Source organism: Mus caroli, unplaced genomic scaffold (assembly GCF_978045245.1).
Source record: "Mus caroli unplaced genomic scaffold, Mus_caroli_1 scaffold_11, whole genome shotgun sequence".
NCBI lineage: Eukaryota > Metazoa > Chordata > Mammalia > Rodentia > Muridae > Mus > Mus caroli.
The window spans coordinates 101494052-101564336 of NW_028227266.1; the positions used below are offsets into that span (position 1 = coordinate 101494052).

The window sequence follows — 70285 nt, forward strand, 5'->3', positions numbered from 1 at the left end:
AGGGCTTCTTTCTGCTGGGCTACATTCTTTCTTTACCGCCTACCAGTAAACTGGGAACCCTATTGCTAAGTGGTTGAATTTGATGAACGCCTGTCCTACAGTTGCCCATGAGATTGGGGTAATGGCTGACTGCCGGGGACTGTGATGTGAGATAGCCTTTTGGTTTTCTGTTGTATATCTGTAAGATCAGCTAAATCTCCATAAATGTTACAATGATAAGTATTTGCCAAGGATTTATAGCATACCAGGCGCTCAGCTTCTTACATTTCAACTCCAAGAGACACAATGTGTGTGTGTGTACATATGTATGTATGTGTGTATATACATATACATATATATTTATATTAATGGCAAACTAAGGATCAGAAGCTCAGTAACTAAACTTAATCAATAGATGGCCATATTAGCACTTGCATCTGGGCCTGTGTAAAACCACCCACCTACCCACCCAGCCTCCTCCTTCATCCAGAGTGTTCCTGCAAGTGCCCCTCCCTCCTTTGTATGTGTTTCCATTGACTGCTATTCTTTCTGTCTCTTAGGTGCTCTGAGACCAGGTGCCTGCTGGCCATTGTCTAGGCAGGTGTGTGCAAGCCAGAGAAGCATGAGGACACTGGAAGACTCCTCAGGGACAGTCCTGCACCGTCTCATCCAAGAGCAGCTGCGCTACGGCAACCTGACAGAGACACGCACTCTGCTGGCTATCCAGCAGCAGGCCCTGCGGGGTGGGGCTGGAGCTGGGGGCACGGGGAGCCCCCAGGCTTCCTTGGAGATCGGAGCACCCGAGGACAGTCAGGTGCTACAGCAAGCCACCAGGCAGGAGCCCCAGGGCCAGGAGCATCAGGGTGGAGAGACCCACCTGGCAGAGAACAGGCTGTACCGGCTGTGCCCACAGCCCAGCAAGGGAGAAGAGCTGCCCACCTATGAGGAAGCCAAAGCCCATTCGCAGTACTACGCAGCGCAGCAGGCAGGGTCCCGGCCGCATGTTGGGGACCGGGATCCTAGAGGAGGGGTGTCCGGAGGCAGCCGGCGACAGGATGAAGCTCTTCGAGAGTTGAGGCACGGCCATGTGCGCTCCTTGAGTGAACGGCTTCTGCAGCTGTCCCTGGAAAGAAACGGTGCTCGGGTCCCCAGCCACATGAGCTCTTCCCACAGCTTCCCTCAGCTGGCCCGCAGCCAGCAGGGCCCCCAACCCCGAGGGCCCCCAGCTGAGGGCCCAGAGCCCCGAGGGCCACCACCTCAGTACCCACACGCTGTAATGGCTCAGGAGACTGCGGCTGTCACTGACCCAAGATACCGTCCCCGGAGCAGCCCACACTTCCAGCATGCCGAAGTCAGGTAACCCCAGATTTCTTTCTAGTTCAGTCTCCCAGGAGGAGGAGAACCCCAAGATCATATATATAGTGGATCTCAACTGTCATGATCCCAATCCCAGGGCACCCCACCAGTTCCTGGGGCTGTCTGATCTAGATCTACCCTCTCCTGTCTTGAGAAGGGAGAGCTGGGGGGCTGGAGGGTCGGGGGATTTAGCTGATCCAGTCATGGTAGCACATGCCTGTAATGTTTAGATGAGGCAGGAGGATCACACCGCCCACCTGGGCAAAGTAGCAAGACTGTCTAAAACAAAAAGAAACTGACATCATTGCTTTAACTCAAAATAGACATAGCATTGTCTATAGCATACAAATAAGGAGGGCTCCCAGGGATGTGAATGGGGTTCAAAGGTGAGCATTTCTTTTTTTCTAAGAAAGAACTAACTAAAGACAATAGGAATCCTTACCAAACTTCTCCCGAGTTAAGTAGGCCAAAGGTGGAGGTTTTTAAGAGAAGGTGGACATTTTTTGTTGTTGGCCTCGTCATTGGGAGGTGTTGCTATTGAGGCTGAAAGAACTAGGTGGCTCGCTGGGCCACTTCTGTATAGTTACTGTCTGCCAGTTAATTACTTACTAGGTTTTCCCTGTGCTTATAGGGCTAGATGAGTGAGTGAGTGAGTGAGCTGCTTTTTGGGGGGACAGGGGGCGGGGCTCAGGATGCTGTTGGACCAGAGTAGTGACTTGGCTTGACTGCTTGTGAAGTGAACTCTTGGGGAGTGTGTGTGTGTGTGTGTGTGTGTGTGTGTGTGTGTGTGTGTGTGTGTGTATTGGAGGGCATGATATGATTGGCTCTTAAGAGATCAATACTAGCCTTAGAGAATGGGTCATTGGAGCTAGGCTGGGAGCCCAGTTAGTCTAAGCAGGAAGCCAGATCATTGCAGGAGTCCATGTTCCTAGAAATGAGGGGCTGCCTTAGTCATCTTTATCGGCCCCTGTGCCTTTTCCAGAGAAACAGGCACCATTGCTGTATCTCCCTTGGGGTGGGGTGAGGTGGGGCTCCAAGGAACCTAACTAGGGGACCCTCTAGGTTCAAAGTCAGTGTCTGGCTCACTTTCACCCTTGCTGAATCCTTATTTGGTCCCTCCATTTCCCACCAATTTGGTTTTCTTCATTCTGGAAGAGAAGAGCCGCCTTGGGCCTGGTAGGGGAGCCAGGGGAGGGGGTTGGGGTGGGGGTGGAGCCTCGTGGGTTTACTCCAACCTCCACTCCCCCAGACCCCCACCTCGCCTCCCTTCTCAGGGCCGCCCGTCAGGAAGAGTTTCTTCTTTTGGACCAGCCCTATTGAACCCTGCCAGGAAAAGATAATATCCAGGCAAGGAAGTGGGCTGTTTGCAGGAGAACAAAAAGATAGGGAGGAGGGTGGTGGGAAATGGAAGAACCAGGAGCAAGTGTGAACGGAAAGGAGTTGTCGCCATTCTTCCCTGGAGCTCGATCATTCTCGAAGAATGTCAGTTGTGTCTGCCTGGCCTGTGGTAGGGAGGAGGGGGGCAACAATTATCTGAGGCAACCCTAAGAGTGACCACACTTGGCAGCGAGGGGGAGTTTAGTCAGTCCAGTGGCAGCCCTCTTCCCTGCACTCCCTGGAGCTGATAGGAGGAAAAAGGATGGGCAGGCCTTAGGGACTGAGTCAGGGGCTCAAAGAACAGGGGAGCGAGCCATAGGCTAGAGGGGTGATTTTGGACACTGGGGATGGCAGAGGGGGCATGAGAGATCCAGAAGTGAAATCCAACTTCCAAGAGGCTTCTAGAACATTCTTAGTACAACTGAGAAGGCAGTTGTGACACTTGGGGGTCACAAGGACCCCAGAAAGGGCCTCTGGCTACCTGGGCCTAACTCTGTTCTCTAAACATTAGAGTGTAAGGATGTGTTACACTCATGGCCAAGGGCCAAGAGAACCCAGTCCTGAACTCTGCTGTGGAGCTAATCCAGGGGTTGCCCCTTAACTGAGGTGATCGCCAACAGAGATGGAGGCTAGACAGTCATGGGTGAACCTGCTGTTACCAGCCATTTGGTCAAGCCTGGCTTCTGTGGCCGGAGACCCTTGTGATTTCGCCGACACAGGTGCCACTTGGCAGCTACAGCACTGGTCTGCTGAAGGCCTAGCAGCTGGAGCTGAAATCTGTTCCCCCTGGCATCTGATTCCCTGCTCTAACCTTAGCTGGGGTCTTGGAAAAGAATTTCGGTAGTTGTGGGTAGCAAGACCCTTGAAACAAAGAGGAGAAAACTCAGGTGAGCTGTTTTAGCTGACATGGCTTACCTGCTAGAATCCACTCGTAAGTGCCCTTCCTGGGGCCTGGGGACTCTGTGTGGCTTCCATCCCAAAAGATCCTTCTATCAATTCAAAAGGTCATGAGTGCGTCTTTAAAGGTAATATTTAAGCTGTATTTGCTTAGGACAGACCCAGGTTGCTTGAACAGAATGAGCATCTGGATACAGCGCCATCCTACCCCACACCCATCCTGCTTTCTGACTCTTGAGTCTTAGGCACATACCTTGTGGCACAGGCCCTCCCTCTGGTGGCTGCCTAACACTGGGGAGGCTCAGTCACTGGCAATAATAGTCAGAGTGTGTGCGTACACACGTGCGTGCAGTGTGTCTCGGGGCTCTGAGCTTCATTCACCTCTTCTTTCCCAGGATCCTGCAGGCCCAGGTACCACCGGTGTTCCTCCAGCAGCAGCAGTACCAGTACCTGCCGCAGCCCCAGGAGCACTCTCCACCCCTCCATCCGGCAGCTCTGGGCCATGGTCCCCCAAGCTCCTTTGGTCCACCTGCAGTGGAAGGACCACCCAGTGCCCAGGCCACCTTGGGCAGTGCCCACCTGGCCCAGATGGAGACTGTACTGAGGGAGAATGCCAGGCTGCAGAGGGACAATGAGCGATTGCAGAGAGAGCTGGAGAGCACTTCAGAGAAGGCTGGCTGCATAGAAAAGGTGGGGACTCCAAGGACACTCAGAGCCGTGGCCGGTGCAGAGGGAGGCAGAGGGGCAGGAAAGCCTATCAGGCTGCCTTTTGCACCATATCTCCTATGCACACCCCCAGACACACACACACACACACACACACACACACACACACACACACACACCCCAAGCTGACTCCAGACAGCTGAGGACCGACCAAGAGGCCTGCCCTGATGCATGAGCAGTTGCTGGCCAGTAGTGGTTAGAAAGGACTCATTCACTAGCTCCCTGCACACTTGTACCCTCGCCCTGCGCAGCCCCTCCTGTGGACACCTCCCACAGAGAGCCCTTTGTGCACCCACACAACAGCCAGTCTGTTCCAGGCCAACACTGGCCAAAGAGAAAGCCCCTCCTCTCAGGGAAAAGAAAAAGCAACGGCATTGGCAAAGCAAGCCTGCTAGGAGCACGTGGAAGACCTGTGGCTTCCAAGTGGGAGGGGCAGCCACATGCTCTGGGCAGAGGCAGCTCAGGCTGGGGTCTGGCACCCCCACTTCCTCGGTGAAGCCTGGCCAATTGTGTACTAAGGTTCAACTTTAGCAATAGCCTCAGGCTTTCCACTTGCTGTCTATCTACAGTGTTCTGGATAGGCTGAGCCACCTAGGCTCTCTCATCCCTGGTCCTTTGTAAACACTAGGCATGGGGCAGGCTGGAGGTAGCCCCCTTGTAACAGAGCATCTAGCCCAGCGTCTAGGCAGCAGTCCTGTGGCGATCTCAGTAAAGTCACTAGCCTCCCTCCCTAGGACCCTTCCTGAAGTTGAATTAATTGTCTGTCTCTTACAGCTGGAAAACGAAATCCAGCGGCTCTCTGAGGCCCACGAGAGCCTGATGAGGACCTCTTCCAAGCGTGAGGCCCTGGAGAAGACCATGAGGAACAAGATGGATGGTGAGATGAGACGGTTGCAGGACTTCAACCGAGACCTTAGAGGTAAGGACCAGGCACGAGGGTTGGGGCGTTGGGAGGACACCATCTGTCAGACTTTAGGGGCTCTGTTTTCGGGGGGGGGAATTCAGAATCTGTTCTGTGCTATAGAGGCCTACATTAGCCCCCATCATTGGGCCCTGAGCTGAGCTGGGACTTCTTATAATTCCCCAGTTTAGAGGGTGCAAGCCTACAGTTAGCACCCGAGGGTAAAGCCCAGGCTGACAGCATCCCTCTATATTAAAACATCTTTTCTCCTTATTTGAAACAGAGAGATTGGAATCGGCAAACCGCCACCTGGCAAGCAAGACCCAGGAAGCCCAGGCGGGCAGTCAGGACATGGTGGCGAAGCTGCTTGCCCAGAGTGAGTAGGGGACCAGCTGAGAAACCTGGGTGGGTGTAAAGGCAATGAGGCACAATGACGTGACCCCACTACCCTCCACCCCACTACCCCCCACCCCACTCCCTTCCCCTTCAGGTTTAACCCACCCACCCCCATCCTCACCCCCCTTGCAGAGTGGTACAGATTCACTGAATGGCTGCTCTGGGAAGGGGTGGTTTCCAAAGATGAATAGGGACTAGGGAGCCTTAACTGGCTGAGCCACACACTATGGAATCTCAGACCCTCCTCCTGTAGGGAAGCCATGACAGCCCTGGCAATAGGGAAATGGAGGACAATGAGGGTTCTTCGGAGTTTTCCTAGGAATGACAGACACCAGAAAGGCTGGGGCCACAGGAGGCTGCAGGGGATGGTCCAACTGGTGAAGCTTCCTGGGATAGCCACAGATGGGTTTAGTCAACAGCTACGGTCTGAAGGAGGCATTCAGAAAGTTTCTCTTTAAAACAGGGAGGTCCAGGCATCCTGGAAGCTTTATAGACTAATCAATTTGTTCCTTCATTAGTGGAGCCAGGCTAAGCACCTGGCCAGCGCTGGGCTGAATGTGAGAATCCATCCAGAGGATGACAGGGAGGTGAGATGAGCTTTAAGGCAGGAGCAGGTACCCACAAGTTCAAGGGGAAAAGTGTTCCTGAGCGATGTTCCTGGTGATTAGGAAGCCCCTGGTGACCCTGGGGAATCTGGGAACAGCAGAAGTATGGAGGCAGCGGAGGAGGTCTCAGACACTGAGGGGAAATAGCAGACTTGTAGGTTAGAGGTATTCAGGAGGAATATATATGAGGGTACTTTTGTTAGGGGTGTCTAAAGAGGGAAAGACTCTAGAGAGAGGGGGTTTCTGGATGCCAGCTGCCCCACCCCCTTCCTTCGGGGACTTGCTAATAAATAAGCCTTTGGCAGGGAATGGGCTCAGATTGGGTAAGACCTGTGCTATCCGCTACTACCTTTCAAAATGAGGTGGTTAAAGGTCTCTGGAACGGAGGTGAAGGGGAAAGAGGTGTGTCGCCTAGGGTTTGCCCTTGGGAGTCTGTAGAAGCACCTACTGCAATGGGAAGAGAGATTAGGGGTGCTTTGGTGGGAGGGGTGGGTTTTGGAGCCCGGCTCTGACAGAGAAAGGAAGTCTTAGGGAGGGTTTCTGGAAGCCTGCAGAGGGGGAGGGGGGCAGAAGCAGCCGGGAGGCGTTTCCTCTCCCCGGGGAGCGAGCTAGCGCCAGGCTGTTCTTGGCTTCTTGCTGGAGCCATTAATCTCGCAGCCGCGGGTGACCTGGATGCCTGGCATTCCAGAGCCGCTGGGCTGTTCCGCTCCCAGCCCGTCCCCCCTCCGTTCCCTCCCCTGTGAGCCTGACAGTGGCGCCCTTCGGCCCCGGCGGCGCCCAGCCTGGCTTTGGGAGGAGAGAGTATGAATACAAAGGGAGGCTAGGACCTGAATGTTGAGAGCTTGCTAAGATAGGCTCAGCCTCCCACCCTCAACCAAGGTATCTTAGAGATTGTACAAGGCATCTGGAAACAAAAAACACTGGATCCACAGTTGGAGGAACTAAGAAAACCCCCTAGCATTAGAAGGTTGTTTTTCTATATAATTGCCATTTCTAAAGGGCTGAGGTTGACACTTTTTTTCTGGAGGGTACAGAATCCTCCCCCCCCCCCATAACTGGCTTTCCCCAACAAGTCAAAACAGCAGCCCCCAGCTCTGTCTGTATTGTCTGATTTGGGCCTTCAGGAGCTGACTCTGAGGCCTGACTTTTGGACAGGTGTTGCCTTGGCCTGGCACAGGCTACAGAAGTATCTACCCCCTAGTACTGCTAGGTCTGGAGTGAGGCCTGGACATTATTCAGACACGGGCTGTAGGGCTAGTGGGTGAGAGAGGATGCTGTTTCCGGGTCTGAACCTGGCTTCTTCCCTCCACTCCACTCACCAAAGGCAAGCCAGCAGAGTATGACCAAGGCATGTTAAAGCATCATGGAAGAGCCCCGTCTTTTCCCTCCACACCAAAGAGTGAGGCCAGCTAGGCCGATTGCAGCCTTCAGAAGGGCAAAGGAGGTAGCCTAGATTGCTCCTCAGTGCCCCTTAATGCTGTTCAACGAGTTGGTGAAGGGAGGCCTCTGCATACTAGGGCCGTGTCCTAGTCACACAGAGCCCAAAGAAAGTTACATTTCTTCTGTCTTTCCAGCCACATTTTGAGAGCTCAGTAGCTGAGTGTAACCTTGGTAGTTACTGTTTTAGATAATGTAGAGCAATCCACTGTAGCAGAAAAATCTCACCGATATAGTTTTGTTCAAAACCCTGTTCCCTACGAACTCTCTAGAGAAATAAGCAGCCATTCTTGGTTGACTAGCCCAAGACTCCCAAAGGGCAAGCATCCAGGTTCTTTCTTGCCTCGGCCAGGCTAGATGGAGAGGCTCCTCTAATGTGCAAAGTGGTCGGGGATTGCTGGAATCTTAGACACAAGCCTTTGGACCAGCATTCTTTTCAGTGTGATGCATGGTTTGAATTCTCTTAGGATGTTGCATGTGGGCTCCCAGACCATGCAACGAAAGGTTCGGTGAACAGGAGAGGCTACCGTCCGCAGGCTGTACTTAAGAGTCCATTTCACAGCCTGGTCTACAAAGTGAGTTCCAGGACAGCCAGGGCTATACAGAGAAACCCTGTCTCGAAAAACCAAAAAAAAAAAAAAAAAAAAGAGTCCATTTCAGCAAGCCTGTAGAGAGAAGGACTGTGAGCAAAGCCTTATAGCCGGAGCCTCCCAGTCAGCCATTTGGTTCCTATGTTTCTTCCTCTATAAATCAGGAGCCTCAAATTCCTCCTGGGGGATCAAGTGTGGTAAGGTCAAAAGTGCCCGTCCTGCTTGCACAACGAATGACCTTGTCACAGTACCCTAATCTATAACAGGTTGGCACAGTGTCTGCCTGAGCAGTCTAGTTATCATGAAGCTTAAGGAAAATATGTTTTGGTAATGGTCATGTCTGGCACAGTTTGAGCAGCTGAAAGGCCACTTTGGTTTATTGGTTTGTTCCAGCAAGGGTCACGGGGGTCAGGCTCTGCCATTTATTCTTACCTTAGTCTCCATCTCGACGAAGTGCTATATGTAATTCGCAGACGTGTCGAGGGGGAGAAGCAGTTGTCACAAGTAGGCAAAGGTGGCCACCATCACTGACCCTTTCCTCTTTAATGTCTCCCCGGACAGGCTATGAGCAGCAACAGGAACAGGAGAAGCTGGAGCGGGAGATGGCACTGCTGCGTGGTGCCATCGAGGACCAGCGGCGACGTGCTGAACTGCTGGAGCAGGCTCTGGGCAATGCACAAAGCCGCGCCGCCCGGGCTGAAGAGGAGCTACGCAAAAAGCAGGCCTATGTGGAGAAGGTGGAGCGGCTGCAGCAGGCACTGGGGCAGTTGCAGGCTGCCTGTGAAAAGCGAGAGCAGTTGGAGCTGCGTCTGCGCACGCGCCTGGAGCAGGAACTCAAAGCCTTGCGTGCACAGCAGGTAAGCCCAGAAGACCTCCTGATCTCTAGTCTTTGTCCCCTTGGAAAGATGATTGATCCATGTTTCCCTTGGCTGCTTGGTCCCTCTCAGGTGCTTTGTATAGCAAAGGCTCTGCCTCGAGCCCTACTGTGGCTAATAACAGAAATTTGGTACCTTAGTACTAGTCAGTAATAATGTTCGTGCAGAAGGCTGGACCACTCTAGTCCATCTTCCCAAAAATAGGAAGGAAGATGTCTGAGTCTGTGCTTGGACATAAACATCTCTTGTGTTACCAACCAAATAGAGTTCTGTCTCTACACCTAACTTTATACCCTGTCATAGAAGAAATATGGGGACCAACACTTTGTCCCAATGTGATTGCCACTCACACCCAACTCCCACTTCAGAGAATTGCTTTTTAGTCATATGTGTCCCTAGTCTCCTGACCACCAGAATTAAGGAGAGGATGTGAGGAGTTTTGCTATCCCCTATATCTCTGGGTGGAAGTAGGAAGGGCTGTCTGTATGTGCTGTCCATGACTGAACAGAGGGATGCATGTGGGAGAGACTTCGTGTGCCTGAGGAACAAAGTCCCCCTCGTGCCAGCCTTTACCCTTGACCATGCTATTCCTTGCTCTACAGAGGCAGACAGGCACCCTCGCAGGTGGTGGCGGCAGCCATGGTGGGTCCGCCGAGCTCAGTGCCCTGCGGCTGTCAGAACAGCTGCGGGAGAAGGAGGAACAGATCCTGGCTCTAGAGGCGGACATGACCAAGTGGGAACAGAAGTATTTGGAAGAACGGGCTATGAGGCAGTTCGCCATGGACGCGGCTGCCACTGCGGCTGCCCAGCGCGATACCACTCTCATCCGGCACTCCCCCCAGCCCTCCCCCAGCAGCAGTTTCAACGAGGGCCTGCTGCCAGGGAACCACAGGCACCAGGAGATGGAGAGCAGGTACTACAGGCTCAGGGGTGGAACAGTGCTACCCAGTCTCTTCCCAGTGTCCTTTGTCCCTGGTAAATAGGCCCCACCCATAGCAGCTCTGTATGTTTGACATTCCAGAAATTATAGACAATTGTTTCCCTGAGTGAATCCCTGGTATTCGCAGGCTGGAGGTGGGTGGGTACCTCCTAAGCTCTGGCCACTTCTCCTCTGTAAGAGATCTTCATCTGAGTCTTGCAATGAGGTGGGCTTCCAAGGCCAAGAGGTCCTGCTTGCCCCAGGGAGAGATGTCTGGGTTTCTTTGCAACTTCTGTGAGGTGGGTGGGCTGGAGGAGCTGAGCCTATGGGTCTGACAGGGTGATCTCCTCCCTGACAGGTTGAAGGTGCTCCATGCTCAGATCCTAGAGAAGGATGCGGTGATCAAGGTCCTTCAGCAGCGCTCCAGGAAAGACCCTGGCAAGGCCACCCAGGGCACCCTACGGCCTGCCAAGTCGGTGCCGTCCATCTTCGCAGCTGCAGTGGGAACTCAGGGCTGGCAAGGGCTCGCATCCAGCGAGAGGCAAACTGATGCACGGCCGATGGGAGGTATGAGGAGGCTTGGAGTGGGACGGAAAGGGGTAGGAATTTTGGAATGCGTATTACCAGACTCTCAGAATACATGCCCTCTGAGACCAGAGCTTCCTGACCCCTCTTCTAGGGGATCGGGTTTAGCCTTTGGCTCCCGTGATTGCAACCTACATGGGTCCTGCTAGTAGAGTGGATGGATGCTGGATACGGATAGATCTAGGCAAGGGTCTACTGTTCCTGAGCGAATACTAAGAAATCCTAGATTCTAGCTACAAAGAAGGGCCACAGAACATTGATGCCTATCCTGACCCCACTTATTCCCATTTTAAAAGAGGAGTCTTTTCATTCTATTAGACATCTTGCAAATTAAGAACTACCCAGTCCACCAAGTTTGCTTGGGGTGTCCTCCATTGGGACCGTGTCTCCTACATCAAGCTGTACCCATCAGTGTCCATTCTTTCTTACAGACCGGGTCCCAGCAGAGGAGCCTCCGGCCACAGCTCCTCTCCCTGCCCACACCAAACATGGCAGCAGAGACGGGAGCACCCAGACGGATGGCCCTGCAGACAGCACCTCTGCCTGCTTGGCCTCAGAACCCGATGGCCTCCTGGGGTGCAACAGTAGCCAGAGGACACCCTCTCTGGGTAAGCACCCCACTTGGTTAGATGAGGGTTGGGAACATGGTAGAGGTGCGAACTGGAACGCATGGGCCTGTTTTCCCCAAGTTTCCTCAAACTCATCCGCTATGGTGGGGAAAGCCCCACCATAGGGAACTGAGGGTTGTTGGAAGTTGTCTCCATGGGAGGCAGGGCCATCGAGCCATTTCAGAAAGAAGGCAACGCAACAGAAAGCACTATAACTCCTCCAGAGTTGCCCTCACATCCTCCTGTCAGTCCAAACACCTAAGATGAAGGAGCTTGACAAGTGAACTCAATGGTGATCTTGGGTTGGGAAGCTATTTGGAAGAGCCCAGAAAGGAGAAACTTTAAGAGGAAGCCTTTTCTCTTTCTACTCTTGTTTCACATTTGCCCTTGCATAGCTGCCTGTGTGTGCCCCATGATCTCAGAAAAACCACAGGCATGACAGGAACGCTGCAGCCTGCTTCCAACCCTGGGGGCACCCTTCCACTGATCACTCGAGCTAGTTCAGAGTCTAAACACAGGCATGTGCTTCCTCAGCTGAGGGGAGGGGGGCACAGCCTTGTGCTTAGTTGATCAAGGGAAGAGGAACCTAAGGGCTAAGGCAGCTTAGGGGAGGGAGTCTTGTTTTAAAAAGATCCTGTGTTGGGAGCTGAGGAGACCAAGTGGATAGTACTGACAGCATCGACTTGTCTTCTTGTTTTTTCTCCAGACTCTATAGCTGCAACCAGAGTCCAGGATCTGTCAGACATGGTAGAAATACTGATCTAAAGGAAGGAGGCAGTGCCTTGGGGACCCCGAAGCCTGGCTCCCTCCTGGCATTCCGGCAGTTGTCTTCAAATGCTGTGCCTCACATCCTCCAACCAGTGATGCGTTGGTGCATGGGGCTCAGAGAGGAGCACCCCAGGGGAGCTAGCTAGAAAAGCCTGCACCCCTCCGAAGACTGCTTTTTGGCCTATATTTCTCCTATGACAATGAGGAAGGAAAAGCCAGACATCGCCTGCAGCCCAAGGCCTGTTGCTGGAGCAGAAAGGAGCTGAGCCCCCTGCCTGAAGGAAACAGAGAGCGGATTCTGACTCCCAAGAATGGCTGGGCACCAGCCGAGTGGTCTGCAGGGATCATTAGGCCAGCTATGGTGTTCCGTGGCTAAGCATGGCCCCAGCCAACACTATCTGCTCTTCAGTCCCTGACTGCCTTCCTCAGATCACTAAGACTTGAATCCTTGGGAGGGGGGACGATGGGAGTGTGAGTCTTTTGGGAGCCACCAGCATGTCCCCTTGGAGTAGGTTAGAGGCCACTTGAGAGGCCCCGCAGAGCAGTGTGTTTTGTATATAATTCTTTTTCCTTGGGAACAGAAGACTAAGCATGCTGGTTCAGATTCTCCTCCAGGGCTGTGCTGCCTGCCCCTGCTGCCACAGTTCTTGAAACATGTGACAGGTCTACCAGATGTTCCTCTGCCTGCAGTTCCTGGCTGTGGATTTTGATATTGGTTGCCTTTCCTCTGTTTTTTTTTTAAATCCCCGTGTTTCATGCCCATGGGATTCTTATCACCAGCCTTTGTGAATGGCTCCACAGCTCCTATCCCTGGGACATCCTGTCAGTTTGGTTATAAACTGAGCCAGATGCGACGAGCCACCACAAGCGGACATCTGTCATGCCCAGCACCAGGTTCTCTTTGAAGAAACTGGAGATGTTGTTCTCATAAATGTGTTCGTTCCCACCAGCAGGGACTGGGAGAGGGAGCTATGTTGTTAAAACGAATCAGTGAACTTAAAGAAAAGTCCTCATTATGGTGCCCCCACCACAGAATGGCACCCTTCGAGGCTGGCTCCTCAAGTTTCGGTGCCCCAGCCCTGAAGCAGGGCCAGCTACTTGGAATTAAGGTGAACTACCCCCACGTGGCAGACCACCAGCAGCAGTGACTTTGACTTCTGGTCTTAAAGCAACCCCCATTCAGCTCAAAAAGCGATTGGTGGATTTCAGATCTTTTGTGTTTTTCTCCTCTGGTTGTTTTGTTTTTCTTTCACTGTCTGTTGTTTGTTCCATTCCCATAGTTCTCTCTGCATTTCCTTTTTAAACATTTGCATTTGCTGGGCAATTGCGTATTTTTTTAATTCCCTTTCCCCTATGTAAAGCTGAGAAATACATCTGGTTCATGTACGTTGTTTACAAAGATAAAAGTTTAAAAAAAAAAAAAGGAGGGTGAAAAGAAGGCAAAAAAATATTGTGAAAGGAAAAAAAAACAACTTAATATATTTTGGATTAATATTTGGTATTTCTTTTAAAGTATTTTTTTTTGTGCTGTGAACGTTTTCTGCCAAAGACCGTGACGTTTGTCTGTGTGTTTAAGTTATCATGAATATTTAAAGTGTAAACATGGCTGTTTTGTTACGCCACTCTGTACCAGGATTGCTGCTGCATTCCGCCAGGTATGACAGTATTTTAATAAAAAAAAGCTTATAAGGAGATGTCTGTCTGTCTGTCTGTCTATTGGTTGAGACACAGCCTAGGTTTGAGCCTAAGTTGCCCTCAAACCAGAAATTCTCCCACCTCGGCCTCCTTTCCTGTGGTGGATTTACAGGTGTGTGCCACCACTCCCAGCTACCAGACTGGTCGTCTGCAAGGATGAAGAAAGAAAGAGTGTGAAGGTTTTGAGGGGTCACCCAGGTCTACTCTCTCCAAAGACACGTGACACGTCCAACTAGAGATTGTGAAGTGGTAGTTAGGACAGTTTAAATGACATGGCTGCCCCTGCTACCACACTCAGCCTTCGGTGACACAGAGATCATCTGAGGGTAACCAGTTTTGATCTTGGTTGCTGTATAGTAGGCATAAGTCTGACACATTACCCCCTCTACCCTCTCAGTGCACACAGCCCTGTTAAAGGATCCACGTACCATGTGGACCCTCCCACTGGGTCCGTGCACAGTCTAGGTAGGAGAGTGTGATAAGGTCTTGGGCACCTGTCTTTAGCCTTCTGTTGTTATACCATCACCACCCTTCCCAAAGTTCACGAAGTATATTTCTCCAACTCAGAAAGAAAAAGGAAAAACTACCCATTAATCTTGGCACTGAATCCAGTCAGATTGCAAGTGGGCGGGCGTTAAGGATGACCAGGAGACAGCAGACCACCAGTTGGGCCGTGAAGCCCATGACAGCAAAGTTAACCTGTGACCAACCATGGGTGAAGTCTTCAGGGCAAATACGGGAACTCACCAGCCACGTTGAGGAATGACCAAGCTGGAGTTCCAAAAGAGGGTGTCTTTTGGCCAACCTGCTTGTCATAGAAATGGAATTCAACTTGCAGGACACAAAAAACAAAGACTTCACCAGCAATCCTGCAAGTGACTATGGACTTTACTGTCTGCCTTCTGTGTGACTTAGTCTATAGACAGTCACCTTTTATATTTCCTGTAGACCCAAAGAAGGAAGAAATGAATCCCGACGTGCCCAGAAAATCTCCATGTACGTGTGTGTACGTCTGCACATGTGTTCCCCAGAGGAAATGTAGGGGCAGCAATATTTTCTGTTTTCTACTCCTCCGTGACCCCATGGGCTCCCTTGTAAGTTTTCTCGGGGAAGAAACTAAACAGGTTATTCAGCACTCCGCAATCCTCCCTTACTGAGCCAGGAAACAGAAACTGCAGCTGGTGGTGAGTTGGAGAGGCCCTGAGAAGAAAGGTATTTGCCTCAGGTGTCTGGACACCTGCAAAGGGGTGGGGCCTGGGCTAGAACCTGGGTGGCTCTGCTAGGCCCTTTGGAAACCAAGTTGGTCAGAGGGGACAACCTAATCTGAGCCCCAACCTTCCTGTCTTGTCCCCCTGTCTAGGATGACTAAATAAGGCTAGCGGTGGGGCTCTGGGGCTGGGGGTGGGTGTGGGGGTGATGAAGCAAACCGATCCAGGAGCTGTATATGAGCTACTAGCCTGGCTTCTCTCTTCTCTCTCACCTTCTGGTTAATTATTAACTCTCTCTTGGCATGAGCATGTGCCAGGCTCAAAGAGCTTGCTAACAATGTGCCAGAACAGTGACTGTAAACAGATAGAAACCCACAGAAAACCAAAAGTCTCTCCATGGGTCCCCAGGAACCCCAGCTGGACAGGAAACTTGTTTTCAGGGCTGCCACCTTGTCCCTTAGCCCAAGTGAGGATCTAACAGACACCCAGTGTCTTCACAGACCTTACTGGGTGAGCAAGTCTGCTGGAGGAAGTCCAGAGACCTCACAGCAGCAATGCCTTTTTGGACCAACTATATCTGGGTCTACCCCCATTCAGAGTACCACAGCAACTAAGTGTTCAGCATCCATTGGAAATGGGAAGACTTCATGCACCATGAAATCCCCCTTTTGAAGTGCATACTTCCTTCACATCTTATATCACAGAATTTACCTTAAGCCAGAGTGGTCAAGCATGGCTCAGCTGATCTGCTTTCCACATGGCCTGTTAGTCCCCAGAATGACTTCTTGAACTTTCTATAGCTGACAGGATTCCTCCCTACATCCTGGAGCCAGCAAATCTGGAGCCCACTTCCACCAGACTGCAAAGGTCACTGTCTGCTCTAAGTTGGAGCCCTCTACCATTAGAGCCTTCCATCATGAATCCTAAGCCTACTATGGGGCATAAGTTCTTCCCAAAGGAGCCAGTGAGTATTGGCTCTACAGAGAGTTGCCTTAAAAAAAAAAAACAAAAAACAAACAAACAAACAAACAAAAAACCCTGAATCTTATTTAATTGAATTTCTAAGAAAAATGATGCCAAAGGTTGAGTCTGATTTTTGTTAAGGGACGTGTTAAGTCTTCATTATTGACTTCACATTAACTCTACTTAGGGGCACCAGGCATTGTGCCTGCCCAAAGAGATGATGTTTTAGGAAACGCCCGTGGTTGGGGCCTACCTTTGTGTCTTCTAGTTGGGGCTTGGAACTGGAGATGGAGTAAGTTGAGGTCTATGGCACTAGCAGTGTAGAAGCCTGGACAGATTGGCCAACCTAGCAAGACCTGAATCTACTTCTGACCTATGTCTTGGAACTCCTTTGTGCCACAAAGCAAACCTCCAGTCTCCAGCAGCAGGAGGGAGCCCATGTGTTCAGTAGCTACTACATTGTTGAGGGGACATGATACTCCCCTACTCCAGCAGTCTACCAGCTTTGGATTTAGAGTAAGGCCTGTGTCATAATCTGTCCTCAGATAGGTGTCTTTTGCAAGCCCAAATGCTCCAACCTAAGGACACATTCCAGGTATATTAGGCAACCTTGTGATCATTTCCCTGTCTGGACTGACCCTTCCTGAGTCGTTCTGGCCCATGACAATGACATTTCTAGCTGAGGGAGGGAGGCCCCTGTCCAGACCCTCCTCTGTAACTTCTGCTTATTTAACACAGTGTACTGTGGCAATCCTCTCAACAGATTGCATCAGCAGCAGGCATGCAAGCTTCTCGGTGGTACAGCAGCAGCTGTACAAGCCACTGCCAAAGCTGGCCCTGAGAACTATGGAGACCTTTATGTGTGTGTATGTGTGTGTACAGGTACACATGCCCTTGTGAAGAGGCCAGAGGAGGATATTGTGTCTCCTGCTTTATCAATGTTTCATTCCCTTGAGACAGGGTATCTCACGGAACCTGGTGCTAAGCTGTCAGGGAGCTGTTGGAGGAAACTGTCGGCAAGCTCTATCAATCCTCCTGTCTCTGTACCCCACAGGACTGAGGCTACAGGCTGGCTATGGTCACGCCCATGGAGTCTAGGAATCCAAACTCAAAATCTCACATCTGCACAGCACAAGAGCCTTCCTTCCTAAGGTGTGGGCTCTGCTTTTGTGTGGCTGTCTTTGCTTCCCTCCATCCTATGTTTCTAAAGCAGCTGTGGTGTCTCTGCCTTTTACCATTCACTGACTCATTCATTCATTCATTCATTCATTCATTCATTCAATAACAGATGTTTACTGAGGCAGACCAGTCAATGTAAAGAGAATTCTGTTTCTGAACACGTTTATGTCCCAACTGTCTATATGATGGTTGTATGCTCTTCCTAAGCCAAGCCCAGAGATGCTCAGAGGTGTTGTCTGAATGAGTAGTCTAGACAGGAACTGTCGTCACACATCTGTTTCTCTGGCTCCAGTTTTGATCAGGCATCAGACCCCTCCACACCTCCAGCATCGAAATAACACTTGGTGGGTTCAGCTCCAAGCATCTCACGTGTCATTTCTGTGTCTAGGATGCTTTCCCCATGGATAGCATCTCCCACTAGCAGCATCTATTGTTTTCTTCCTCCCTTCTTTTATGGTCCCACCGAAGCGGAAGACAGAAAAGAGCTGCATTCCCGGGCTGAGGGACCTCTTGTCAGGGGGGACATTCTTTAGGGCTCTGCTTGGTTGAGAAGGAGCCTCAGGTGAGATGACACAACAGTGCAGAGGCATGCTCCCTGTTTGCACAGTCATGTGTGGCCCTAAGCAAGATTCAGACTGTAGTCCCTGGGGATATTTTGACCAGAAGTCCCAAGCCCCTCCCCATTCACCAGACCCCCCCTGTCATTCCCTTGAGGTGAGAGGATGACAGGGACTTTGTGGGTGGAGTCCTCCAGGTTAGAGGAGGAGAAGCTGAGCCCCAGGGCCTGGGCTGAGCCATAAGGAGTGCAAGAACAGGCAGCTGTGGGTGTGTGAGCCCAGAACTGGCCACACAGGATGGCTGGCCCCTGAGTCAAGCCCAGGCACTGACAGCCATGTGAGCCTATGCCAGCACAGCCGTGGGAACAGCAGGTCCCTCCACCCCTAAGGAAGCTGCTCTTGCCTGGAGCCATTCCTGCCTGGCTCTGCCAGCCCTGGGATCCCTTTAGATGCATGCTAGAAGTGGGGTGGGTACAAAGGCTCTTTCTCAGGTTTATCTTCTGGTACTAAGGCCCCAAATTCAGATTAAGATAAAGGCATCAGGCACACGGGCTCCCGAGATCATCCTGTAGTCTTCAGGTGACAAGCTCCTTGCCCTGCCTCCCTGGAGACAGAACCTCTGAAATCAAGGGTCAGGGAGGAGGATGGGTTGCTTCTGGGGCTAGCCTCGAATTAGCTCTTTTGTCAAGGGAGTAACCTTGACCTTTTGACCTTCTCACCTCCACCTCTGAAATGCTGGAACTACAGGCATATACCATGACACTCCTTTGGGGACATTCAGGGTTGAACCCCAGACTTTGTGCACATACATATTCTTCTTAAAGCAAATCTGATGGGTGTGTGTTGTATATATGGGTACCACATTTGTTCATTGCCCATGGAGGGCATATTAAGAGGTCAGTTCGTAGAAATGGAGACAGCCATGAGTTTCCATGTGGTTGCCTGCAACCAAAACAGTATCCTCTGCAAGAGAAGCCATGCTCTGTATGACAGACATCTCTCTGGCCCTCACACGCATGTTCTTATGAACTTGCATCTACATCTACAACAGACATACACACGAGTCCCGAAACTACAGACTCATCTGTGCTCTGAGCAAAGGCCAGCCTCTTCGGTGAGTGTCAAGAGTGCGGATGAGATGAAGTCCATGTGTCTGTCCAAGTCGCATCCCCAGCACAGCTCTGAAGGAGCAGGCAGCAAGTGAGCCTATCCCCTCCCTCTCTACCAGCTACAGAGAGCACAACGCCAGGCAGGGTCAGGTTAGACAGGAATAACCTCAGAACTCCTGGGTCCTGACTCAACAGCAGAAGCAGACAACCATACGCATTCTTGACAAGTAGGTCACCCTGACCAGCCCGCATGCTGGGACCTAAGGTCTACTGGAAAAGATTTGGGGAAAACCCAGGTGTTGCAGACAGCCCAGAGTTTGCTTGGTTGGTGTCTTGTGCCCTGGGCCTGGGAAACATGTTTCACAACACCACTGGGTATTGTCACTGGGCCCAGAAAGCAGCTGAGGAGGGGCTGCAGTATGGAGGAGCAAGAAAACCCAACCTAGCTGTGTACTTCCTGAGCCCATCTGCCTGTTAGGTGCTGTGCTGGGTGTTCTGCTGGGACACAGCCCTGCAACTTGACTTTTCTTGCTTCCATTTGACAGTTGTGGGGTCTGAGGCTACATGATAGCAATAAATCCCTCTAGGCCGGGACTTCTTAAACTTTTCACACACATACACAATAAATAAATGGAATTTTTAAAAGTTAATAATAGGGAGACAGGTTCCCTGAGTCCCTCTAATAAATTGGATGACTAATCTGAATTCTGGAGCCTGACTGGAGGGGCCGGTGGGAAAATATATGAAGATCCCTTAGCATGATATTTGGGATAGAGCAAATGTCCTTGGAGACATTGTCATTATTACTATTTTCCTTTTTTTTTTTCCTATCATTATTCTAGAAGAAAGTCTAGTAGACTCTCTTGCAGCTACATTCTATTACTAACTTTCCAATCTAAACTTGGTATGGTGGCACATGTCTATGATCTCAACACCAGAAGGTAAGTAAAGGTAGGAAGGTAAATTCAAGGTCATTTTCAGCTACGTAGCAAGTTTGATGCCAGCCTGGGTGACATGAGACCGCCCACGGAGCAGCTGGAAGGGCTCCCCTTTACCTTCCACCAGACGTACATACGGGACTATTTTAGACAAGTGGGTAAAAAGCTCTCCACCATCTCCCTTAGGGACAAGGAAAGCCACTCTGCCTCTCCACCCTTTGTCCCCAGCATTTCAAGCTGCCCTTTGACTCTCATAGTAACATTGCAGTTACAACACAAAGGCAGTGAGTGACACAGAAGAACACCAGAGACAGCCAGGGCCATAGCCCTGCCTGACAGCTCTAGAGTGGACCCCAGGTTCTGTCCCTGTGCAATGTGAAGTCTCTGGGCTCTGGTTTCAGTACTCTAGGCCCCGTGTCTTTCACGCCAGCCTTCCCAGAGCTGGGCAATGAGTCCACCTGGAATGTATAACTGCCATGCTCATTGCTGCGCTTAAAGAATTGGCCTCTGCCTTCCCTGCCAAAGCAAAGATTCAGATCAGCAGATCCAGCAAGGCCAGACATTGACTGGGAATGGCCCCTTCAAGGCAGGACCAGCGGTGCCTCCTCTTGGGTGAGACCCAAGTGTTTTGTTTTGGAGGACCAAATCTCCATCACTTCACAGAGCCTTTATTAATGGTGATTTCATCATGGTCCCAGTCAAAGGTGACTAAGACCTTGAGGGAATTGAATAGAAGGAAAACAAGAGACTTGGGGGACTTTGAAAGTCTTGGGACAGTAAATAGCACAGGTCTGGAGAGTGAGGAAGCCACAACAGGATGCTCTGAGCAAACCTTTCTTTCTTTCTCTTAAAAGATTTCTTTTATTATTTACATATATGTGTGTGTGGGTACCCTAGAGGGCCAGAAGAAGATGTCAGATGCCGTGGAACTAAGGTGATAGATGATTGTGAACAGCTTGATGTAGGTGCTAGGAACAGAACTCAGGTCCTCTGTAAGAGCAGTGGTTAGTGAGCACGGGGCCGTTCTTTCTAGTCCTAGCGAACTTTCACAGCTAGAGAAGGTGTGGGGGCTGCCCATTCCAGGATGCTCATTCCAGCATTGTTTATAACAGCGAATAATTGAAAATAACACTGCGGTATAAACACAGGGGACAGATGAAGAAATTATGGTTTAGCCATGCACAGGTGAAGCTGGTGGTTCACAGGTTGGTTGTCTGGTTTTTAAAGGTACATGGCTTTTAAAGGTACATTTGGTTTCTTGCAGAGAGAGAGACAGAGAGAGAGAGAGAGAGAGAGAGAGAGAGAGAGAGAGAGGGAGAGGGAGAGGGAGAGGGAGAGGGAGAGGGAGAGGGAGAGGGAGAGGGAGAGAGAGAGAGAGAGAGAGAGAGAGAGAGAGAGAGAGAGAGAGAGAGAGAGAGAACAGGAAGAAACCGCTACCTCTGTGAGGAGGCTGTTCCAGGTCGTCAAGTTCTCTGCCTCACCGTGGTCACTCACCATGGTCAGTCTCCATCATCACTGGGTGCAGACCTTCTGTGCATGCTATTCTCTGGATCTGGAACGTTCTCCCTGCCCCTTTCCTAGCCCTCTGCCCTGATAAGTTCTTCTGATCCCTTAGGAGTTAGCATTAACATTATCCCTCTAGGGAAGGCTTTTTGACTGTCCCACACTGAGTTAGGTCACCCTGTTTCATGTTCTCATTGTATCCCTGTAAAACTTCATTAGTGCCATTTAGGAGAGCATTTGTGACAACTCTCCCTCGCTGAGGCATTCCACCTAATGAAGGCAGAGGAACGTGAAAGATCTAAAGTCACTGTCAGAAACAGACCTCCAGGACCCGTGTCACCCTCGGACACCAGATCTGATAAATGAAAAGCTTATGAAGCAGTAGTATTCCCATAGTCAAGATATGATCTTCCTTGACTAGAGAGATGACACGGTGGGTGAAGGGGCTTGCTGCACAAACATAAAGACCTGAGTTTGTATCCCAGAACCCAGGGAAAGGTAGGCTGTGACCTTAGAGCTAGGGAGAAGCTGCAAGGATGTGAATTTAGAGGGATTCTGGGGCTCACTCGCCACCAGCCTAGTTCTAGCTCAATGGTTCTCAGCCTTCCTAATGCTGAGCTCCTTTAGTGCAGTTCCTCCTGCTGTTGTGACCCCCCAACCACAAAATCACTTCATTACTACTTCCTAGCTGTAATGTTGCCACACTTGAGTTGTAACGTAAATATCTGATATGCCAGGTATCTGGTATGCAAACCCCTGGGACCCACAGATGGAGAACTGCTGTTCTAGGTTCAGGGAGAGTCCCTTCCCCAAGGGAACAAGGTGACAAATTAGAGTGGAATACTCAGAATTTCCTCTGGACTCCAACTTCCACAAAGATGCACGTGCCTATGATCGGTGGCTCCCTTCCTACCAAGGCACAACATGCATCTCCATATGGGAAAATATCACACAAATGCAAATTCTCTGTTGTTTTGCTTGAGACAGGGCCATCTTATATAGCCCAGGCATATAAGAACTCATGATTTTTCTGCCTCTATCTCTCCAGTGTGCTAGGGCTACACCAGCTAGGACTTAAAAAACAAGAACCTTTCTATTCCATTTATGATTGGGGTGGGGGTACAACTTTCAGGTGTTGGTTCTTCTCCTTCCACCATGTGAGCTCCAGGGCTCGAACTCAGGTCGCCAGGCTTAGTGTGGCAAATGCTTTACCCATTGAGCTATCTCCCAACCTTAGACCACTACTCTTAAAAAAAAAAAAAAGTCTTAAGGCAGCTGGATGTAATGGTACATGTCTTTAGTTGTAGCAGTCAGGAGACTGAGGCAAGTGGACTTCTGAGAGTTTCAGGCCAGCCAGTTCAAAAGAAAAAAGTCTTAGGGAGGGGTGGTTTAGTGGTTAAGCGCTCCTGCTGCTGTAGCAGAGCACCTCCAAGGCGGCTCACAACTGTCTGTAACTCTAGCCCCAGGGGATCCTCATCTATGGGCACCAGGCATGCACATGATAAAGACATACATGGAGGCAAATCACACAAACACATAAAATTAGATAACAGGTGTGCGCCACCACCGCCCGGCAGATTCTTTTCATTTTTACACTCTAAAATTATCCTGAAACTTTGAAAAGTGAAAAGCTGTTGTGTGCCAGGATTTGCTTCATGTCTATGTCACCAGACAGCCTGTTAGCTTCATGGAGTCCGAGGCCACAAATCCTGTCTTGTCATTGTTATCTCCTGACGTGATGTACCCAGTAAATATGTGCTGATAAACAGATACAGTTACAGATATTGGAGACATGGGGAGTCATGGAAGGATGTGGAGGGAATGGGGGAACATGGGAGACATGGGGGGTCGTGGGAGGACATGGGGGCATGGGGGATGTCCATGATGCATTAACTGACAAAATAGGACATGTGAGGCCAGTTTTATAGCTGGGTTGGCATGACATCCTGGGCTCATTCATTCTCCAGCACTGACTAGACCATCAGGAGATGGAGGCAGGAGGATCAGAAGTTCAAGATTACCCTCAGCCACACCAAAGTCAAGGCCGGTCTGGGTTTTGTGAGATGGTGTCTGAAAACAAAGAAAATTTAAACAACCAAAACCTATGACACAAAATAACTCCTATGATCTGGGGATAAGAGCACAGCCCTGTAATCTTAGTAATTAAGAGGCAGGAAGATTGCCAAAAGTTGAGACTAGCCGGGCCGCGGTGGTGCACGCCTTTAATCCCAGCACTGGGGAGGCAGAGGCAGGTGGATTTCTGAGTTCGAGGCCAGCCTGGTCTACAGAGTGAGTTCCAGGACAGCCAGAGCTACACAGAGAAACCCTGTCTCAAAAAACAAACAAACAAACAAAAAGTTGAGACTAGTCTGGTCTATCCAGTGAGTTCCAGGCCAATCAGAGCCGCAAAGCAAGACCAGTCTCAAACGTAATTGCTTAATTAATTACAATTTAAAAGTAAACAAAAGCAAAAATACCTATGCCAATATTTGCTTAAATAAAAAGAACATAAAGAAGAGGGTCTCATTCACCTTTAATCTCAGCACTCAGGAGGCAGAGGCAGGGAAATCTCTGTGAGTTCGAGGCCAGCCTGGTCTACAGAACGAGTTCTAGAACAGCCAAAGCTACACCGAGAAACCCTATCTCAAAAAGAAAAAAAAAAAAAAAAGATTCAGAAATGAACTGGGGACAGTGGCTGTCACTGAAAGAAATAGTCAAACGTGATCTTTATTTTGGTCTTAAAAAAACAAAACAAAACAAACCCTTTGTGCTGCACCTGGGTCCCTACACACAGACCTGGAGCCAGTCTCTGTGGGGCAGGCAGCCGATGCAAGAGTGTGAGCTCGGCAAACTGGTACCAGGATGCAGGATAGCCACAGGCAGCGCAGGGACACAGTACTGAATGGAGGCAGTAATCCCCCTCCATTTCTCAGCTCTGTGACCCAGGCAGCTTATGTTTCCTGAGCACATCTTCTAACCTGGCACATCTGTTCCCAGGAGGTCGGAACTCACGGCCATTTGTTGTGTGGTTCACAGGAGTTTTTCCTCTCACAGTTCTGGAGCCTTCTGAGGCTAAGATTGTAGTCCAGGGTACACCACTCTGAATGTGTTGTGGGAGACGTCTTCTTGCCTCTTCTGAGCTTCTAGCACTGTGGCTCTCAACCTTCCTAATGCTGTGACCCTTTAACACAGTTCCTCATGTTGTAGTGACCCCCGAACCATAAGATTAATTTTGTTGCTATTGCATAACTGTAATTTGTTCCTGTTATTCCTGAATTATAATATTAATATCTGTGTCTTCCTATGGTTTTAGGAGACCCGTGTGAAAGGATCGAACTCCAGGAGATCTCAGCCCACAGGTTGAGAAGCACTGCTCTAGAAGCTCTTGGCAATTTTAGTATTCCTTTCTTATAACCGAAACACGTCCACCCCTACCTCTGTGTTTCTAGATCTAAATCTTCTTCATATGCTCTTTCTAATCCAGTATGGCCATATCTGATTCTTTCTTCTTCCTCTCCTCCTCTTCTTCTTGAGTCTCACATAGCCTAGGCTTTGAACTGACTATACTGTCAAAGATGACCTTTGAACTTTTGCTCCTCAGATCTCCACCTCCTGAACCTTGGACTTACAGGTACATTGCACCATGTTGAGTTTATGTGGTGCTGGGGACAGAGCCCAAGGCTTTGTGCATATTGGGAACAATGCTCTACAAACTTAGGGATGGCCACCGCTCAGATGTCATCTGATTTTGATTATACCTTTGTTTTGTTTTGTTTTGGTTTGGGTTTTTTTGTTGGTATTGTTTTGTTTTGTTTGCTTGTTTTTTTGGTTTTTCAAGACAGGGTTTCTCTGTATAGCCCTGGCTGTCCTGGAACTCACTCTGGCCTTGAACTCAGAAATCTGCCTGCCTCTGCCTCCCAAGTGCTGGGACTAAAGGCGTGCGCCACCACTGCCCAGCTTAATTACACCGTTGAAGCTGTTTCCAAATAAGTTATACTCTACAGGTAAAGGGGTTTAGGTCCTGAATATCTAATCTAATCTAATCTAATCTAACCCAATCTACCACCGATACCCATTTTCTATCACTGCCTATGGTGTGTCTCAAAAACGTAAGAAGCTGTTTAAAGTAACATTGTATCTACTCACAATTCAGGACTCAACAGTTAGGGCTGGGCTCAGCTGGAAAGTTTTGCTGATTTCTCCTGAGGTCATTAGCATGGGTTTTTTTATTTGTTTGTTTGTTTGTTTGTTTGGTGTGTGTGTGTGTGTGTGTGTGTGTGTGTGTGTGTGTGTGTGTGTGTGTGAGCGTGTGTCTCCTTCACAGCCTCTCAGGCTCTCCTGGTGGATCAGATGAGGCCTATGCACACACAGCTAGACAGAGGATAAAAGCATACGCTTCCGTGCCTGCTGACCCTTCCAGCCTGACTGGGCTGCTGTAGGTTTTTATGGTTCATGAAAGCAAGGCAAGTTCAAATTCAAAAGACTCAACTCTGTAGAAGTGGCAGAGGAAGATTACAAAGGGGCCTGCATATGGCAGTAGTGGAAGTACTGAGCCATCTTTACAAATGATCTCCATTGTGAATGGCAGAGAGCATGACTCCCATGCCCTAGGCCCCTGGTGGCCCCAATCAGAGACTAGGATCATAATTTAAGTATAAAGCAAAGATGGCACAACCTCAAACCCTGAAGAAACAGCTCAGATTCATATGCAATGTTCGCTGAGGCAAGATATTTTATGACAAGAGCTGGTAGGGAAATTAGACTGGAGTTACTCCTTGGCAGAGTCCCCTGTCCCTCCCTTCCTGCTGGGTGAGCACTCTGCCCCTTTCCCCAGTGACTGCTCCGCAGAGCTCTGGCAGGCCACACTGAAGTAGGAGGGAAAGCCCTGGGGGTATATATCGGATGTCATAGGAGGTGAAGTCCTGGCTGTACTATTCACTGTGTGACTTTGAGCCTGTTTCCTCATCTGTGAAATGTGGGCTCTCGGAGCTTTCATAAGAACCAAGAATGCTTTGCCAATGCTGCAATCATCTCTGAGGACCACACAGCCCCTGGCTCGCTCATGCATGCATGCATGCATGCAATGGTCAACCTTGTCTGCCGAGAGCAACATACTCTTCCTAGGACTTTTCTCTGCCTTCTTCATCCTCTGCCAATCCTCTCAAGCCTGAGCTTTGAATGAGAACGCCATCTTCTTAGTTATCCTTTCCACTGTGGATCTTACATTTCTCTCCTGAGGTTAAAACTTTCTTTTTAATTATATTAAAATTTAATTCTGCCGAGCAGTGGTGGCACACGCCTTTAATCCCAGCACTTGGGAGGCAGAGGCAGAGGCAGAGGCAGGCGGATTTCTGAGTTCGAGGTCAGCCTGGTCTATAGAGTGAGTTCCAGGACAGCCAGGGCTACACAGAGAAACCCTGTCTTGAAAAAAACCAAAAAAATAAAAAATAAAAATTTAACTTTAATTCTTATTGGCTGAAGTGTCTTTCATTTTTAAAATTAGGTATATATGTGCTGGCGGAGGAGTGTGTGCATGAGGGCAGATCCCATAGATCTAGAGGAACACGCTGGATTCAGAGTCCCTTGTGAGCAGCCACACCAGGTAAACCTGGAGTGAACTCTGGTTTACCCCTGAGTCATTCTTCTGCCTGACTTTTCTTTTCTTTCTGTCTTTCACTCATGTGTCCTACCTTCCTTACTTTCTTTTCTTTTCTTTTACTTTTTTTTTTTTGCATTCCCCTAAGATGGGGACTGATCTGATCTCAGGGATTCCTGCACACCATCTACCACTGGACCACATCCCTAGCTCCTTCCCTAAGGTTTCTCAGTGTGAATGGTCAAAGTACGGGAGGTTTTAGAACCAGGAACCTCTAACTGGTTATGTGTCTCTCCATCCTGGGGAGGAACCAGAACAGGAACGGAAGAGGCCACTGAATCCTGGGGCTGGGTCAGGCCAGCTCCCAGCTGTTTCTGAAGGCTTTTTCTAAAGAAACTTCCACTTAACATAAACTTGCAGTGAAAGGAATTTTCACTAAGACAGTTGGTTTGTTCAACGTTTATTGAGCAATTCAACCTGGCCTGCCCTAGACACACAGCAGAGACATCGTGAGTCCTTTCCCCTGAAGAAAGAACAGGCTGGGAGTGTGAAAGGAGCTGTCACTCAGAAAGGACATGCTGAACTCAGGGGAGGCTGCAAAGGCCTTGTGGAGGGAATGCCTTAAGTCTGTGGATGAGTCTCTTTGGCAGTGGTGAAATTCAAAGTGAGAAGTCTCACAAGAGACAGGAAATGTTCTGTTTTTATTTTTATTCGTTTCTTTCTCTTCCCCCTTCCCTTTCTCCCTTTTGCTCCAGACCCACTCGCTCTGCCCCTGCCCCTCCCTTCACTCCAGGCCTTTCCCTGCTCACTCTGGGACTTTCTTTTCTTTCCCTCTCTCTCTTTTTTAAGATTTATTTATTTATTTTTATGTATATGAGTACACTGTAGCTGTACAGATGGTTGAGCCATCATGTGGTTGCTGAGAATTGAATTCAGGACCTCTGTTGGCTTCAGTCCCCCCTGCTTGCCCTGGTCAACCTGGCTCGCTTAGACCCAAAGATTTATTTATTATCATAATATCTAAGTACACTGTAGCTGTCTTCAGCCACACCAGAAGAGGGTGTCAGATCTCATTACGGATGGTTGTGAGTAACCATATGGTTGCTGGGATTTGAACTCAGGACCTCTGGGGGAGCAGTCAGTGCTCTTAACCGCTGAGCCATCTCTCCAGCCTTCATTTATTTCTTAACAAAATCAAACCAAATAGGGTCTCATGTAGCCCAGATTAGCTCCTGATTCTCCAAGTAGCTAGGGATGACCTTGAATGCCTGATCTTCTTGCTCAGCCTCCTGTATGCTGGGGTTACAGGTGTGTGCCCTCATAGCCATTTTTGGGGGGATTCTGAGGATCAATCCTGGGCCTTACGCACAGCTACATTCTCAGCTTAGAGACTAGAATGGTTCAGAAAAGCCTTGCTAGCTTCTGTGAGGGTGCAGAAAATGGAAAGACAGTGCCTTGCTTGGAACTGGGGTGTCCTCATGGACTGGGGCTCAGGTAGAGAAGAATAGCGGATCATTTTATGCTTTGGTTTTCTTGTTTCAGTTTGGCTTGGGTTTGCTCTTGTTTCCATTTGATTTTCCCCAGATTTTTTTTTCTTCTGGCTTATGAGGGCAGTAGCTCTTGTGGAGGTCGTGGGGCAGCACCAACAGTCTAAACAGTTGTCGGTTCCGTCCTACAGAGCTGCGTGAGATGGATTCTGACCACCTCGCTGTGATTGGCGCAGCTCAGGAAGCAGTGCAGCTTGACACAGAGCTTGGGAAGCACACCCCCATTGAAGGCGCTTGCTTTGCAAACATCCCTGATTGCTGCGACCTCTACAGTCCTCTGAATGACGAACAACTTCATGGCCTCGTCCTTGGGCACACACGGGTCAACATCACTGCACAAGGTTGAGGCCCTTTTTGACGTGATCGCTGTTTCTTTTTCCTGTCTGTCTGTCTCTCTCTCTCTGTGTCTCTCTCCGTGTCTCTCCGTGTCTCTCTCTGTCTCTGTCTGTCTCTGTCTGTCTGTCTGTCTCTCTCTCTCTCTCTCTCGTCACCTTGTAGCCAAGACCTGAAAAGTCTTGTGGGTTTTGTTTTCTTTTACTTTCTGTATACGTGTGTTTTATCTGCATGTATGTCTGCATACCACATGTATGCCTAGAGCCTGTGGAGGTCAGAGAGAACTTTGAATCCCTAGAACTAGAGTTACATACAGATGGTTGTGAGCCTGCCCTGTGCAGAAGCAGAAAGGACTCGTAACTGCTGAGTTATCTTTCTGTTCGTTTGTTGTTTGTTTTTACAGACTTATCCTATTTTTCATCACATGAAAAATAAGATCTTGTTTTCTTAAGTAATTGCAGAGTGACAGACACCAGAGTAAGGACTTAATGAACCAGGCAGAAGGACCCTTCATCTAAAGCAGCCAAAGAATCGAATGATTAGAAGGGAGCATAAGAGAACGAGGTTAGCTCAATGCAAAGGGATTACCAGGACACATGTACTCAGAGGCATTGTTAAAGACCAAGGACAACACAGATGCCACCGTGAGGCAGTGTGAACAGGTGAGGCGTGAAATGCACATAGCCAGAAAGGCGGCGAAGATTCAGTTCCATCTTCCTGGATATGGCCCTGTTTGCCCATCCAACCCACAAGGCACCGGGTTCAGCTTCTGCAATAAGAGGCAGTATGATGCCCCAAAATGTTTGAAACCAGACTGTGATAGCCCTGAGGACAAGATCTTCCTTGTTCCTGTGGCAGACCCAGCTCCAGCCTAGTCCTGGCATTGGGTAGAGGCTGGCAGTTAAGAGTTGCTAGCAAATAAATGGCTTCAGAACTTTCCAGAAAGCTAGTGGCTGATAGAACCAAGGAATTCCTTAGACCAGAGTACAGAATTGCAGGAAAGCACCAAAGGACACAGCAAGCTCAGACCAGGAGAGTTTGATCTCTGTGTCGAGCTCAGAGATGGAGGAGGACCCAGTAGGGTATCAAAGCTATTATACCAGAGCTACAAGGAGGTCCTGGTCCTGGATAGGAGGAACTCATGGGCAAAGGACTAAGGGTAAACTAGGAACCTAAGACCTGTGCAACCATAGAAAGGCTCAGTAGGGCCTGGGAAGATAGCTCTGTCAACTTGGGGCCTGGACTTTGATCTCTAAAACTCATGTTTAAAAAGTTGTGCATAGAGCCAAGCATGGTGATTCATGTTTTTAATCCCAACACTCAGGATGCAAAGGCAAGCTGATCTCTATGAATTTGAGACCCAACTAGACTACAAAGCAAGTTCCAGATTAGCCAGAGCTATAGAGCGAGGGAGACCCTGTCTCAAAAAGAGACAGGGGTGGGGGGAGAGGAGAAGGAGGAGGAAGGGGAAGGGAAGAGGAGAAAGAAGAGGAGGAAGGAGAGGAGGAAGAAGAGGAGGAGAGAGCTATGTGTGGAATGTACGTGTAACCCTAGGGTTGGAGAAGCTGAGAAAGGTGGGTTCCTGGGGGCTCACGTGGCAAGCTTTAGGCCAGAGAGAAACTAGTCTCAAAAAAAAAAGATGGTGTTTGAAGAGGCTGATTTTTGGCTTCCACATATGTTTGCATGTACATTAGCATCTGCTCTCACTTGTGTTCCTACACCAACCACACACACACACACACACACAGAGCAAAAGATCTGAGGTCTGGTCCAGCTATCACTGGAATGTTCATTATGGTCAGGCCTTGTATCCAGGCTCAGTAAAAGTCCAAGAACTGAGTGGCCAAGATCCATACTTGGGAACCTGAGTCAGCCCTGGCAGAGTTGGTAGATACTGCAATCGGGTGGGCAGGAGCTATAGGCAGGGTCCCTGCGGCTTGTCAGAATGTCGCCACCTGGGCCCTTTCAGCTGGATGCTGGGTTGGTAGGGGAAGAGTACAAGTAGGAGCAGAGCTGTAGGCAGCTTTGGGTCTGACAAGGTCAGAGCTACTCCTGTTCTGGAAAAAAGAAAGTCAGAGTAAACATCTGGCCCGTAAGTACCATGAACAAGCACTCAAGGGCTTGAGGCACTGGAAAAGGGTCAGAAGTGTGGCCAGAAAGGAAGTCGAAACCATCAAAGAAAGCCAAGAGTGTTGAAGCAGGGTTGAATGCTACCTTGGCTGTATGTGTGACACTAGAGAGGAGATGTAGGTGGGAGTGCAGTCAGGCCCACCATCCATGATTCCAAGCCCACCACACCTTGCACCGTGCTCGCTCTTTAAAACCTTTGACTCAAACTCCCAACAGCAACCCCCGTGAAGGCCGAGGGGCCTCCAAGAACAGGAGCAGGCAAGAAGCCTGTGCATCTTCATCCCTAGACACATCTCTTCTTGTAGGTTGACTACTGGGCAGTAAACCGTGAGGATAATGAAACCCAGAATCCCAGGATGGAGGAGGAGGCTGCGTGGCTAGCAAGCTTCTAACCTTTTCTAGAATGGAATTCTCTTTAGTAATATAGTGGGTTCTCAAGCAGCTAGGTCTGGCCTGTAGGTCTGCCCCACCCTGCCTGATCCTCCCAAGCCCTGGCTTCCCGTTGGGCTGGTCCTACCAAGGTAGAAGGCTCCAGGGCCATATTTTGGGCCCTTCCCTCCCCTATACCTGCGTCAAGGACTCTTTCTGCCTTCCACCCTAGTTTTAAGGAGGGTGCTCACCGGAGGCTTGGCTCCTCATCAACAACCCAAGGCTCCCCAGCCTCATCATCTGTCAGGCAGATTGGGCTTGGCTGTGCTTCTGATCCAAGTTCTGTCGGATCTCCACCACTGCCTACCTCAGCACCCTCCAGTGATGTGCAAGTTCCCAGGACCCACCTTAATGCCCCTCTGCCCAGCTCCAGTTGGTAGAGACCAAGCACATGTGCAGGGCAGGAGCGTGAGACTTCCTAGCCTTTCCTTCCTTGAGCCGACCCCTCAACTACCCCCTCACTTCATTCCTATGGAAAGACCAAGCCATGATTTATAACACTTCCTCTGAACTCTTAGGAGGAAGATTTTTATAAAGCAGGGACTTGATGACTGGTAACACCATGCTCTGAAGGTTGCTGTAGTTTGCAATTAGTTCCTCACCAAAGCAAGAAAGAATAATAACATCAGCAACAGGCCTGGGGGGTTGGGAGAGGAGCAGGGAAGCACCTTGAAAGCCAATTTTTTTATATTTAAAATGTTTTATTTTAAAATATTTTTATTATTTTTAATGATGTGTAGAAGTGTGTCTGCATGTAGTGTCATGTAAATCCAGGTGCCTGCAGAAGCCAGAGCCATTGAATCCCCTGGAGTTACAGCTACGAGGGCTGTGAGCCACCAGCTGTGGGTATTGGGAACTGACCTCAGGTCTTCTGGAGGAAAACAATTGCTCTTAACCTCTGAGTCATCTTTCTAGCCCCATAAAATGTTTTACATTTTTGTGGCTGTCTCTCTTGCATGTATGTCTGTGCACAATTTGCATGCCCCATCCCTGTGTTGGGCATAAGAGAGCCCTGGATTCCCTGGAATTGGAGCTACTGATGGTTGTGAGCTGCCCAATGGGTGCTGAGAATGGAACCTGGATCCTCTATAAGACTGCCAGGTGCTCTTAACTGCTGAGCCATCTCCCCAAGGCCAAGCATCATTGTCAGGAGCTACTGGACTGCCATGAACAGTAGACTGTAGCAGCTCTTGGCAGTTTTCCCTGGGGCTGGAGGCAGATGATAAAACCCACAGTATAGGAGCAGATGCGCCCGACAGAGGAAGCAGAGACTCTATAGGAAACACAGAGCTGAGGCTGGGTACCTGGGAGCAGCCAGAAGATCTCACAGTGCAAGAACATCCAGTAGGTGCAGATGAGTTGGCTGCATAAGGAAGGAGAGGGAGGACAGGAAATGGACCAGGCTGATCAAGAGACCAGCAGAATTTCTATACAGCTAGAGTGAGGAGAGCATGGGTAGGACAGGCAACCCTCAGGGAACGCCCAAGGTTTAAAAGAAGACTCTTTGGCCAAGTGGTCATTTGATAAAGGGGGGGTATGGCTTACCATTGAGGATCCTGGTCATGTCTCAAGAGAATACCCTTGAATGCTCACTCCTGCTTTGACCCCATGAGCTTTCGATATGACTGAATCTGACACACACACACACAAGAGGGGGGAGTATTGGATGTGTATGAGTGGTTTGCTTACATTCATGCCTATGTACCATGTGTCTAAAGTGCCAAGGGGCCCAGAAGAGGGCATCAGGTGCCCTAGGACTGGAGTTATAGTCAGTTAGGAATCACTGGGGATCAAACCCAGGTCTTCCATAAGAGCAGCCAGCACTCTTAACCCCTGAGCCCACTCTCCAACCCTACATGGCTGAACCTTTAAAGCCACTAGAGTGAGTTCTATCAGCTGTTCATCTGTCCTCCTGGGACAGAAGTGGCAATCCTGTATACTTCACTTTCTTAACCATGTAAGGAACTTATTTTGCAAGTAAGTGTCTGGAGCTCAAACTGACCCAAGAATTTGACTGAAGTCACACAACACATCAGACACAGAGGAGGTTCAAGCCTGTCTAATATCCAAACTCTGGGTAATGTAAATAGTTGACATATGCTTGTCACACATATATTCAACAGATTCCCTGGGCATGTAAACTTGGAAAATGCTGGTTTCAGTGAACTTGAGCAGACTCTTTTCACAGCATGGAGAAAAACTTTAGGCCATGGACTCTTGTCCCAGTTGGAGCTGCTGTCTCTTAGAAGCACACTTCAGGACCTCCTGTCCTGTAAGGTCAGAGGTGGGGCACTGGAGGCCTCTTACTTCAAGCTGTTTATATTCCCACTTTACAGCTATGGCTCTCCCCACAACACATACACATCTTATGTGTGAGGAGGGGGGGCTGATTTTTAATTAGGCTTGGAAGAATCTTGGGTGAAGGATAGTGGGGAAGCCAAACACCTCTGACCCTTAGTTGTCACAAGAGATACCTTCATTCCACGTACAGGGCCTAAGGCCTTGATCATCTATAGTGACATGTCTTTGGGACCCTGCCAGACAACAAAGCCATTTCATGTATTAAAGTTTGTTTGGAAGGGACTTGTGGATGTGGTATCATTTTAATAAAAAGCTGAGAGATAAAGAAGCAGAGTTGAGGTGGAGAGAAAAGAGCCACATTTAGGGGAAAGAGCACACTCACGTAGCCCAGTCCTGCGAGAAGCCAGGAACAGGAGCTGTTCTTGATGCAGCAAAGAACTGGATTTGGATCTGCAGGCATGAGAACTATGGGAGATGCTTGAGGCAGAGGTCGTTTGATGCAATCTCTGAGTAGGGACTGGGATATGAGTCAGTTGGTAGAGTGCCTGCCCTTTATGCACAAAGACCTGGCTTGGGTCCCCAGTATCACAGACACAGAGACTGGAGGTTCATGCCTATAATCCCAGCACCTGAGTCAAAACGTTCTCTGCTACATAGCACAGTCGAGGCCAGCTTGGAGGCCACACACACACACACACACACACACACACACACACACACACACGCACAAACTCTTAAGGCGCACCCCCCCCCAGCTTCTCTCTCATTTCTTAATGGAATGCCAGCTTGCACGCAGCTATTCCATATCTTGCCTTTTCTCCCCTCCTCCCCTCCTCCAAAGCCTCTTTGGCCCAGCGTCTTTGTCAGCAGTGTTTCCTTAGGTTCTCCTGTATGAAGCATCTTTCTGTAACTTCTGCTGAAGAATAGCTTCCGTGGACACCACGGAATGTCTGGTTATTGAGAAAGTGTGGACAGATGACCTTCCCCCCTGAAGAGTGCCATTGGCACACTTCCCTCCACCCTTTCTGCCTCCTGAGATCAGCCTTCCTGAAGCCCATCCCTTCCGGGGAATGGGGCATGCCAGTAGGGTCCCCAGGGACATTCTCCCCAGCTATGTTGGACACTTCCCCACCCTCTAGAGTAGATGCCAGAAGAAGAAGGGCAAGTGGAAATGGGGGTGGGAATCGGGGTGGGGACAGAGTGGAGACAGAGGACAGGGTCTGACTGAGGCCTGTGACCCCCGCTTCCCCCAACCAATGCTTGGCATGAATAAGGTCAGTGGATGGAGTAATGCTGGTTTCTTTCTGGCTTCCAGGGCTCTGGTTGGATTACTCCTTTGATGTGTTTGTCCTTTGGCCTCAAAGGGGTGGCTTCAACTTGGTAGCTCATGATAGCCTTAAGTACAGCAATCCAAGGTCACCAGGCCCTCTTTCTAACACAAGTCCCTTTCTCCCTTGGCTTTCAGGAAAGACCGAAGCCCCAGAGCCTCGTTAATCTGTTGTCAGAGTCCCTGATGGCATGCTAGGTATTTTTACAATTGTTCTAAAATTCCATTATCTCTGCCGTCCGGGTTGCGCAGTGGCCGCCGTTGGCTGACTACGTGACCGACCACCAATGATTCCCTCCAGGGAATGCCAGGCAGAGCTCCCTGGGCTGCTGGCCATCATCCAAACATGCTCCTCTCCGTGGAAAAGAAGTGATGTCATACACGGAAGGGGTGGTCTCCACGCACAGGATACCTGTAAACACCGAAGCATGTTTCAAAGAAAAACAAAAGTCAAATTACAGAGCTGCGGAGCCGGGAGGGGCTCGGCGTCCACTTTACTCGTTCTCTCAAGGCAGCCCGTGCTACACCGGGTCACTTCCCACTCACCTGTGTGTGTTATTATCTGCTCAATTCATCTAGAAAATATTTACTGACCAACAAGTATTCTAGATGCTTGGGCGACATCCAGAAACGGAGATGAGCCTCTCCCCTCCCAAGGGCTTGTGTTCCGTGGAAAGATCATTGGTAAAAGGAGAAGGCAGAAAATGTTAGAAGGTGATATGCGCGAGACAGACGAGCCAGGTGAAGTGAAGCTGGGGAGAGCCAGCAGAGGACACCTCTGTGGAACATTCCAGAAGAAGCAGTTAGAGAGCGGCCGGTCAGGAACAGGCGAGAAGTAGAGCAGAGAGAGAGAGGAAGCCGGCGGCAGCGGGAGAAGCCTAACCAGCTCACAGTGAGGACTTAGGATGTTAGGAGAGCCAGACAGGAGCCAGCGAGGGAAGGGGAGTGGCACGCTTGTTCTTTATTCCCAGGGGAGCACCTAGAAGGTGAGGTCTACCTGCAACTCCATGTCTACACAAGGTCTGATGAGAGTGCAAACGTCCTGGGGCCTGGAGATGGCTCAGTGGGCAAGAGAGCGAGCTGAGCAAGCATAGAGATTCACGTTTGAACCCCCGGCACCCATGTAGAAGGCAGGTATCGCCTCTTGCATATCTGTAACTTCAGTGCTGTGGAGAGCAACAACAGGACAATTCCAAAGGCTTGCTAACCATCAGTCTAGCTCCAGGTTCAGTGAGAGAGCCTGTCTCAAGGGAGTAGGGCAAAGGGTGCAAATACATGAGCATGAACACGTACACACATACATACATACATACAAACACACATATACACATACATACATACATACAAACACACATATACACACATACATACATACATACATACAAACACACATATAAACATACATACATACACACATATACACATACATACATACACACACACACACTCCACACATAAATACACCATTTACTCACAAAAATACACATGCACACACACACACCACACAAATATACTCCACACATACATACACAAAAATATACCACATTCTCGCAGACATAAACATTCATACATATACCACACAAATACACTACCCATACATACCCACACAAATATACTATCTATCTATCTATCTATCTATCTATCTATCTATCTATATATATATATATATATACACACACACAGAAATACATCACATATATACCCACACAAGTACACGATATGTATACACACAGAAACACACCACATACTCATACAGCCAAACATAAACATACACCATACAAATACACTGCAAATACCTACCCACACAAATGCACCACACACTCAAATACATAAACCTGTACATGTATACACACTACACTAATGCACACATAAATGCATCACACACACATAACAAACATGCTCACACACTCACACATACCACATGCATACACACACAGCACAACACCCATACACATTCAACACACACCCTCTTACACACACTACACACCTACACATTCAGCACATGTGCACACCATACATACATGCATACCACCACAATACCCACCACGCACATACACACACATACACACACCACACTCTTACACACATACACCCACCATGTACACTCCCTTCATACATGTACAGAATGCAAAACTTCCACTGGAATGAATGAAGAAATGACCCTCATACTTTCCCAAAAACATAGGACAGAAGGGCAACTGGACAAACGTGCCTGCAATCTGGGGACCGTATCTAGAGGTTTGTGCCTCAAATGCCTGCGGGTTTCTCATGACCCTTGTACACAGATCCTTACCCACAACCGTGGTTCCTAAAGGTTAGGAAGGTCCTGGATGGGATAGAACATGAGTGTACCACTTTCAAAAAGGATTCCTTTGTTTTCCTTCTGTCTGTACGAGTGTTGTGCCTGAATGCATGTATGTGCACGGTGTGCATGCCATACAGTGCCTGAGGGGGCCAGAAGAAAGCACTGGATCCCCTGAAACTGGAACTACTGATCATTGTTAGCCACTACGTAGGTGCTTGGAACTGAACCCTGGTCCTCTAGAAGACTAACAAGTGTTCTGATCTTCGGAGCCATCTCTCCAGCCCCAAGAATATGCTTCTTATGTGCACTCGCTCTGTACTGGGGAGGGAGCACCCCATCGAGACACTCTCAAACACCTTTAAATAATCAGCCTGGTAGCATCACCAGCCCCTGGGCACACACTTTATAAACAAATAAATGATTGTTAGCTAAATCCACAGATGTATGCATGCCTGAGTGAAACATTTGGTTGCTCAACGCCACTTCAACCGAGATGGTGGAACTATTGTTGTTTTTGCTGTGATTATTACTATGATTATCATGATTGATTGTTTGTTTGTTTATTCTAGACAGGGTTTTTGTTTTGTGTGTGTGTGTGTAACAGTCCTGAAACTTGTTTAGTAACCAGGCTGGCCTTGAACCCCCCAGAGATTCATTTGCCTCTGCATCTTGAATGCTGGGCAAGCACTCTACCAGCTGAGCTACATCCCTAGCCTCAGACACTTGGAATTATTATAAACAAACGACATTCCAGAGAACAGGAAACCCCATGCTGTTGCTTCCTGTCCTGCATCTACCCACGGCCCTAACAGGACATCTCCTCTGGTTTCTTATGTTACAGTGGTTTTTACCTGCTCTGTCCTGTCCAAGCTAGAGTGTAGGGATTTTAGAGTGTCTAGAAGCAGACTCCTGCCTTGCACACCCCTGTGTATTCCTGTCGAGCTCTGAACCAGTAGGGTTTCTCTCCAAATGAGAGGGTTGCTGAGGAATGAGGGTCTACTAGATAGCCCAATGTTCCCAGAGAAAAATATAACAGAGCCCGGGGTATAGCGGCATGGGGGTGTGACAGTGGTAGAGGAGACAGACAGGCAGGCTTCATCCCATTTCTCTCAGGAGGATGTGTAGCCAGGCTCACATGTCAGAGCTGCAGGGGCCAAGACCAAATGCTGCAGGGACTGTTGGAGCCATAAGCACAAAAACCAAGAACCAGAAGTCCCTCCCGTCCGCAATATCCCTTCGCTTAGCCTGATGGCATCCAGAGAGAGCCTGGAGCGCCACTCTGGGCTGCTGAGTCTCACAGATTCTTGGCCTCTGGCGTGCAGGTGCTGGCTGCCTGAGATTTTTCTGCCTGTAAACAGTCAAGGGCCCCTGATTATCTTACATAGTTGGAATAGGCACTCTCATTTTTTTCCCCTCCTCTTCCCAGAATTCAATAAAGGCCAGAGATTCCACAAGCCATCTGACTCAACTTGATTTCCTCCTTCCTCCTGTTTCTCCACCCTATGACCCTGAAAAGGCCCAGAACCCAAGGCTCTGCAGCCAGGCCCTAGCCTGTCATTCCAGCTGCTGGTCAGGAGTCTTTAATCTTATTGGTCACATGGTACACTCGACAGAGTGGACAGCTCTATACTGCAGGAGAATGGTGGCAGGAGGTGGGGGGTGGGGAGGATAGTCAACAGCCTAATACAGATCAGGCATCCTGAGTTCAAATCCTGGCTCCCCAGTTAACAATATGGGGAATGAGTGATCCTGTGTGAACCAGTTTCTTCCAGTGTAAGTGGTGTATGTCCATGGTTTCTTTTCCTTAAGGAGTCTGCAAGGATTGAATGGACAGTGCACAGAGCTCCTAACAATGGCTCTAGTGATTGTATTTCCATCAGACAAAGAGACAGGAGGCTCAGGTCTGTGGGATTAACTGGGGTTCAAGATGGAGGGAACACTAGGATTGGCATTCTACAAAGAGAGCAAAAGGGAAGGGGTCCAGGAAAAGTTTGGAATGTCTAACAGGAGCCCTTCAAAAAGTTGCAGAACCGAGCTTGATGTTGCGTGCCTTTGATCCCAGCACTTGGGAGGCAGAGGCAGGCAGATATCTGGGAGACCTACATAGGCCTATCTACACAGGGAGTTCCAGGCCAGCCAGAGCTGCAAAATGAGATTGTCTCAAAAAACAAACAAACAAGCAAACATCACAGATAGAAACAGCTGTGTAACAGAGGACTCTAAGCCCAGTCAGCAAGCTGGGTGAGAAGCCCAGGGTGTCCAGTCTAAACTTCGAAGGTGACAGCACTTAAGATGAACAGAGTCCATCTTAGGAGGCCATGGGAGCCTTGCCAGGAAGGGCCTCGCCTCAGTTCTGTCTCTTCTCTCTCTCTGCTTTCTCTGTGGTGTTTGACTTCAGAGATTGACCCTGAACCCCCTTTTTTCTCTCTCTGTCGCTGGCTCTCTCTGCGTCTGTGTCTCTCTTTCTGTCTCTGTCTGTCTCTCTGTCCCTCTCTGTCTCTCAGTCCCTCTCTTTGTCTCTGTCTCTCTCTGTCTCTCTCTGTCTCTCTCTCTCTGTCTGTCTTTCTCTCTGTCTCTCTCTGTTTCTCTCTCTCTCTCTCTCTCTCTCTCTCTCTCTCTCTCTCTCTCTCTCTCTCTCTGTCTCTCTCTAACACCCCATCTCGTCCTTACTCTCCTCCACACTCATAGTTCTACTTGAATTCTGAAGACCATGTGAGCTCTGAGTCCCCCTGCCTCTATCATGCTGCTCTCTCTGAACACTCTGCTTCTCCCCAGCTGCAAATGACAACTTCTCAGGTGTTTGGGTTTTTGGAAGAAAAAGGAGCAGACACAAATGTTCATGTCAGTGGGCCACTTAAGGCAGATGGGGACACCCCCTGAACTATTGCTTTATAGCATGTCTCTGTGAGCTCCTCTCTCTATGCACATCTGGTCCACCATCATATAGCTACTACTTCTATCCTGGATCTCACTCTGTAGACCAGGCTGACCTCAAACTCAGAGATCCACCTGCCTCTGTCTCCTAAGTGCTGGGATTTAAGGTGTGCACCAGCACAACCTGGTGAAAATACTACATCTTTGGAAAAGGGTATGCCTGCTTGGCATCAAGATAGTATCTTGGCTCTCCGGGTTTTTTTGTGACTCAGATTTGGGGAACCCTTTCATCTGCCTCTGTGCCTGTGATAACAGAGCTCTGTAGCTGAGTCAGGATGCTGCTGCTCTAGCCTACAAACCCACAGCCCAGTAGAACTGAGTGATTATGACCAGTCATCCTATCCTGGAAACTGCTGAGAGAATCCATTTCCATCGTTACCATTGTAAGCTAAACAAAAAAACCCGACGTGAGGCAGGATCTATGTTCCTTAGCTCAGTTTGGCTACAACAACTGCATGTTTCCAAATGCCATAGACCATAAGATACACAATTTGCATTTACCAATTAAAAAATATTTTAAAGGTGAAAAGCAGAGCTGAGGTCAGGCTAAAGGAGAAGAGCTGGGAGAAGGTCAGCCAAGCTACCTCCAAACCACACCCCACAAGTCAGCTACAAAGGGCTTTGCAACTTTGCTAGAGGCTGGAGGACATGCCGTTGCTATACTCAGCAATCTAGGGCAACGAGAGCCCAGCCCTGCCCGTATTTTAGGGTCCAGCTATCTGCATCCCCCACCGAAGCACCCAAGCTCTAGCCATGCTGGGATATAAGCAGAAGCGTGCACCTCTCCTCTGGTAGACTCAACTGAGTCTCAGTTGTGGACCCTGTGTAGGGTAACTGAAGGCTTCTCTTATTGGTGAGAGGTATGTAGGGGCAGGAAGGAAGAGAGGAAGCTGAGGGAGAAAAGGCACTGCCTGCCTGACTGCTGTGAGAATCTTGTACAGCAGGAATTACTGAACCCATTGCATGGATGAGATTAGGGTATCTGTCAAGGTCATTCCTACACAAAGAAGAGCTAAGCCACAGACTCCCATCCGACTGACTTGAAAGCAGAGGCCTTCTTTCAAAAGCTTAAGATCTCGAATCACACCATGGCAATACAGCAACCTCTATTTACTCTGTCTACATGTGTTTGGGTAATTAAGATTGGGTCTCATGGAGCCACAGCTGGCTTTGATTTCACTTAGTCTAACAAGAACTGTGAGCATCCCTCTGCATCTCTCAGGTGTTGGGATGACAGATATGTACCGCATACCCACAGTGCTGGGAACCAAACCCAAGGCCTCATGTACCCTGGCAAGTATTCTCCCAACTGGCCTACATCCCTAGCCCATTACCTAGTGTTTTTTGTTAGTTTGGTTTTTGAGACAGCCTCTTACTCTGTAGCTCTGACTGACCTGAGACTCACTCTGTATCCTCAAGGGCATCGAACTCATGGCAATTCTGTTTCAGCCTCAACTGAGATAACAGATGTGGGCCACCAGACACTGGTTAATTTTTATTGGGGAAAGGGGCATTGCTGGGGTTGGAACCTTGTGTGTTCTAGAGAAGTTATCTACCTTTGAACTACACTTCCAGGGTAACCTTTTTACAATTCTCCTTCTAATTCATTTCTTGTTCTGGTGCCAAAAACTATCATGTATTTTTATGGTTGTTCATTTATCACTGTATTTTAATGTTTATAATGCTGTTAGTCTTTATAATCATCACTTTTGCTTGAACGGAGTGGTGCATGCCTATAATTCCAGCATTCCAGACATAGAGGCAGGAGGATTGGCCACAAATCCTCAGTGAGCATGTCCTACAAAGAATTCCAGTCCCATGTGGGACTGTAGTATGCGTCTCTGTCTCAATTAAAAATAATAATAAAATCACTTTTACACACCAGTCCACCCTGTAGACGACGTATGAGTCAGTCAGCCATCAGTGAGCATTCAATGCCTCAGCATGGTAAATTGTCTCCACCCAACCCTGCTCTGGGAAGCAGGGCTCTCACCTGCCCTGTCTGGAAGGTTATGTAGGTCACTGGAACCTGACTCGACCTGCTCTATCGTAACAGAGCGTACTAAGAGTGTTGGGAAGGCCCCAAATTCTCTGCATCTCCTGTGCTTCCCTCTTATAGGCCCGGCCTGGTCTGTTCCCATGCACACAGGCCACAAAACTGGAAGGCACCAAGGTAGTATCTTGCTGGTGGTGACATGTCCCTGCACACAAGGACCAATGAGAACGACACCAAGTCAGCCATGCTCCCAGCACTGGGATGGGAGCAAACTCCCTGCCAAGCTTGATGCACATTCTCTTGAGAAAGCCCCTTCTAGAAAGTTCTGCTTTCTGGAAGCAGAAGCACTTTAGGCAAGGCGAATAGGCCAGCGCAAACGCCCAAGGTGATGATGGGCCGAAGATCACATTTTCAGGATGCCTCTCTGCTTTATGTGTTTGCAAAGCAGATATTTGGGGAGGTTGGGCTCCAAATTGCTTCATGGTTGCCAGCCTCGTGGGAAATGGCTCACATTCTTAGCATAGTTAAAGAGCTGTGAAGCAACAGAGAAGATTGCTCTGAGGCCTCTGGGGAACTAAGGAAGATGAGCCACGGCATAGGCATGCCTCCCTGGACCGGGTTCTGAGATGGGATGCACCAGATATTTTTTTTTTCCAAGAAGGCAGGGTGGTAGTGAGTTTCTAAAGGGTCCATTTGTGAGAGTCACTTCAGGGCTTACGCAAGCCCAGGTCTGATTGCTTTCCAAGACCACTTAAGCAGCCCCTGACCGGATAAGCACTCTTATAAACAGGCAGAAGTTAGCTTCACAGCATTCATGAGAAAAGCTTACGCTATACCCACCGGGTTGGCAATTAGCATTTCTCCTTTTTCTTCTCCTCTTCCCTTTCTTCTTTTCATCTTCTCCTTTGTAGCCCAGGTTGGCCTCGAACTCTCTATGAAGAGAACCTTCTTATATTCCAGCCTCCATCTGCCATGTGCTAGGGACTGACATTTCTAGTTGACTGAGATTTCTGGGGTTCTGTTTTTGCCCCCTCCCCCCAAGTTCCTCCCTCCCCTCAGTACACTGCCGTTGAGATTTTTCTTTTAATTGAGAAGGCATATCATTTCAAAATCAACATCAATAATATTTTTATTTATCCTTCGAGAGCTTTATACAGGTATATAGTTTATCTCAATTATATCCACCTCTCACTCTAACTCCTCCAACACATCTTTCTCAACTTTATATTCTTTATTTCCTCCTCCTCCTCTTTCTCTTTCTCCTTCTTCTTCTTCTTCTTCTTCTTCTTCTTCTTCTTCTTCTTCTTCTTCTGTCACTGAATCCAATTAGGGTTGCCCCTGTGCTGATGAGTGTGAAGTTACTATTTACTGGGCCATGGGGCAGTCTACAACAGCATTTTAAAAAATAAATAACCAAGTAAAAAGGCCCTTAGGTCAAAACTGTTTTATTGCCTGTCTTGATAGTAAACCCCAGATATGCTCTCTTTCTCATCCAAAAATTCTAAATCCTATATCCTCTTTCTAGCAGATGATTCTATGGCCAGCCACCCAGCTGGAAAGGAAGGTAGGGTCAAACCTGTCACTGGTGTGTGTGTTCCCTGCTGGCTACAGTGGCTGGTGGCCAAAAACCACACCTACTGAATTCCCTGAACTGAGAAAGCAGCATTCCTGAGACCACTCAGTAGTCCAGGCAGCCTCAGACGGCCACGCCAGGAAAGGCAGAGGGAGAAGAATTCCTTCCTGGTACTGCCTCTGGGGCCAGCACACAGGTCCTCCATTCTGCTGCTGGGGTGGCTGAGCACCTAGGGAAGTTAGACACGCGTGCCACAGAAACCTTGCCCACTGAGGCTCTGAAGGGAGCAGTACAGCGAAGCAGCTCGCTGTTCCGTGTCTGTCTGAATGCGAACCAGGCAGAAATGCTCCCGGGGACTTGAGGCCAGGTGTGTGACTGGGATCAGCAAGGTCCCGAGGCTTGGGAGGAGGAATGAGAGGCATGTCTCAGAAGTGTGGGAGCCCAGCAGGTGTGAGCGCTAAAGGGTTGAAGGGAGACAGGGCCTCCCTAGAGTTGGAACCTCCTGTCAAGCAGAGGTTCTCAGCCCTACCACACCACCATCTAGAAAGCTCTTAAGGATGACAGTATACTTTATGCACCATAACCAATTTAACCCAATTCCTCCAAGGTGGCACCAGGATTTTTTTTTAAACATCCCTATAATTACAATATTCATCAAGGCAGGAGAATCAGTGCTTTGAAGATATTAAATGTAGGAACCGCCTGAGTGATTCACCCGCCATCTTTTCTCTGCGGGACTGATTCTCAAATTCTGCAGTTGCCTACTGTCTTTTATACCCATTGCAACCCTCTTCCCCTGCTGACCACCCAGCTGCAGTGAGCGTAGCCATCCGAGGTTTACAGTCACCTAGGACCCAGGCTTATGACCACGTGTAGCTACCAGCAGGCAGGCATTTGCCTGTCCAGTGAAGCCGACTATACCCATTGGGGCAGGTCCTATGGTGCCACTTATGATTTCTTGACACCAGCCGACCTACCTCCTACATCCATGTAAGCCACATCGCATGCTCTGTATTTCCTGGGTGATTTGCATACTAAGGCAATCAGACATTTCAAGCAACCGTGATGGGAGAGTTGACAAAATGTCCAATACAAATGAACAGCCTCAGCCAGGCGGTGGTGGCGTACGCCTTTAATCCCAGCACTCGGGAGGCAGAGGTTGGCGGATTTCTGAGTTCGAGGCCAGCCTGGTCTACAGAGTGAGTTCCAGGACAGCCAGGGTTATACAGAGAAACCCTGTCTCGAAAAACCAAACCAAACCAAACCAAAAAAACAACAAATGAACAGGAATACAAACTCACTGTCCAGGAATAACCCGGGTCATGGCAACGGGTGTGTGCAGTATAGGGGAATATAGAAAGAATGGCCAAGCCGTGACTCTTGGACTTTCTCCAGGGAACACAGGCACAGCTCACATAACTAAACCCTGGATTAGATATCTTTCTGCACTGATCATCTTCAAAGACAGGGTGGGCAGTTCCATGCGGCAGTGTGGGTGATAGAGGCTGTTTTCTGTTAAAACAACGTCCGGTATTTGCTGCAGTCACTTGAAGAAACTTCAGTGTGGTATCCCAAACTCATACATTTATATCTGCTCTCTTTATTTCAAAAGGAGCACCCAAGAAACTGGTAAATGGACTGAGTGTTTAAGAGCAGGGGGAAATGGGGTATTGCAGCCAGAGAGAGACCTGCTGTGCTAGGCAAAAAGCAACTGAGAACCTGAATGGTCCCCTATAGTACCTGAATGCAAATGTTCCTGTGAGTTCTGAGTGGAGGGAGAAGGGGGTGGATGTGGCCCTGGCGCAGGGGCAGGCAGACAACCTGGGCTGAATGGCTTTGAGTCACAGACTAGAGGGGTGGATTCTAGGCTTCACCATCCAAACTTCACCATCCTGAGTGAGAAGTTGTATGAGGAATTATACTGTCCTAGACACGGGATGGAGGACCAGTTAAGATGCTACAGCAAGCTGAGAAAGGATTGCTGATACCTCCAGGTCTTCCTGTGGCTTTCAAAGAAGTCACCTGTGGCTCCATGGGGGCAGGTATTGAATGTCCTCTCACCGATCTTACCCAAGACATACATGCAAAGATCTCAGTCACCCCAGCTCCATATCCCTGAGCTCCTAAACTAGTATGAGAATTGGTGGCTCCCAAATGCCAGGAGATCCACTCTCAGTTGCTCTTGCACAGGGGCCAACACCTGTACTTTATGAGGAAGCCCAAGGACATTAACAGTCACTATCCAACAGAAAACAAGCCAAAGAATCTTTAGCCTGGAATGTTTTTGCGAACATGCTTTAGGAGTTAGAGCTGCTGGGGTTTCTGGGAAACAGATGAGCTGGAGTTAGGAATTCAAGATGTCTTAAGGAGTGAGTGGAGTCATCTGTAAATGAAAGAGGCAGAAAACAGGATTAGAGAGAGTCATTGGACTCCACAGACCTGCTAGGCTCAGCCCGTCTCTCGTGGCCGTTAGAGGAGTCCAGTGTTGGATGGATGTAAAGAAGAGACTGGGCTGTTAGCAGACAGCAGGCTTGCAATGGGCAGTCCTATTCTGGAGGCAAGCATTGACTGAAGATGTCTCTGAGCTCTGCATCTGAATAAGATGTCTTAGTGCCTGTGTTTAAGACCTTTCGCCTGGGTTCCTGGCCAAGTAGGTCATCCCTGTGAGTTGAACAACAGGGGCCATTTTCATGTTGCATCATTTTACTTTTCTCGGGCCTCAGTAGGCAGAGGCATCTCTCTAGGGGGCTGCTCTGACCCCCCCTCTCCCTTCTTCCCAGCCCTGAGTCCTTTTTCTTTTCTTCCCCATGTGAGGGAGAATGCATATATGTGTGCACACATGTGCGTATGGAGATCGAGAGTAACCATGGGTGTTATTTCTCAGGCATTATCCATCTTGTTTTCAGAACGGGGTCTCTCTCGTTGGCTTGGAACTGCCCGAGTCATTGTATAGGCTGGGATGGCAATATGCCACAGGATTCTGCCTATCTCTGTCTCTCTGGTTCTACGATCACAAGCATGGTCTACCGTGCCTGTTTTTGTTGTTGTTGTTGTTTTGTTTTTTTGTTTGCTTGTTTGTCTGTTTGGTTTTGTTTTTAAACATAGATTCGGGACATAATGCTTACAGTGGAAGTGCTTCACTTACTGAGCTATATGGCCCTAGCCTTTCCTTTTGCTTTTGTGTGTCTTTTGAAAAACACTCCGCCCCAAGCCCACCAGGAATAAAATTAAAAGGTAAATGTTTGCTTCATCAAATATCTGTACCTTGAGTCACTGGGGGCTTAGCTTCCTAAGACATAAACTCAGCACAAGTTACAGTCGTGAACAGGCAAAGACCCCATAGTAACTTAAAGGCCAGACTCTCAGATGATGAGACACTCAATCTGACTCCCAGCAAAAGAAATCCAAGCTAAAGCAACAGCGAGATAGATACCGCTATCAGATTGGCAAAGATCAAAAAGTTTGATTTGGCTCTGAGTCGCCGGGGTAACAGCAGCTCACGGGCTGGGTCAGGAGCATGACTTGACAAAGCCGTGTGGAAGACGATTTGGCAACCTGTCCCTACGTTCCAAATTCCCACGGTCTTCAAAAGGCAGAAGAATGTGATCATTAAGAATGTGAGTTGGAGTCAGACACCTTGGTCTGAGTCCCAGCTCTGCCAGTCATTTCACTTCCCCGAGCCTGGATTCTTCTCATCTGCAAAATGGTATGAGTTCGCACAGCTCTCAAGCTGGTGTCAAGCGTTATGACGCACCGATTGTTGTAGAGTACTTACGGCAAATCCCAGCTTTCAGAAATTACTATGCAAATGTTAATGATCCTTATTATTAATTGCCCCAGCTATTTGACTGCTAGGAATCTACCCAACAGACACCCTTGCACATGTGCTGACCTTCCAGTGCCACTCAGTGAAGCACCGAGGCTGCTGCGTAGAACCAATCCAAATGGCACAGGCAGCTAGCTTAATTCAGGTGTGTGTGAAATAACATACTCGACTGATAGGAAAGAAATGGTGAGTGAACATTTTTTTTTTTTTAATTTCTGTTCAATGTGCACAGCACGCTGCTCTAAATATCTGTAAGCAGGCAGGGGAGAGAGGGCCACATGCCTATATCGTAGCAGCTAGTAGATCAGGAGTTCAAGGCCTGACTGAGCTACAAGAGACCCTGTCGCAAAAAAAAAACAAAAAAAAACAAAACAAACAAACAAACAAACAAAAAACAAAAGGCCGGCAGATGCAGCACAGAGGTGGGGTGCTTATCTAGCACATGAAAGGGATATGGGCTTAATTCCCAGCACCGGACAGCTAAAACCATCACAATAATGAATAAGAAGCAGGGTAGTACAAACTCAAGTGCATCTTATCCAGAATTACAAAATTCAAAAACCTCGAATTTTTAAAAACGGCACAAGGATGATTTGTAGCAAAAGCTAAATTCAACGGACTGAAGGCTGATTATGGATTTATCTTACTGGTGCAGAAATATTAGTGCTTTATCACAGAGTGTGGCACAATCCACAGAACACCGCGCTTCCTTCATTCCTTGAATTCCAAATTCGAAACTACATTGCTCCCGCATTTTTCAGGGTTGTGGATTTATAACTTGATTTATGCCCCCTCACCCTCCCTCCCTCAGTATTAAAATATCCCTGCACAGGAAAGACTAACCCGGGTTGCTCTCGTGAAGGAACTGTGAACTGGGAGGGAGCTTCTTTTGAAGTATTTCAGTCTACGATTTTAAAGAGTATGTGGATACTTTCAAAAGGGAGAGAGCTCAGATTTAAGCCCTAGGCGCGTTCACTGGAGACCCGCCCTCTGCCCGTGCTGGGCGTGGTAAGCTGCCTGGGAACTTGGACCTGGGAAGTAGGGCTCGAGGGTGGGGCCAGGTGGGACGCAAGCCTCACGTGTGAGTCACAGTGCTGCCCTGGGCACCGCAGTGTGGTCGCCTCCCTAGAAAAGTGCAGATGATGAGGGTGACTCAGGCCCCCCATCAGTTTCCTCCTCTACATTTTTCCCACCGGGGGGGGGGGGTTGCAAATTTGCCCCTCACACACCTCCTCGGGCAAGCAAATGAAGACAGGCTGGGCAAGGCCTGGATGTGATTTTTAAAAATATATTATTTTTATTATATTTTTAAAAGATGTATTGATTTTTGTTCCATGTGTATGAGTGTTTGCCTGCATGTATGTAGATTGATCATGTGGGCGCCTAGTGCCCTGGAGACCAGAAGAAAGTGTGAGATCCAGAAGTTACAGATGTTGTGAACCCCCATGTGGGTGCTGGGAACTGAACCTGGGTCCTCCACAAGTACAGCGCTTTTAACTGCTGAGCCATCTCCCCAGCTGCTTTGTTTTATCTTTAAAATGTTGGTCTTGCTAATTTGCCCAGGCTAGACCTGAGTTTCTGGGTTCAAGCCATTCTCCTGCCTCAGCCTTCTGAGATTACAGGCATGGCCATACCAGATAATGGCAGGAATTAATTTTATTAACACTGAGAATGATCCAAATGTGAATTGAGTGTGGCAGCCTGGGATTTATGGCATTTCTGTCCGATCTTTTCTTCTTCTGTGTGGGTTCTTGTGAAATGTGTGTATATCCTTCCATATTTTTCTCTAAATCTCTCTAAATAATCACGCAGCATATATATATACATACATGTATATATATATGTATGTATATATATATATATATGAGTTTATATGCATATGCAAATCTATCTGTGTACATAATGGTCCACATGTATGTGTATTTCATATTTCCACAAGAATATCTGCACATACATAACCACATGTACACATGCTCACACAAATATTTATATACAAGCATATGTACACAGTTATATCTTTAAGTATGTCACAAACTCAAGAATGAACCTGTCCATTATTCATTCATAGAAAATGTTCCTCAAATAAATCTCTTGAAACTCAAATGACTGATCCTTAGAGAACATAAACCAATAAGACACACATATAGGACTATAGAGTTCACACAAATCTATATCAGTATTCTACAATAACTACAATGATAATATTGTGTAGATATTGATAGGGATTGTAGTTTTGTCACAGTATTGTTCACAGTGTCCAGAAATTATAAACAAATTATGTCCATTCATAAGCTATGCTCAAATAAAATGCCACGCCTCCAGGTATCAGAATGCTGTACAAGCCAGGCAGTGGCTGTGCACACCGTTATCCCAGCACCAGGGAGGCAGGTGCAGGAAGGTCCCTGAGAACCAGGACAGCCAGGACTACACAGAGAAACCCTATCTGGAACCCCCTTCCTCCAAAAACGGCACTTACTCCCTGTTTTTGAAGAAGACCCAGGTTCAGTATCCAGCACTTACGTGGTGACTCGACCATCTGTTACTCTAGTTCCAGGTGACCTGACCCCCTATGGCCTCCATGAGCTTCCTGTACAAATGCGCGCTCGCACGCGCGCGCGCGCGCACACACACACACACACAAATAATTTTAGAAGAAGAAACTGTCAGCACCGTTAAAAAAAAAATGAAAAGGGGGCTTAGCAGTGCCGAGCACTGACTGCTCTGTCAGAGACCCAGGTTTGAGTTCCAGCCCTCACATGGCGGCTCACAAACATCTGTAACTTCAGTTCCTGGGGATCTGATGCCCCCTTCTGACCTCCGTGGACACCAGGAGCACATGTGGTACACAAACATACATGCAGGCAGAAGATCGACCCAGATACAAATAAATAAATTACTTAAATAAATAAAACAAATAAATAATTTAAGAAACGAATGAAAGAATTAAACTAGTGATGGATTTCTGTGTTTTTTTTTTCCAGAGTATTTTTGTTTTGTTTTGTTCTGTTTTGTTTTTGTTTTTTGAGACAGCATTTCTCTGTGTAGCCCTGGCTGTCCTGGAACTCACTTTGTAGACCAGGCTGGCTTTGAACTCAGAAATCCACCTGCCTCTGCCTCTGCCTCTGCCTCTGCCTCTGCCTCTGCCTCTGCCTCTGCCTCTGCCTCTGCCTCTGCCTCTGCCTCTGCCTCTGCCTCTGCCTCTGCCTCTGCCTCTGCCTCTGCCTCTGCCTCTGCCTCTGCCTCTGCCTCTGCCTCTGCCTCTGCCTCTGCCTCTGCCTCTGCCTCTGCCTCTGCCTCTGCCTCTGCCTCTGCCTCTGCCTCTGCCTCTGCCTCTGCCTCTGCCTCTGCCTCTGCCTCTGCCTCTGCCTCTGCCTCTGCCTCTGCCTCTGCCTCTGCCTCTGCCTCTGCTGGAATTAAAGGCATGCGCCACCACGCCTGGCTTTTCCAGAGTATTCTTTTTTTTTTTTTTTTTTTTTTTTTGACAGCTCCATACATGTATGTATTCAGTGTATATTTGAACACAGGACTAATGATAGATTTTCATTGTATTAATGTATTCTGTAATGTATCAATCCATTATTAGTATTATTTGTATTAGTGCATAAGAAAAAATGTGCACAGTATTTAAGTAGGCCATTGATTTTAGAGATTTATTTTAGTTATGTGTGTGTGTGTGTGTGTTTGTGGGGGTATGTGTACTCATGTGCAGTACCTAAGAAACCTAGAGTTACAGGCAGCTGTGAGTTATGCTAAGTTATGCTAGGAACTGAACTCAGGTCCTCTGCAAGAAAAGTATGTGCCCTTAAGCACTGAGCCATTTCTCCAGCTCTTGAGCCATTTGTTTTACCTAACACTTTGAACGGAGTGCCTATTGAAAGGGTCTAAAACCGTCTATTTCCATAAGCATTGCATCCGAACTCCCCTTAGCCACAAATGCATCAGTTGCCATAGCAATAGGTATTACATTTCTTTTTGTTTTAAATTAGAATTGCTACATTGTATTTATTTTGTGCGCATGCCTGGCATGCGTGTGGTGTGTGCTTGCCACGGCATGCCTGTGGAGAAACTTGCTGGGTCAGTTTCTCTTTCCACCGTGTGGCTCTCTGGGATTGAACTCTGGTTTCAAGACTAGGCAGCAAGCACCTTTGCAGGCTGAGCCATCTCGTTGGCCCTGATTGGTTTGCTACCTTTCTCTTTCCTTGTATCAGTTTAGTTGTACAACACAAACAGGGTGGACCCTGCTCTCCTTGAACTTGCTTTGTAGCTGAGAAAGAACCCGACCCTCCCGGCATGGCTTCCCAAGAGCCAGGGTTGCAGATGTGAGACTGTGCCCTGCCTTATTATTATTATTATTATTATTATTATTAATGTTGACTTAATCACCGTAGTACCAGTAGTTTCTCATAATTTTTTTGGCTCTCTGTATGGGTCTTGTACCAGTTGCCAATATTTCTACTGAGTCATTTATTTTTCCAATTTTTAGATGTTCATGCTTACATAGTCATCAACTTTTAAATGTGTGTGTGTGTGCCTTTTGCCTTCTGATTTGCAAATACTTCCCAATTTTTTTGTTTGTTTCCTTTGTGCTACATTTTCCACACAAAGAGTTCAACAACTCTGATGCAGTTAAATGTTGTTGGTTTTTTCTCTCTCTTTTCCAAAGCACTGTTTTTTGCCAAGGCTTCTGCCTACTCTGTCTTCATGGTTCATGAAGGTTACTAGAACTCTAGCTTTACATGTGCATCAGAGATCACAGGCAGAGAGAGAGAGAGAGAGAGAGAGAGAGAGAGAAGAGGATCCCGCAGGCCTTTAAAGCAGTGCCTCTCAACCCTGAGGGTCGAGTCCCCTTTGGAGGTTGAACGACTATTTCATAAGGGCCACATATCAGATATCCTGAATATCAAATATTTACATTATGATGCACAACAGTAGCAAAATTACAGTTATGAAGTAGTAACAAAAATAACTATGGTTGAGGGTCACCACAACGTGAAGAACTGTATTATAAGGGTCACAACATTAGGAAGGTTAAGAAGCTCTGCCTTAAAGGGATCTTCGCAGAACCTTTGCATAGCAATTTCTTCAGAGCCTTAGTTCGCTGCACTGCTGGATGGCATTGTTGAGCAGTGCAGTCTCGTGCATTCACATACCAGAGCACCCTTACCTCTTGGCATTCAGAGGACAGAAGAGAACACACACTGCTGGGGTGATCTGGAGCCGTACAAGCCACCTCTCAGGACAGACAGAGCCTCTCTTCTGCCTACACAGAGCTCCCACTGGGGAGTTGGTCAGAAATCTCAGAATGGTTGCAGTTTCAAATGGGGATGCCTCTGCCTCCCGCTGTTCTCTCTGTGGCCTCCCCAGGGTGAAGGTTTGTGACTGGGTGGGATAGCTAAAACTACTGGCTCACAGGTTGAAGGTTCTGGACCGTGAGGAATATACCACTAGGCATTTCCAGGCAGATGGAGGCTTGAGGGAATCGCTGTGATCCATGCCAATCTGGTGAGCGTGTCTGTGTGGACAAAAAACAACATTGGAGATCCTTTCTAAGTGGGTGCTTTCCCTCCCTAGCCACCCACGAGCCTGTTTGTCTTTGACAAGGGTCCAGATCAGGGCCAAGTACATCTACCTCGGGTCAGCTTGATAAAGGCAGCAAGGGAAGGTCGATCCAATGGAGGGTAGGGGCCATGAAGGAAAGGAATTGAGAAGGTGTGGTTTCCACCCAAGGCAAGCAAGGCACACTGACTGTGCTGCACTTGGATTCTTTGACAGGCCTGCATTCCTGCCCAGCTCTACCAGTGGTGGCACAAGCCTTTAATCAGGAGGTAGAGGTAAGCAGGCAGATCTCTAAGTTTGAGGACAGCCTTTTTTTACAGAATGAGTTCCAGGACAGACAGGGGTACACAGAGAAACCTTCTCAACCCTGCCCCTCCCAAACAAAATAAAACAAAACAAAACAAAACAGAACAGAACAAAACAGAAGAAGAGGAGAAGGAGACCAGAAGGAGGAGGAGGAGGAGAGGAGGATGAAGAAGAGGAGGAGAAAGAGGAAGTGGAGGAGGAGGAGGAGGAAGAGAAGGAAGAGAAGAAGAAGAAGAAGAAGAAGAAGAAGAAGAAGAAGAAGAAGAAGAAGAAGAAGAAGAAGAAGAAGAAGAAGAAGAAGAAGAAGAAGAAGAAGAAGAAGAAGAAGACGACGACAAAGACCTATCTGGCTGGACTTTATCCATCCCTAATCACTCAGAAGGCCACTTGTCTTTCAACAAAGACCCAGACAAAGGCCATCTACCTAAGATTGGCTTGGTAAAAGGCGTGGGGGAAAAGGTGGTCCAATGGAGGGCAAAGGTCATGAAGGGAAGGCACTAAGAAGGCATGGCTTTCACCAGCTCTACATTCTCCGCTCTACCACACACTGTGGGGATGCTCGCTTGTTTTTAATCTGTCCAGTTTGGCTCTGTGCGTCCAGTTCCCAGTACTCTGCTTGGCACCTAGTAGGCACCCCATAGTATTTGTGGGATTGGTGAACAAATACACAGGTGTAAGAAAGTCTCAGACATTATTAAGATCCTTGTGTGGGCAGAGTTTTGCACACATCTCCTAAGGAGTGATCAGGGATCAGAATAGAAGGGAGAGAAGCAGAAGCCACAGTGACACCTAGAAAAGGCCACAGCCTGGGTCCTATGGTGAGCAGGGTCAGATTCTGTAGTAGACCAGGGCTATCTGCTCAACGTAAGTGATACCCAGGTATACCTAGAAGCACTTTTGTACGTCCCCATCATTCCCCCGAAATGAACCCATCACTACTGCCCTGCCCTGGACAGTTGGCACCAAAACCCTGCCACGTCCCCACTATGGGACTGGCAAGGCAACACACTCATGCAGAGGCACACACACCCAGCCAGAGATCCTCCCCCAAGAGGATGACTCAGAACCACTGGAAGACTGGGGTCCGTTAACCAGGCCACTTCTCTTCCTGGGCATCCATCCTGAGCTCCCAATGTGGACCTGCCTCTTCACAGCCTAGACAGTAAGGGATTTTCCCAACCCCAGCCCGCTGACATGTGGAATCTTAAAATAACAAAGCCAGACTCCAAGAGAGGAAATTCTAAGAACATGAAATAAATCAGGAGAGCAGAGGTGGGTGTTTATTTTCCATGACCACCTACTCCTCTGTGCCTGGGCTCCCAGGCTGGGGGAGGGGTCCGACGAGAGCGCCACAAAGCTAGAGGAAACCTTTCTTCCTGTGTTTGCAGAGGAACAATGCTGGAGGCGCCCTTCCAAGGCCTGCAACTTTTCCTTTGGACAGAGGATTGTAGGTCTCCACGCATTCCTAGGAGGAGGTCCCGCAAGGAATGTCGAATATAAACATTGACTTTTCCATCACTCAGTTAAATCCGGGACACACAAAAGTCACAATCCCCTGGAGTCCTTTTTTTGCTCAGGTTCACCCCCACCCCCCACCCCAGGTAGGCATGGGAGTGCACTCTAGGAGTCCTGGCCCCGCCCTGCAGCTGGATCCCTGAGAGCATTGACCTCATTGGTTTCCTCTGTCCCTACCTCCCAGCGATGCCTTCAGCCTATGCCTCTGCTTCTGCCCACCCCTTCCCTGGACCCTTGCCACCTCCAGCCTTCCTGGCCCCAGTGCACATTGCTTCATGCATCCTGTCTCCAGCCCATGAACCATCCTCCATACCTTTTACCTCCGAGCCCGGCCCCTTTCCCTTCTAGAACTCCCCATTGCGTGTATTCTGGGTCCATTCAGAGAACCTGGTCACACACTAGTCTCTTCTCCTGAACACAACCAGCCCAAACCAGGAAGTGACAAACAAAACACCTCGCCCCGCCCCCAGCCTGCCTTTTTCTCAGGCAGTTTACAGAAAAACCAAACTGCTTAATGGGGCAAAACCTGAGACACTGGCCAGTACTTGCCAAACACCTACCAGTGAGAGTGCCATGCTCAAAGGGCATCAAAACCCCCAAAGCAGTGTACTGGCTCCCAGTCCTCACGCAGAGCCAGAGCTCCATTAACTAGTCAACACCATGCGTTGGCAGAGAGCACACTCCATCTTCACTGTAGTTCAGCTGAGCATTTTGGCAGGCCCTTTGATGGCCACGGACACCATGTGCTTTCTCTCCATCTGCAAGATGATTCCCTTTGTCTAGAACACTAACTCCCATTGGCCTTTCAGGTTACTCTCCAGGATCTCCTAAGGGTTCTTCCTGGATCTTTGCCCCCTAATCTTGGTTATTCATATATATATATATATTCATATATGTGTGTGTGTGTGTGTGTGTGTGTGTGTGTATACACACACACACACACACAGAACCCATATCACAGTGTATCACAGGCTGTCACAATTAGTGACCCAGTCCCTTGGGGAGAGTACCTCTCTGTCCCCAGAATTGAGCTCAGGCTCTGGCTCAGAGAAGAGAATTAGTAAATATTTGTGGACTGAATTAGAGACCTACCCTTGGGTATTCAGTCACCTTGGCTGCTCTGAGAGCCTCTAATCCCTCACTGGGTCATCTGCCTTCCTTCTTCCTGTCCCAGTCTTTGCCTTACACAGCAGGTCTCCCAAAATGAGCAACTCTGGGGAATCCGAGCCTGTATCCCTTGAAGCTGGTAGCCCAGAAGGACAAATCCTATGCTTCCTTCCACGGCATGGCCATTTTCCAAATGTCCAAATATATTGCTTTGGGTTTTTCTTAAACCATAATCGGCCTCAACACTTCCCTGCAGGGATCTAGAGCCAGGTCTCGCTGCCTTAAACCCCCAAGGCCTCATCCTTAACTTGGATGGACAGGGCTCCGTTCTGCAGGCTCAGTGGGGTGTCTGACCAGGTCCTGCCTGGTGTTCAACGGAGGGAGGAGGACCAGCTTGTGCATCCAGGGCGTGCAGTGAACACCCTGTTCACATTCCTGAGCCAGCTGGAATGCTTGGACGAGCCAAAGGCCGCATTCCTCCGGCAGAGGCCAGATCTCAACCCAGGCTCCTGCCCCGCCCCTCCTTGGCCAGGAAAGCGCAGCAGAGAAGCCCGGCTCTAGTCCGTGCGGACTCCCCCTGGTGGCCAGGGCTATCACTGCTCCCTTGGACTCTCCATTTGTAGTTTGTATTGGACCATGGATCACTGCCTTCCTTCTGCCGGAAGCTTCCAGATTCCAAGCTGTGTGATTCCCATTTGTAGCTCCAACGTTTGCCGTTGTGACCTATTCTAATATCCTGGTACCCGCCTCCCATTTCCCACCCCTGGCATCCTCTCAGGAGGAATCACTGCCCAGTGTGTCACCTTCCTGTAGGTACTTTCAAGGCTAGATGAGTGAGTGGCGGACCTCACCTTGGCCCAGTTACTCAGTGCCCACAGAGTGGCTTTTCTGAGACTCTCGTAAGGTCTTAAGAGAAGGAAATGTAGTCGGTCCCTTTTCTTGGTGGCCCTCGGCACTGTGAGCAGACTCACATATCAGGGCTGTGTGGATAGGAGGGTTGAAAGTTGAGAGTTAGCTTCCGGAATGCTACCAGCACAGTAATATGAATATGCAACTCTCCCAATATCTAAACGCTGCTCAAAGAAGTCAGCAAAGGATTTTTTTTTTCTTAACCTAAAGCCAGGATTAGGCATTGCATGCTCAGCCTAAAGGAGAAGGATGTACAAGGCTCACGTACTTCTCATGGAGGGGCCTGCCCACATTCCTGGTCAGTAGGGACTTTGGGCAATGGGGCAAGACATGGCTTGTGTTTAAATTGGTGGCATATGCCTTTGAGCCCAACACTCAGGAGGCAAATGCAGGCGGATCTCTATAAGTTCGAGACCAGCCTGATCTACAGGAACAAGTTCCAGGACAGGCAAGGCTATATAGAAATATGGTCTTGAAAAAACAAAGGAAAGAAAGAAAGAAAGAAAGAAAGAAAGAAAGAAAGAAAGAAAGAAAGAAAGTCAACCATTCACTACTTTGACCTCTTACAAATGGAGCCTTGCTGTGTTTGTCTTCATACCATAGCATGAGTTCTTATGGAGCTCTGGTTGGCCTGGAACTCACAAAGATCCTCCTGCCTCTGTTTGAGTGCGGAGATTAAATACATTTTCCTCTTCGTGTGTTTAAAATCTTTTCCATTTTCCCAGATTGTTGACCTATCTTTCTTTGGAGGAAAGGAACAATAGATGAACACCATCTGCATAGGAACACAGACATGGTCATCTGCCTGCACACCTGCTGACGTACCTGGGAACCCAATGACATAGCCCAGCCTGAAACTTGCCTTGCTCAGGAGGGTGGATCCAGGAAAGGTGAGAGAAAGAGCAAGAACAAAACTCTCATTGGGCAGCGTTTCAGCTTCTAGAAAGGGTGAGGGCGTAGGAGGACTCTGTTCAAGGTTGAGTGTGGTGGCTAGTTTGTCTTGTGTGGTTGCTTTTCCAGCCTCTCCAAGCAGGAAGATAAAGGGGCCCTTTAGTTGCTGGCATAGGTCTTCCCCATCATGTCAACATGGAGACCCATAGTGACAGGGTGGAAAGAGGCCATGAAGCCCTGGGTTTGAGAGTGCAGCCCTGACTCAAGCTTCTCCATCTTCATCCCTATCTACTCTTCTCAGGGTGTCCTGGTGGGTCATCAAACGGACACCAGGGCAATGCTTCAGTGGGACGTGAGGATGCGTGATGTGATAATGACTAAGTCAGACTCAAAAAAAACCCCACCATTTCTCAATGACTTACCAACCTTGGGCCCTATTCCCAAGAATCTCAGTATTCCTTGGAGGTGACAGTGTGTTAAGACAGAGGCAGGTCCAGGCACAGCTGAGGCACAGATGGGTGTGTTAGAGTCACCTACAGCAGAGAAGAACATTGGGGTGGGGGGAGCGGGGCCTAGAAAGGACTTTAGTGGAATCCTGGGAGATATAGAACCATAGAAGCTTCTCCCAGAAGGCGTGGGGGGGGGGGCTCTTTCTCGGCTCTATTCTAGAGTCTTCTTTCATACCCTGAGGCCACCATGTCCCTGTGCTAGTATTTTGCTAGAGATTTCCCATCGTTTCTGCTACTCATGTGTCTAGATTAGCTAGCCTATAAGCCTGTGCTCTAAGGTCACTTTCTGAAGGTGGATCTGATCAAAGATTCCCTAGGCAAGGGAGTGGTTTCAGGAAAGACTTAGTCTCTCTCAGAGTGTTGGCCTCTTCCGCCTAGTAATACTTCCTTCTGCCCAGACCCTTCTGCGTGTTAACCTTCAGACCTCTGTGTGTCCAGGGGGCTGCATGGAAGGCAATGGGCAGGGCCCAGTCTCATAAGCAAGGTGAGTCTCCTTCTGCACAGCTCCACTCCATCAGCCCTTACTTTTCCTAAATAGGTGGGTGTCTGGCCTCCTTGTGCTTAGAACGAATAGAAAATTACCTGGCTTGACTAATTCCATAGGGAAAATAAGGTTGTAAAAAGCCATTTGGTGTGTATTGTTTGGTCTGCATGTATATCTGTGCACCACATGTGTGCCTGGTCCCATCAGAGGCCCAAGGACTGAAGATACAAATGGATATGAGCTGCCAGGTAGGTGCTGGGAATCGAACTTGGGTCCTCTGGAAAAGGAGCCTGTGCTCCTAACTGCTGAGCCATCTCCCCAGCTCCCAGATAAGAAGCTGTTTACAAGTTTTTCTTCCAGTTCTATTCTTTATTTCTTTCACATTTATTGACTTATTTTGTGTGCATGCATGTGTGCATGCCTGTGTGTGCTTGACATGGCATTGTGCGGAGGTCAGAGGGCACCTGTAGGGAGCTGGTTCTCTTCTACCACGTGAGTCCCAAGGATCCAACTCCTCAGGTCATTAGGCTTGGTGGCAAGTGACTTTAATCACTGAACCATCTTACTGGTCTTTTGTTATTCTACATACTTTAGATGGAGTCTTTAACTCCTGATTCTTCTTCCTCCCAAGGACTGGAATTACAGGCACGCACCATTACATCCGGTTAATCTTGGAGAGTCAGTCTGGAGCTTCCTCCGTGCTAGGCAAATGAACTCACCGAGGCGTACTTTGTCTTTGCAAAGTTTTAAAATTTATCTTGTAATGTTTGGAATTGGGGGAGATGGGGTGGGTTTGTCGATGTGCCTCCTGGTCCCACTCAGAGATTCTGAGTCAGGCAGTCTTGAGTAGGGTCCAGGACTCAGCATATTTTGAGACTCATCCCCAAGTAATCCTGCTGCTGCTAGCTTCGACAGGAATGATAAAGGTGAGTTTGCATTCCTTCTCAGTAAATCCACCCAGTGTGAACTTCTCCTTTGTCAAGACTTGGACAAATCCCACAAGATTACTTTTTTAAATCCGCTGTCCCTAAAAAAAGAATTTCACGGAGGAATATAGTTTGGAGGAAGGCCCTCCCACTGAACAGGGATAGGAAGTGCACGGTAAACTATGGTAGAGCTGGAGAAGCCCCACCAAGCAGGCCGAAGAACACGCTCGCTCAGGTGAACACGCTCGGGTGAACATGTGTCGGCTCCTTTTCTTCAAGCCTCTTTCTTTCTGTACCAGGTGCCAGACGGTCCCGAGGCAGAACAAAGCCACAGAAGACAGCTGATATGAAAGGCTTTCGCCTTCATAGAACCAAAGTCCCCATGGGTCATGGTTCGAGTGTCTGTACCTTGAGCACTGCCAGTAACAGTCTTCAGAGTCCAGTTACCCGGTCCTTGGCCCCAGACAAACTCTAAGAGTTGATAAGATAGGAAGGTCGTCTTCTTGGCTGTGGCACACACTTCCTCAGCCCTGGCCTGATTTTGCTTGCATCCCCGCTGTGACATGAACAAGCACGCATGTCACATGTCACCAGCTGCTGTTAAAGTCAAGGCTCGGGGACCTTTGATATTACCTCAAGCTCATCAGAAATGAGAGGCTGCTATCGTTTCAAAAGGTTTGACAAGCTTGAATTTGGATGGTACACCTTGTCAGCACTGTCCTTGGTTCAGTGTCATTGAGCAGCTGAGAGGTCGGACAGGCACGGGAGTGATACCTTAGGCATTTTTCCAAGCTCGAATGCAGGTACTGGCGACACTGCATTCGGCCCTCATTTCTGAAGATGCTTAAACGTCCCTCCCCCACTTCCTTCCATGAGGACTCCTTTAGTTACTTTGTGACATCCAGTCCTTCCAGTAAGTAGAAAGAGTGTATGTAGTAGAATTCTGGTTACAGGGAGGTGACTCCACCGTCCTTCCACGCCCACTATGGCATGCACTCCGCTGACCTTGTGACACAGGACCTCATAAAGCATCAGCGCCAGTCTGGATAGCAAAGGTGTTTTGTTTTTTGAGACGGGTCTCTCAAATTTCTATTTCTAAAAGTAACACGGTAAATACGTAAGTAAATGTTATACAATGTTCTTTCTCTTGCCTTTAACAGATCATTTTGCATACCCCCCAGTTTGGAGATCATTGACCTGGCTGGAATCTTCCTAGCCAAGGACACACATCTCTGAGAGCCCGCATTTCTCTCTCAAGAAGGGACCACACACACACACACACACACACACACACACACACACACACATGTACACACACACGTATAAAAATAAACCCCCAAACAAACAAACAAACAAAACACCCCAAAACCATTTGAGTAGGTCTCTACAACACAAAGAAACTCTATCCTAGTAGAACAGGTCGTGCTTCTACTTCTGGCTCTGGGAAACCACACTCCCCATTATTCTGGGTAGGGTAGGTCCCAGACTGGGGGGAAGGGACGGTGGAGAGGGCACCAGGGAGTCTGAATTTGTGGAATTCCTTTGGACTCACAGGCAGTTCTCAAACTGCATTCCTGGAAGGATAGTGGCTGTGTTGTTGGCCTGAGCATGGGGAAACAGCGGCCCCTGGTGGTGAAGTTATGAAGTGCTTTCCAGGCACCGATTAGTAAGTCTTGAGTTTGTCTAGGGCCAAGTAAGTCTTAGTAAGGCTATCATGAGACCCTTGTCCTTCCAAACTCTGTAAGCACTCTCAGAGAGGCTCAAATGACCTGAAAGATTAAAAAATGAGGGAACCATTTGCTGCTGTGCTCCCCGGTAGCTATCCTCGTAGCCCTGAGAGGTGTCGGAGCTTTTTGAGGTTTACTAACGTCAGCTACTCTGTGCTGGATGGTGTCCATGGTGAGACTAGGGCTCCTGCCAGCTTGAAGCCCCTCCTCCTCATGCCCCCTTTCTCCCTAGGGATTCTTTGCTCCCCCACCCATTGCCTCTCACCCTCTCATTTAGCTGAGCTGGTTTTTGTAATACTGGGTCTTGAACCCAAGTCCTCACACACGCTAGGTGAGCACTCTGCCATTGAGCTATGCCCCTCCCCCCCAAACTCACATTTAGCTTGCTTATCTCTCCACTAAAGCAGAAACCATCAGGACTCACATAGCCTTGTACTGAAATACAAGAGGACTGCATAATTGCTCCTGCTTGGTTTCTGTTTTCTTGGTAGCTTGGAAGACAAACCCGCTACACTGTGACCATTTTCTTTTGGAAAGGTCTGATGTAGCCATTCCGCTCTGGCATAGGCAAAGAACCACCCATTCCAAAAAAAGAAAACATGATTTCCAAAGAAACGCCCTGAAGCCAATTGATCTCCAAAGCCCATCTCCTTGGATGCTTGTGAATGCCTTTCCTTTTTTGGGTTAGAGGACTGAAAACATCTCACCCTTTTCCTGCCTTTTTCCTCCCAGGGACATGAGGTCTGTCTCTCTTGGCTCTGACCTTTCAGGAAGGAGAGACACAAAGACTGTGGTAAATCCATGGACAAAGGATTTTTATGAGCTCAAAGGTGTTTCCAATTTCTTTTCTCATTATTTTTTTTAAAATGTATTATTATACATAAGCACACTGTAGCTGTCTTCAGACGCGCCAGAAGAGGGCATCAGATCTCATTACGGGTAATTGTGAGCCACCATGTGGTTGCTGGGATTTGAACTCAGGACCTTTGGAAGAACAGTCAATGCTCTTAACCACTGAACCATCTTGCCAACCCTCCAATTTCTTTTAAACTAGACATTAAACACCATTAACTCCAGGACAAGTGCAGGTACACACACCATAATGGGCTAGTGATTCCACTAAGTATGTCATGTATTTATGTAAAAAAAGGGGGGGGGGGATAATTTGGCTGAGCGGTGGTGGTGGCCTTTAATGCCAGCACTTTGGAGGTAGAGGCAGGCAGATCTCTGTGAGTTCAAGGCCAGCTTGCTCTACAGAGGGAAGTGCAGGATAGCCAGGCCTACACTGAGAAACAGAACCATGCCACTCCACCCCCAAAAGAAAAAAGTGTGATAGTTTAGCCAAAACTTGGAGACAAAACTATCCCAGTAGGACCAAGGGACCAGCCGTGAGATACCGAAGAGGTGTGAATGCTAACTCTCTCTTTTCCTTTCTTTTTAAAGATTTATTTATTTACTTTATGCATATAGGTGCTCTATCTGCTTGTACACTTGCATACCAGAAGAGGGCATCAAGATCTCATTACAGACGGTTGTGAGCCACCATGTTGTTGCTGAGAATTGAACTCAGGACCTTTGGAAGAGCAGCCAGTGCTCTAAACTGCTGAGCCATCTCTCCAGCCCCTCGACCCTTATTTTGAAGGAACAGATGCTAAGAGATAACATGTGGGGATCTGGAGAGATGGCCCAGCAGGTAAATTCACTTGTGACCAAGCCTGATGACTTGAGTTTGGTCACCATGAGCTGTATTTACTTTAATTATTAGAAAATGAGCTTTTCAGATACTTCTTTGATTTTTTTTCCAAACATAATAATTTAGAATTTTAAAGAAACCAGTAAAATGTGGCAATGTTGATAGACATTTTCAGAATAAAAAGACCCAAAGCTGGGAGGTGAGGGCAGGAGATAAAGAAGACTCAGGCCAGTCCAGACTCTAAGCTAGGGTGAACATGTGAAACTCATTGTAAATGTATCCTTTATTCAGCTAGCTAAGGTAATTGCCATCTAGGGGGTGTACTGCTTCTGTGTGCTAACCTACGCCTGCTCCTGTAAGCTTCTAGCCTCTATACAATCTTCTTACCTAGGCCTAAAATGTTTTTGGCCTCTGAGACTTGCTGCTGAATAAGTTCACCCTTTCTTGTTGTTACTGAGCTCATACAGACCAGTTCAACTCAGCTGTACTGGCTCAAATGCCTCTCCAAGCAGACTGATTCAATCTGGCTTCTCTCAGTTTCTCTTAACTTGCTCTGCTTGGCATCAAACTAACTCTAGCAATCTGTCCTGATCTTCTGGCTCCTTCTCACTCTTTCTCTAACCTGTCTCTGTACAACTGTCCCAGTAAAACTGTCTTCTTTTCTCCCGTTCTCTCTGATGCTCTCTTTTAAGAAGTTCCCCTTTCCTCTGTCTTCTCCTGAGAGTTAGGCACATCCTATTCTGTCAAATCTTTCTCTGATTCATCACTTTGTCTGCCACTCAACTCGACATCACTTTCAAACATGGGTGCTCCTTTCTACAATCTAATTTTACCTTCACTGGTTGGAATTAAAGGTGTTTACTAAGGGCATATCTGTGTTCTAACCAGAGGGATTAAAAATGTGTGCCAAGGGCTGAGCCATATCACAACTAGGAATAGGTTTTGAAGTAACTAATAATCTTGGGTTCACAGTGTGATCAAATATCCTGCACTAATGTATACTTTGTGATTCTACTTATTTTATTTTTAAAATTTATTTCTTCACTATGTATACATTTATCTGCATGGATTTATGTGCTGTGCACCATGTGTGCTGCATATGTGTGCAGGTGCTGGTGAAGCCATTGGATCCCCTGGAACTGGAGCTGCAAGCAATTGTGAGCTGTCTGATGTGGGAGGAGGAACCCAACTCAGGTCAATGGAAGAGCAGTCAGGACTCTTAACCACGGAACCATCTCTGCAGCTACAGTGGGAAAAGTGAGCAATGTACTGCAGTGTAAACATCTTCACCTGCCTAGATGCCCACAGAACCAGAGAGCCCAGTGCTGCCTGTGGGGAGGGGCTGTGCATGAAGAGTCAGAAGAGCTGTGTCCTTCATCTCAGACCAGAAGAATCCTTTCACTCTTTTCAAGGTAACAACATGAAGCACATAAAATGACATCCTCCAGATGGTGGTACTTGGAGTACATCATGATTTTCTTAATATCTTCATCTGCATTAAGCAAAAAAGAAAAGAAAAGTCTTAGCCTTGTGTTTTATTTATTATTTTTATACTTTTTGTTTGTTTGTTTGTTTGTTTGTTTTTCGAGACAGGGTTTCTCTGTGTAGCCCTGGCTATCCTGGAACTCATTCTGTAGACCAGGCTGGCCTTGAATTCAGAAATCCGCCTGCCTCTGCCTCCCAAATGCTGGGATTAAAGGCGTGCACCACCAACGCCTGGCTTTTATACTTTTTAATTACATTGATTTATTCACTTTGTGTTGGGGGAGATGGGCATGTGTCATGACTCATGATTGAAGGCCACAGAGCAACTTGAGGGACTTGGTTCTCTCTTTCCACCAGGTGGGTCCTGGGAATTGAACTCAGGTCACCATGCTTCAAGCTCCTTCCTCCACTGAGCCGTCTTGCTGGCCCCAGGCTAGTGTGGTTTTAAGGCTCCTCTGAGTGCAACAGAGACTAGTACAGAACACTTTTGTGTATCTGGGTGAGATTTCAGAACTCAACAGGGAATGTGCACACGATTCCAGGAAACAAACAAATAAACAAACAAACAGGTCAAATACAGATACGAGAGTGAGAGCCACCTTAATGACGAATTTCGTAACAGTAGGCTGCTACAGATAGCAAAGCACAATTTTCCAAGTTTTGGAAGAAACTTAAATTGAATCTGAAACTTGATAGTCAAATTTCTACCCATCATGAAGAGCAAGTATATTTTCTGAAACCTCATGAGTCAGACAATCTACCCTCTCCTTACTTATGAAGAAATTACTCCAGGGGTTGGAGAGGTGGCTCAGGGGTGAAGAACCCTGGCTGCTCTTGCAGAGGACCCGAGCTCTACTCCCAGCATCCACATGCAGGTTCACAACCATCCATAACTCCAGTTCCAGGGCATGCAATACCTTCTTCTGACCTCAGCAGGCGCCAGGCACACAGATGGCACACAGAATAAATAAGTGACTAAAACAGGGGGATATGTCCCATTAAAACAACCCATTCAAAAAAGAACAGCCCAAGAGTTCGTAGGTGGAAGCTGTATATGAGGATAAATATTAAAGTGGAAAGAAAGATGAGTTGATACGTGTTTGGACTGTGGTGTTTGGGATATTTTTTGATCTACAGATACTTAATAATCACCAGGGTTGTTTGTTTGTTTTGTTTGCCACAGGCCTTACTCTGGACTCACAATCTTCCTTTTGGAGTGCTAAGATTACCTGCATGACCACCATACCTAGTGTCTTAGTTTGGGTTTTATTGTTATGAAGAGACACCATGACCAGGACAACTCTTATAAAAGAAATTGGGGCTGGCTTACAGTTTCATGTGTTTAGTTCATTAACATCATGGGGAGAAGCATGGTGGTATGCAGGCAGACATGGTGTTAGAAAAGGAACTAGAGTTCTACAGATGATCCACAGGCAGCAAAAGGAGATTATGTATCATTCTGGGTGTAGCTTGAGCGTAGGAGACCTCAGAGCCCACCTCCACAGTGACACACTTCCTCTACAAGGTCTCTGTTGTGTTAGAAACACGGCTTGTCCGGACAGATCACAGCAGGTCAGTAAGTTCCACAGGAGAGAGGTTTACTGTGGGGGGTGGAGAGGACAAAAGAGGGCAACAAATATGATGAGGGAAAGAGAGCAAAGGTCAGGAGGGGTCTGCCTTTTATTTGGGTTGTGACGTAACAGCTTGCAGGTAAAGGTGGGAGGTGGACCAGATGGACACTGGGAATGTACAGTGATTGCTATGGCAACAGATGTGCAGGTCCCTGTTGCCTAGTGACTTGCCACTGTAAAGCCAGTTTCTGAAGCCAACAGCCAGGCCTCCTTCAACAAGGTCACACCTCCTAATAGTGCCACTCCCTCCCGACAGGCCAAGCCTTCAAACACAATCTGTGGGGGCCATTCCTATTCAAACAACCACACGTAGCTTAAGATTGTCACCACCCCCCTTGTTTCACATATGTGTGTGTGTGTGTTTGTATATGTATGCAGGTGCAAGTTCATGTGTGTGTAAGTGTGTGTGAAAATTAGAAGTTGATGTCAGACATCTTCAATTGCTCTCCACCTTTTAAAAAGAATTAAGATTTATTACATTTTCATTTTCATTTATGTTGGTATGGCGTTTGTGTGTGGCATCCGATCTCCTGAAGCTACAGCTACAGAGAGTTGTAAGCCATCAACATGGATGCTGGGATCTGAATGCTGGGACCTTCTGGAATGGCAGCAAGGGCTGTAACTGCTGAGCCATCTCTCTAGCCCTCTGACATCAATTCAGCTATACTCGCTGGTCTGCAAGCTAGATGTGCAGAATCAGCAAGCTCTGTGTTCAGGGAGAGACCTTGCCTCAATAAGTGAGTGGGAAGCCACTAAGGAAGAAACTCAACGTCAACTTAGAGCCTCCACATGCACATATCACACACACATGCACACGCACGAACGCGCACTCAAGAAGCAAAACTGAAATGTTGATGTTGTAGGCTGGTGAATTTCTGGATTTCCAGCATTCTTGAGGTGGAGGCAGGAAGATCATGTTATCCTCCACCCCACTTGGAGATCAAGGGCAGTGTAGGTGAAATGAAATCCTGCCCCCCAAAACAAACACAAAACAAGGTCACGTGACACACATTTCTATTTGCTCTGATAATCTACAAAGTGAACTATAAACATTCCATAATTTTGTATGTAAGTTAAATGCTCTTATATTTCCATTTAAAACTGGCAGTGCAGAATATAATGATGAATGGTGGAATTCATACTAACTGGAAAATTTTCATTTTCCCTTCCTGAGAATGACATTAAATAGCAACTAAAACGCCACAATAAATCATGAAGAAAGAAAAACATTCATAGTTCAGGATCTTTGGTAGTGTTTTCTGCATTCCGAGCAAGGAGCCCTGCACGTGTATTTTGTACAGGGTCCTGCCCGTCTGGCAGCCCAGGGTGACAGAAAGCTGCTTCAGGATTCTACACAGGAGGTTCACCTCCCGGGACCTTGGCAAGGCACATGTCTTCTGCCCACAGTGGGGGCCAGAGGCCCTGATGTACAAGGCTCCTGTCACATAAGGCCCTAGGCACTGAGGATCCTCTGCATATACAGCCCTCAGTGGCTTAGGAAGACACAGTGAGGTCTCTCTTTTAGCATATTCCCAAACTGGCATCTTGGGGAATAGAAGAGAGAATGTGGAGACCCTGAGTGTTCCAAAGACGCCATGGAAAGTAGCCAAACAAGGGCGGTGCTCTACTCCAGACAGACCAGAGGGGAGGGCAGGCTGCTGGAGACTGTTCTAAGTCTCCAGTCGGCAGTGCTTCCCACCCCCTCCCCGAAGGCTCTCTCCCGTGCTTCCCCTAAGAGCCCAGCTGTTGGCACCCAGCGAAAGGACAGGGCACCAAAAAGGAAACATCACAGCCAGAGATTTTCCTGTCACTCCACAGGGACTGACCGCCGTGTCTCTGAACAGGAAGGAGAGGTACTTTTTTGGGCCACTGCCCTGTGGCTCCGTTCTACCTTTGGGTGGATTTATTCTATTTTCATGGTTTCCCTAAAATGATAGGAAACTTGTGGTTCAAACCCACTTCCTTCCTTTATGGCAGCAGGCCCCGCCCACATCCTCCGCACTGGCTGTTAACCTTTCTCTCTATTTTCGGTGGTACAATAAATTAACACAGCTCACATAAAGGGAGTGGAGGGCGTTGCATACATACGGAATTCGACTGGAATTCATCAACCTGCTGTCTATCTCCCTTCCCAGTCAGTGCGCACCATAACGCACCATGCGCACTGCGTACCTGTGCGCCATCTCTCACCTGGTAAATACTTTTATGCCCTAAATCTCCCCCACCCCACCACCACGTTTGGGTGACCAGATAAACCTTAGGACACTAGAGTTAACAGTTTCATTTTAGATGAGCGAAGGACAATTTTAATTTTTTTAGTATAAAATATCACAAATAGCATATATAATATATAGAATGTACTAATCCTAGCAAGTATTTATCTCTCTGAAAGTCGGATTTAAGTGGACATTGTGGGTTTTTTTTGTTTTTTAATATCTTGTTTCTTTGTCGCCTTGATTTTTGAAACATGTCTCATTGTGTAGCTCTGCTTGGCTTAGGACATGTATGTAGACCAGGCTAGCCTTAAACTTGCTGCGATCCTCCCATATCTGCTTCCCAAGTACAAGCGTTCATCACTGTGCTCAGCTCGGTGAACTGTTATTTGCTGGTTCTCCTACAGCCGTGGTGACGTCACTTAAATTAGCTTGTATCACTTGGGTTCCAATTCCAGCACAGTTTCCCTGGCTCTGAGCACAGTCCCTCCCCTAGATCTCCCCAGATGTGCTCTCCCAGTCCTTGCTACCCTTCGTTTCCTCCTCCCCTCCCCTCCCCTCCCCTCCCCTCCCCTCCCCTCCCCTCCCCTCCCCTCCCCTCCCCTCCCCTCCCCTCCCCTCCCCTCCCCCTCCACCACTGCTCCGAGACCACAGGAGCTTCCTTGTTCTTTGCTTCTCCCGAATCTCCAGTTCCTTCTCCTTCGTCTGCTTTAACCCAGTTGATGTTATTCTCTCTGGAAAGCTTTTTCCAACACCCCTCTAAAACCCGAAGCCTCACCACCCTTACCCTCTCTGCGTTTTCCCTGTATCCCACTTTCCAACCTATCACCCGGTCAGAGGACAGGATCTGTCCTGTTCAAGCTGAATCTCCAGCTCTGGTCCTGCCCAGCAACTGCAGACTTTCAATAAGTATTTGTGAATTAATGAGAAAACCCAAGGCCAGGAAGCGCAGCTGGGAGAAGCCCAGGAATCAAGCCTTCGCTTTGTCTGTCCTCTACAGTCCTCTGTTGGTCTAAACTCCACTTACTTTTCTCCCCCAAGGCCACCCTTGGCCACTGTCCCGGGTCTAACTTGGACTTTTCTAGGCACTGTTGAGGATGGTAATCTAGCATCCCTTTTCTGCCCCCCCCCCCCCCCCCCGCACCCTCCATGTCTCTTTCATTTCTCCCTCTCCACTAGCATTTATAATTTAAAAAGGAAGCAAGTGACTGGTGCTGCCAGACAAGTGTGAGAATCTGAATCCAATCCCCTGGAACCCATAGAAAGGTGGGCTGTGGTGGCATAAGCTTGTAGTCCCAGCAATAGGGAGACAGGCAGATCCCCAGAAGCATACCTGAGTTGAAGAGCTCTAGGCTCCAGGTCAAAGAAGAGGTCTGTCTGCCTGCATGTTCTCTCTCTCTCTCTCTCTCTCTCTCTCTCTCTCTCTCTCTCTCTCTCTCTCACACACACACACACACACACACACACACACAAGTGGGGGAGATGGTAACTGAGGAGTAACACCTAAAGTTGGCCTTTGACCTCTAAACACAGGGGCGTGTACCCACCAACACATACACAAAGTAAGTGAAGAGACTTCACTGTGTAACCGCTGAGACTGAAGAGTGGTGGTTTGGAGTCTTTGAAAGCTGAGAACAATGCCAATAAGCATCCTCCTCTTGCCGTGTTTGGTCCCAGGCTTGGGTTCCTGATGAGAATTACCAGCTCTCTGGGTACCAATCAGGAGAGAAGGGACTTTGTGCTGGAAGCACAATTGCAGGCACCGAGAGCAGCCCTTTACTTTCTGTCCCCACTGCGATTCCGGTGGGAATTGGCAGGGGCTGCAGTTAGGTGTCTTAGACATGCAGGAAAACCTAACTGTGACC

General features: G+C 48.3%; 1 protein-coding gene and 1 long non-coding RNA gene across 4 annotated transcripts in view; one reads left to right on the forward strand and one right to left on the reverse strand.

Annotated features, from left to right (window-relative positions):
- Amotl2 (angiomotin like 2) overlaps positions 1–13711 on the forward strand; it is a 15515-nt gene extending 1804 nt beyond the window's left edge. For 2 of the 3 annotated variants that reach the window (XM_021172617.3, XM_029481663.1), the window contains exons 2-10: positions 540–1335; positions 4005–4299; positions 5110–5254; positions 5520–5612; positions 8826–9121; positions 9742–10052; positions 10417–10625; positions 11075–11251; positions 11958–13711. In XM_021172617.3, the coding sequence (XP_021028276.1) occupies positions 602–1335; positions 4005–4299; positions 5110–5254; positions 5520–5612; positions 8826–9121; positions 9742–10052; positions 10417–10625; positions 11075–11251; positions 11958–12016 (2319 nt within the window). In that variant the 5' untranslated portion in view covers positions 540–601 and the 3' untranslated portion in view covers positions 12017–13711. The remainder of the gene's footprint in view (positions 1–539; positions 1336–4004; positions 4300–5109; positions 5255–5519; positions 5613–8825; positions 9122–9741; positions 10053–10416; positions 10626–11074; positions 11252–11957) is intronic. The other variant, XM_085827951.1, reaches the window with a different exon arrangement.
- Positions 13712–45337: 31626 nt separating this feature from the next.
- Positions 45338–55243, reverse strand: LOC115031969 (uncharacterized). Its single transcript, XR_003837627.2, has 3 exons — positions 55159–55243; positions 52633–52980; positions 45338–46025 (listed from the first exon to the last, which is right to left on the reverse strand). It is a non-coding gene; the product is annotated as an uncharacterized LOC115031969 (long non-coding RNA).
- Between the last annotated feature and the right edge of the window lie 15042 nt (positions 55244–70285).